The 72089-nt window shown below is 32.5% G+C and overlaps 2 protein-coding genes across 2 annotated transcripts in view; one reads left to right on the top strand and one right to left on the bottom strand.

Annotated features, from left to right (window-relative positions):
* Window positions 1–21776: 21776 nt before the first annotated feature.
* Window positions 21777–53444, bottom strand: LOC123653443 (laccase-2-like). Its single transcript, XM_045589442.1, has 5 exons — window positions 53132–53444; window positions 52359–52458; window positions 51210–52282; window positions 35891–36070; window positions 21777–22332 (listed from the first exon to the last, which is right to left on the bottom strand). Exons 1-5 carry the CDS (start codon window positions 53271–53273, stop codon window positions 21962–21964), a joined length of 1866 nt encoding a protein of 621 aa, XP_045445398.1. The 5' UTR covers window positions 53274–53444; the 3' UTR covers window positions 21777–21961.
* Window positions 53445–62117: 8673 nt separating this feature from the next.
* Window positions 62118–72089, top strand: part of LOC123653442 (pre-piRNA 3'-exonuclease trimmer-like) — a 16132-nt gene continuing 6160 nt past the window's right edge. Inside the window, exons 1-7 of the mRNA XM_045589441.1 lie at window positions 62118–62394; window positions 63309–63543; window positions 64288–64439; window positions 65680–65815; window positions 66308–66636; window positions 66722–66849; window positions 67378–67520. Of these exons, the coding sequence (XP_045445397.1) occupies window positions 62267–62394; window positions 63309–63543; window positions 64288–64439; window positions 65680–65815; window positions 66308–66636; window positions 66722–66849; window positions 67378–67520 (1251 nt within the window). The 5' untranslated portion in view covers window positions 62118–62266. The remainder of the gene's footprint in view (window positions 62395–63308; window positions 63544–64287; window positions 64440–65679; window positions 65816–66307; window positions 66637–66721; window positions 66850–67377; window positions 67521–72089) is intronic.

Below are 72089 nucleotides of genomic sequence, written 5' to 3'. Positions count from 1 at the left end.
TTATTGTTAAATGTGTTTTTTTGAACTAAGTTATAAAATTATATAAGCCCGTTGGCGTAATTAGTAGCGATCCTGCTTTCTGCTTTAGGTGGCCGATTCTCGCCTCGAGTCTGAATGCTATTATAATGTATGCTTATTTATGAACATATTATTTATTTTATATTATTAAAACATATATGTAGCTATATAATTGTTGTTACATATTTGCTATATTAGCTAGATATTACCTAAACACAGACATTAAATATTAAGAAAAAAGGCTTTAAACAGTTGTCAGAACTAACTGTTGTTGTTATTTCCAACATTTTGACTGATTATAAGGGCGGGAAACTAAAACTAATCTTCTTAAAATACTAAAATGCAAAATTTATTTCTTACCATAATTATAATATTATTTAAATACATATATGTAGATATGTAAAGATAGTTACACTACACAACATAGCAGTTTATGCATCGATAATACATACTATTCGTTTATTTATGTATTTATAGTCAACTGTTGCTTGTAATCGATTCTCAAGCACGAGTTAATTTTATTTTAATACTTAACGGTCTATTTAGTTTAAGTGAAGCAACGTCGAAAGTACGCGAGTAGGTCAATAACCGACCCTAAACGCAATCGACTACTGTTAGTAAAAATCGAGACTATTATATTATTGACGTTACATTGATGTATCTGAATTGAATAATTAACGTAGAAAGTAAAGGTCGCACGCAGAAGGCGTGTTGCATTATATCTTGTCATGTCCGTTGAATATTAATGTTTTCTTGCTATAACAATGAAGCAATCTTGTCGTTCCGTCATGTCGACTTTCATAGATATGTGGATAGCTGTACGTTTATACCTAAGACGCATTTAAGCAATGCTTTAGTGATCTTTCTAATGTAAACAACTAAAATATATTACAAGATGGTCACCAGCGTATGTTACACGATTTAGACTGTTCCGTTTTCTCTCCTTTAAATATAGTCTATATGAATAACAACGAAATATTCTACTTTTGACAAAATTTTCAAAATCGCCCAGCAGTTTTCAAACAAACAATCAAATCTTTCCTCCTTCTAATATTACAGAGAAAAAGATAATATTTAAGCTATTCTTGGTTAAATTAAACTGATTAAAATAAACGCCTCACAATCAACGGACTCCAGTAGACTGTGAATTCTGTGTCAAAGCTACGCAACCACACAAGTACAACCAAAAATATTATTCATATGTAAAAATTAAATTTTAAACAGCATATGAATGTTACACAAGTTTTGTTTCTTTGAATATGTATGAAGAGTGTCGAGGAGAGAGATAAAATGATTAAAGAACTGACAAAATAATATAATAATAATAATTAGATAAATAACATTAAACTAAAAAAAAAAAAACCTTAAGTATATATATATATATATATATATATATATATATATATATATATATATATATATATATATACATAATATAATAATTAAAAAATATTATTAAAAGGAGTCCCTTTAGGCAAGGTTCCGAAGATACTGGCAGCGTTCCCCCTTTGAATAGCTAGACTAATTCTTTGTCCGAAGTAGCTGCCAGCTCTTCGGTCTCCTGTGACGTCGAATAACCTTTTCGATATTTCCTTAAAAAGTGTTATAGCACTAGGACCCCACGGACCAAGGGTCTCGACACCGAATGGGACAAAATCATATTCGGAGCCTAGACCCCTGTATTTGTCTGCTTTTGTTTTTTCCGCCGCTTCACAAGCCGCACCAGCTCTGTTGTTGGTTCCATGTAGATGGGAAGGGGCCAACGTGTCTGAACAGGTTGCATCCCATACCAGCACCCGGCCCATCTTCCATGGAATCAAACTCATACCGTCCGGTCTCTTGCCATCGTCTCTTGCAATACCAGTCGGCTCAAGTAGACTTGGCACGTTGACGGTGGCAAGGGACCGGCGTATGATATCGTTAAGTGCGGCATGTCACGAGAAGCGACCTGCACTTTTTAGGCATGACAGACCGTGATGTCCTAGCTTATCGACATCACTGCCACAGGGACATTTATGAGGAGAAAATTGACAAAACTGACAAAATTGTTAACGGTCGAGACAAATATATATGGAAATATTTGTTTATCGAATGTTTCATTCACGACATACATATTTGTCAACAAGTTTAAAGGTCTCCGGCGGTTCTGACAAGCAATACCACATTCAAATTACGACAACTTCACATGAGAATAACAAAGCAAAACGATAGAAAAGAAATGTTTAGTAATAAAGATCAAGTATGCACGTTGATGAAGCTGTTGTTTTATTAAAAAACTGAGTAACCCTGCAAACTTCGTATTATCGCTTATACCTTTTTTTAGTAAATTAATCAATTTTTCTTTCAATTTTATTTTATGAAACTGTCCTGACACTAACGGATACAAACGATAGAATTATTACATTTTCTTTTAGCATGTAACATCCCACCGCTGGGCATGGGCCTCTTTCTCCATATAGAAGAAGAACAGAGTTTATCCCACAACGCTGCTCCGCTGCGTGTTGGCGGATGTATTGTCTACAATGAGTAACAAACGCTATCAGGTGTCTGTGACTAGGTACAAATATTCATTCCGAGCGAGAATTTAACCTGCGACCGTCGGTGTGCACCACTAGACCAGAGTGGACGTCGATTTGGTGCACATTAAATAATTACTTTTTCTATATATAGATGCGTAGATATACATAGATATAAATGAAATATTTCTAATACGCTCGGCAAGTAAAATAATTGTTTGTCGATCCTCGGAAATGATATTGTCTAGATAATCTAGCTTATGTATTTTCGTCTCCTTGAACACGATATTATATTTATTCATTCTTCCGGTTACAGAACTAATCGTCTGTAATATTGATGACGGATATGTACAAGGCTTTATTATCACTTCAATCGTTTCCAAGAAATACTGCTATTATGTTTAATATTTCTTTTATTCATTTTTCGATTAATTAATCTCTCTCTCTCTCTCTCTCGTAAATATAAAACAAAATTATAATTAAATTAAAAAAATATATAAAACACTAACTAAAATTTTAAAATCACATATCTAATATACTAATAATCATCAAAAAAACTACCGTCAGTAAAAGAAGTCCATGCTTAGTGTTTAATTTTTAGCGTTTAGTGCTTTTTATTAAATTTAGTCTTTAGACTATAATCATATAATATATTTAATTCCTATTAACATGTTATTAAAAATTGCAAATAAGCCGGGTAAGTAAATTTAAAACATTTTTTATAGAAAAAAAAATAAAACAGAAATATAATGTAACAGCTTAATTAATGATTATGTAACATTTTATACAATAACAATGATTAGTGGTGATTTAGAGATAATGAAAACGAAAACTACGATATTATAAATGCAATTTGATTACCTGAAATTTCGTCTGGCTTTTCGTCTAACAAATCGAACCGATACAGATAGAAAATGAGACAATTGTAGTGTTTATTTGGTTTTACTTTTTTGCGTTCGTACAAAAAAACATGGTTCGAATATACATTTACAAAAATATGCTATTTTAGTCAAAACAAACAAAAACAATTAAAAAAGGTACACTGTTTGAATTATTTGCTGTGAAATATTTTTATTTTGGTACAAGCGTTTCTTATTCTTTTCACTCAAATTGCACGAGTGCGAAACCGGAGACAGATGCTATAAAAACTAGAAATCAAAATCTCTCGAAATCAAACACAAAACTATGTGTAAATTCACAGTCCTCATACATATATCATAATAATATTTTTATGCATAAATCACTTTCACTGTATTTTCATTAACCTTCTACATTATTTTTTCAAACAAACGACCAAATCGCGTGTACTAACGAACCCGTTCCTCTGCATATAACTTTTATAGTATTCCTGTATGTCTGTATATATTTTGTTTAAATAGTATAGTAGCATCGTATAGTTATATAGTATCATCGTATATTAGTTACAATAGCGTCTACCACCGACGTGTAACCGTATCATGAAATGTTAGCTACAAACAATTGTTTCGCGTGATTATCTTGGGTCTCAGTGTCGATGGCAACAACGAATAATACTCTGATAGATATGTACCCGTACCTATTGTTATTAAATATTTATTAAAAACTAACAATTACAAACTATTTAATGTCCCCAGATTTTTTTTTTATTATTTATAATATATTATAGTATAATAATGAAACATATAGTATAATTTAGTTATTACACCTTTATAAAAATATTTTTCGTATACATCGTAATTGTAAGTTAATACAGCGTTATTATCTTTGTAGTCACGATACATGAATCTATAAAAATAAATAAAATTAGAGTGTCTGTTTGTGATATTAAAATAACCGCTTTTTACTAAATGCATATGGATGTATACACGGTACATATACCAAAATAACAATTTTTACAGTTTTTGTTTGTCTGTCTGTCTGTCTGTTTGTTCCACCTAATCTTTGAAACAGCTGGACCGATCTTAGCGGGACATTCACTGACAGATAGCTGATATAGTAAGGAGTAACTTAGGCTACTTTTATTTTAGAAATTTATTTATATTATAACTCTGCAAACTAAACAATGAGTTTTTTGTTAAATTCCACGCTGACGAAGTCGCGGGCACAGCTAGCAAGATAATAAAATAAAACGAAGCACAAATGAAATAAATAAAAAAGAAGCTTTCTTAATTACATTCGTCTAGCCTTCTTTAATGCCGTTTCAGATACAAAATAAACGTGCTTATGAATACGAATAATGTCTTTCGAATATGGTCGTAACCACGTCGTGTTGATTGCCGCCAGTGATGAAGAAACAAAACAATACTGTCTTACAAAAGAAGTCTACGAGTGTGAACGAGTATTCCAGTTTATAAAAAGGGTGACAGTGTAGAATGACTAGAAAAGTTAGTTTTAATATCAAAGGCTACGCTAATATTACACACCCAAACTCACATCATTGAATGTTCTTAACACGTTAAACGCCATGGGGGACACCAGTTGGGCCTCACTTGTTTATTCCGCGAGGTCAGTTTAAAAGCCCTTATTTAAAAAAAATATAATAAGTTTTTATTGCCCATTCTTAAAGATCTACTACGATTACTTTTCCTTACACTCTATGACATATTTTTCTAAGTCATATGTTTTAAGTTGACTCTGGCTCGCGTTTATATAGTGTCCTCCGCGGCACCAACGGAAAAATTGTGATTTGATGTCCCCCATGGCCCAAACAGAAAGACTAAACAATCAAACCGGCGTTTAACGTGTTAACTGCAAAGACAAATCTAAGCATTCATGAATTAAATGAAAAAAACTCCGATACATAACTGTAAGCATCTTCGTGGTTGTTCAGAAACTATCTAAATCTTTGATTTTTCGTAAAAACATAGTTCTGAGATTTCTTAGTTTAATCTAGTACAACAAGATCGTGTCCATATTATTTAATTTTTAAATTAAGAAAACAATATTGAATCGTTTGAACATTATTAGGAAGACGAAGGTCAATTATTTTAATCAAATTATTTTTTGGAAATAAATCATACACTGAAATACACCTACATATTCAACAGCCACGCATATTAATTTACGATTACTATACAACTAAAGTAACTCGTTAAAAAACAATAAATGTATAGTTTAAGATATATACATTGTGCGTGGTTTTTTGAGGAAAATATTTGGACAAATTTCCGTACAGCACAACAGTTTCGTGGGCAGCAACCGTACGGTCTACATGATGGCAAACGGTTACTACTCGGCCCTTTCCAGCAGCTTTGGTCACCTTACTCACCAACAGAAACTGCTTGTAAGTACCATTTACCTGTGATCTTCTGTAAGGTCGAGGTACTTCCCCAGTTGGGCTGCTCCAGATTTCGAACAGTATAAATCTTGCTGTTCCGTTACTCAATAAAAATAGTTGTAGTGTTTATACTTTAAATTTCTTTTATGCATGGAAATGGTATGGATAAGATAAATATAAATTTGACCTACATGACTCCTAACCAAAAACTGTTACGGTTTTACGGTGAACTACTAAATTTCTAGTACGTGACCTTCCTTTGTACGCGTAATCGTACCTCATCCGACATTCGTTCGTATCAAACGTTTAGGCCTAGTTCAAGGGTAAAAGTTCCCGTATAAAGATATTTATATGTAAATTTATTGTATTAGAAATTGACATAAGTTCACAGTAACAACTATTTACTCTGTCTATCGGAACGAATAGGTAAACTTCCTGGTTGCCTATTTTTACTTAAATAAAACCTACTCCTTTTCTTTCCTTAGCCTGAAACACATTTGTTTCTTTAGCACCACAAGTATTTATAGGCGCCAATAATCATTTGGCAACGAGTGAATTATAGTATGTAGATAATAATATATCTATACTAATATTATAAGGATTCCTCCTTATAATATTAGTATATATTTGATTGTTTAATTATATTTGATTTGTATTTGATTTATATTTGATTGTGCTGTGTGGCTACGGCACTATAGAATTTAGCCACCCCCTCTCATCCCATTCCACTACCACCTTGGAACTTGAAAAGCCTACCGATGGCGGGATAACCATCTAACTGCTGGCTCTTTAAATACACAGACCGAGTACGGACAGCAGCGTCTTCGTTGCGACAAAGTCAGCCCTGCGGTCACCAACCCGCTTGCCCAGCGTGGTGACTATGGGCAAAAACCCCCATGAGTGCGCATTTAAATTAAGACCCTCAGTTCCCGGCAGCCCCACTATTCCCGGCTACGGCAGCGGCCGTGGTAACGGTGGGGTAGAGGGTGCCAAGAATCACCGGGGTACGGGAAGCTGCCATAAAAAACTATACCTGGCTACGTATAATGGACGCACGCTACGGTTGGACCATCACCTTACCGAACTTGAAGTAGAACTTAGTCACATTGAGTGGAGCATACTGGGGTAGTCTGAAGTCCGAAGAGAGGACAAAAATCTTCTTGAAGACTAAAGTCTTCGAGCAATACGTCCTGCCTGTGTTAACATACGGAGCTGAGACGTGGACACTGACGAAGGGACTGATCGACAAGCTTAAAGTCGCTCAACGTGCAATGGAACGGGCTATGCTTGGGGTCTCTCTCAAAGATAGGATTAGAAATGAGACTATCCGCGAGAGAACGAAAGTAACCGACATAGCCCAAAGAATTAGCAAATTAAAGTGGCAGTGGGCTGGCCATCTGTGCCGCAGGACCGATAGTCGTGGAGACCGCGTCTTGGTAAACGCAGTGTGGGACTTCCTCCGAACCGTTGGACCGACGATCTACGTAAGATTGCCGGTGTAGGCTGGATGAGGATTGCGGAAAACCGGCATGTTTGGCGCGAACTTGGGGAGGCCTATGTCCAGTAGTGGACTGCAATAGGCTGAGCTGGCTGACTGATTGTTTAAATTGTTAGTAGTATAGATTTGATTTTTTGTTTGTTTGCGTTGAATAGGCTCCGAAACTATTGAACGGATTTGAATTTTATTTTCATTCTTGGGATGCTATACTATCTGCGGGTGACATAGGCTATATTATATTTTCAAAAATAAATGAGGAAAAAAATATTTTTAAATTTTTGTTAAATACCCATGCGAAGCCGGGGCGGGATGCTAGTGTTTAGTAAATTAAGTTTTCTATTTATAAGAATCACGGTGAAAATCGTTATTCTATATTAACGCCATCCTATATTAACGTTACCAATTCGAATATATGGCAGCTGTAATATCAAAATATCTCTGGCGATCTATACATTTCCTACCCACGTATTTCATATATTGGGCTGACAAGCCCGTTGGCGCAGTTTGTAGTGCCCTGCTTTCTGCTCCGGGGGTTGTGGGCTCGATTTCCATTCCGATTCTGAGTATAATATATATATTTATTTTTATTTGTATTATTTGTATGTTTGTTTATCGAAAAAAATATATGTAGTGTTGTATAATATATATATATTATATATATATCTATAATATATATAAAAGCGAAAGGTCACTCACTCATCACGAAATCTCCGAAACTATAACACCTACAAACTTGAAATTTGGCAGGTAGGCTCCTTATAGGAAGTAGACATCCGCTAAGAACGGATTTTTCAAAACTCGACCCCTAAGGGGTTAAAACGGGTGTTGCAAGTTTGTATGAAAGTCCTATTTTTTTGAAGTAAGAGACTTGAAATTTAAAATGTATGCTCTATAGATGATGAGAAGGCGTCCAAATAATATATCTTTAGAAATCAACTCCTTTTTGGGGTTAAAACGGGGGATGGTAGGTTGACTCCCTCATCACGAAATCTCCGAAACTATAACACCTACAAACTTGAAATTTGGCAGGTAGGCTCCTTATAGGACGTAGACATTCGCTAAGAACGAATTTTACGAAATTCGACCCCTAAGGGGGTAAAACGGGGGTTGGAAGTTTGTATGAAAGTCCTATGTTTTTGAAGTAAGATACTTGAAATTTAAAATTTATGTTCTATAGATCGTGAGAAGGTGTCCAAATAATGTATATTTAGAAAGCAACTCCCTTTTGGGTTTAAAACGGGGGATGGTAGATTGACTCACTCATCACGAAATCTCCGGAACTATAACAGCTACAAACTTGAAATTTATCAAGTGGGCTTCTTATAGGGCGTAAACATCCGCTAAGAACTGATTTTACGAAACTCGACCCCTAAGGGGATAAAACGGGGGTTGGAAGTTTGTATGAAAGTACTATGTTTTTGAAGTAAGAGACTTGAAATTTAAAATATATGCTCTATAGACTTAAAATTTAAAATATATGTCGTAATGTATGGATCAGAATGTTGGGCAACAAAAGAAGAGTGCACGCAGCCGAGATGAGAATGCTAAGATGAATGTGTGGAGTAAGTTTGAAAGTAGCACCCGTGACAGAGAAAATAAGGAGCAATAGGTTAACGTGGTATGGGCATGTAATGATGAGGGATGAACGCTATGTCGGTAAAAGAATGTTAGGGATGAATGTCGAAGGACGAAGAGCGATCGGCAGACCGAAAAAGCGATGGATGGATTGTGAGTGAGTGAGGATATGAGAGAGAAAGGAGTAAGCGCTGAAGTGACGAATAATAGAGAGGAATGGAAGAGGAAAACATGTTATGCCGACGCTACATAAGTGGGATAAGGGCAGGAAGATGATGATGCTCTATAGATGGTGAGGAGGTGTCCAAATAATGCATCGTAATCTATATATATAAAAGAGAAAGGTCACTAACTCACTCATTACGAGAACTCAAAAACTACTGGATGGTCTATCCATCCAGGTTGCACAAAGATAAAATTTGGCAGGGTGGTAGATTATAGTTAGCAGACGTCCGCTAAGAAAGGATTTTACGATATTCCACCGCTAAGGGGATTTAATTGGGGTTGATAGTTTGTATGAAACATATACAGCCTGAAAATAAAACTAAAAATGTGGTGTATAGAGAGGTTTTATAAAAATAACTATTAAATTATACTAAATTGTGCTTTTTAAAAAGTTACTCAGTTTGATAAGCATTTCAACTGATTGATTTCAACTTGAACGATTGACTGAAATAAAAAAAAACAATTTGCGTTAAACATCTTAACAAAATAAAAACCGACTCAAACAGGAAACTAAAAAGTGAAAAATAAATTTACTTAGTACAAAGTAATTCGTATTTTGATTAAGTTAATCAGAAATGATTAAATAAATATTTTATAATGCATACATATCTTCATAACCACGCGAACGTAGCCGCGGGCAACAGTTAGTGTATTATAAAACCAAGTCCCCAAAAGTGTATGTGATCGATTCGCTCAAAATCTACTGAACGGATTTTCATGCGGTTTCACCATTGGAGAAAGGGCTCCATCATTGGCAAGAGGAAGGTTTACGGAACGGCTGAGCCGATTTTAATGAGAGTTTCACTGGAAGTTTGCCGGGAAAACTTTGTGACATACTATTTTCAACGCGGGCGAAGCCGCGGGCACAGCTAGTATATATATATATATATATATATATATATATATATATATACCAGTCGGCTGTTACCTACAACATAAGTATTAAGTTGCTTACTGTAGGAACAGACAACCGTGTGTGTATGTTGTAGATATTTATTTATTATTTATTTTATTGATATCGGAAATGATTTTCCTGTATTGCTTTTAATTCAACAGGCATATATTTAGAATACAATCACAAATGAACACCTTTTTTTGTTACTACATTTGTTTATTCATTTGTTTCATTGTTTTTGATCATTATTTTTTCATATTTCAAATTTAAAGTATTTTCATTACATTTTACTGCTGCGTAAATAATAATTACCTTTGGGGATAATATGTAATATAGAGCTATGAGTGTTATTAATCGTGCAGTTTTTTTGATAAACATTATTTTATAACTCTATTTTAAATTTAATTTGAATAAATTAATAATCTATTAATTAATAATAAATTAATAATTTGAATAAAAGACCTTTATTAAAAACTTACATACCTTACATTTTTGTGTTAGTAAATACTTATATATAATTAGAAATGCATAAGAATAGGAAAATAATTATTTTCGGAAGCTATTATGGCTTGTATAAATTTCGAAAATTCTGAAATATTACCCGACGTGAAAACAGACGGACGTACGTGCATATTTGATAGAATCGTTTGTTCTTACTAAATAATTTATGTACCCACTTTCAACCCTAACGCTACGTTACGTCTACGTTTATACGTACCTGCCTATTTTTAAATTAGCTTGTTATTATAAGACGTACAAATATGGTCGTAAATCTAAAATAATAGAATAAAGAGATTTTATATTTGAGGTAACTTAAACTGAATCAGTCTGTAAACGTCCCAGTACTAAACATGACTTTAATACATCATATAAAAGAAAGTTAGGTCTCTTTTACGGTTCGGCACTATAAAATTACGAATTAACGAAAACATTTTCTAAACATTAAAACACATATTACCACATAAAGCTGTATAGAAATTCGTCGGGGCAATGAATCCGTGATATCTGGTATGGATTCATGTGTTTTCTAAATTAGATCAACTCGCCTCCAGGAAGTAATTTAAATACAGCAAAATCATACACAGAAACAACATATTATTTTTCTTAATAAAGGGTTTGAAAACTCTAATGGATTTTTATCCGTTGGCTAAAAGGGTTTTTTAATAACACAAACAACCGATAAAGGAAGTTTTTTATGATATTCAGCCTTAGGAAGTGAAAATTAAATTGAAAGATTTAAATGGACGTCCTTATTTTTTTTTTCATTTTAAAACGGCACATTTGTTTGGTCATACGTTACACCAAAACTTATAATTTGATCGTGGTCAATGTTTTGAATCAATGTTCCTTATTGCGCGGTACACACACTGAGCGGAACGGCAGCGAGATCGCAAAAAGCGTAACAAAACTTTTTCTCAACACTTCTTGCTTATAGTACGCAAATATATGTCATATTTTAGTTACCACAAACCAATTATTACTGTAATTGAAAATTATGATTAAATATATTTTAACTTTCGTTTGTTTTTATGATAAATAATACTTAATGTTTATTTCTCAAAATAAAAAATTATAATTAATAAAATAATATTTTACATAGTTATATTTTTTTGTTATTAACTTAACTATATGGCATCATTCAGTGTTTAATTTGCCCTTTTTTAATTATATTTATTTATTAATGTACGCCGCGTTGGCGCAACAGTCATAGCCATGAATTGTGCCTGTTGCACTGGCGGTTGCGGGTTCGATCCCCGCACATGACAAACATTTGTACTGGCCATACAGGTGTTTGCCGTGGTCTGGGTGTTTGTGCTGTCTTTGTGGGTCTCCCCACCGTGCCTCGGAGAGGACGGGAGAGTTTTAATAAAATGGGTGTTTGAAATAAAAAGTTTAATCGTAAACAAAATCACGGGTACACCTTTTACAGCATATGAGACAAAACAATGTGGAAATGACTTATATCAGATATGAATACTTATTATTCTTAATAAAACATTGAACTTTTTGTATAAAACATTGCTCTCTTGAAGCTCTACTTGTAAAACCAATACATACATATATATGTATACGACAGAGAACTATACGACATAAATATATACGTTAAAATAAAAGTAAAATGGAATACTGCAAATATAATTAAACGGTTTAATGATTACTAGAATTTTAAACAAAATTGTAAGCAATAAACATGGGATAAAAGTAACTTAAATTCAGTTCAAGTAACTTAAAGTAACTTAAGGTCTGAACCTGAACTAACACTGTAAGTAAATGATTTAATCTTCTTTGTAAAAATACAAATATTGTATCTTCATTTTACTGTTTACTTTTAATTTATTTCAGCTTGTTCAGCTTAATACAACTTGAATTCTAAATACGCTTAAAACAGTATAAAATAGTACGTTTTTAAAAACATTAATAGATTTTCGTTATTATAAAGAAAAGACAAACTAGCAATTACTGATTTTCTTATCTGATTATCGTCAACTATTGACTGACCTATCTTTATAATTAGGTATATACCTTATTTATCGCTAGCTTGGCCTTGACGAAGGTACAGCTTCCCATATCATCTTTTACAACCCCAAACTTCTCCATCCTATCTATGACATTCTTTCTCGTGACATTTCTTTATATATGATTGTTTGTGTCAACCTGTAAATTCCACTGTTGAGCATAGACCTTTTTCTCGGTTTAGGGGAAGGGTATGCTCTATCCATCACGCTGCTCCACTGCGGATTGACGGATATGTTGCTTTATAAATACTATTTATTAATGTTTCTATAGTTAAGATTTAATGTAGAAATTCTGTCGATTTCACCTGTTTTCAAAATTAAGTTTAGGCTATTGTCTTTTCCATCCTACTTGAGATTGGAATCAACCATATTTTACTAACACAAGTGAAAGCAATCTAATCAATGAATAATAGTAATAAAATTAATGGGTGTGGGGTGCTCTACTTGGCAGGCCTTAGGGACCGCATGGGGTCAAATGCTTGAAGCTACTGCTTCTAGGTTAGTTCTTTCAAGCTAAGTGGCAGAGGTCAAGCCTATATTATTCAGCGTTGATTTGTGGCGTTTTTGTAAATACCTGGTTTTTATAACTCGACGGTCATATATAATGTTTGTATTTATTTATGTGTGTATGTATTTATTTATGTATGTATGTATTTTAGTCGTTACACCCTACTTTTTGTTTTTACAGCTTTCACATCTAAACGATTAAACAGATTTAGATAACAACATAGCTTAAAGGTTATACGCAGCAAAGGTCACTAATCTTTTCAAAATTAAGTAGGAAGGTTAGGAAAGTTCAAGCGGCCAAAACATCTATCTTTCCCGGTTAACTTGCTAAATAATTTGGACAAAATTGAGTGCAGAGATAGTTTGAAACATTAAAAATCAGAAAAGAAACTACAATTTTCTTTAACGTTCGTTGTCGGATTAATTTTTGTGATATTACTAATAAAGATTTTAAGTGGCCAAAAGCTATCTCTACAGGCATGACACGCTTATTCGCTAATGTAATATTCATACATAACACAGAAATTAATAATACTAATCACAAAATAAATAAATTTAGTGTATTTATAATATTTGATATCCTATGTACAAGTTTCTAAAGATAAAATATTATAATCAACAAATATAAAAAGAAAATATTGATATACATGAACCATAACCGTTCATGTAACCTATAAAGCCCAGTTGCCCTTTTTATCGCGTGACTTCATGTTATAAATACGAGTAGTAACTTATTACTTCAATTTATCATCAAAATAATTAATTGAAACATAATTACTTAATAATGTTTAATATTTAACATCTAATAATTGTATTTACTTGTCAAAAGTTTATGCGAGGATATAAATGTGTATATTCTTATATAATTAGTGTAGTCTGCTATATATATATAGTATGATGTTATAAATATCATTTAATTAGCTATTTTCAAGAATCTGTATATTGTTTACATTACTGCACTCTCTTAGTCTGCTATATAACAGTAGTTATCACTATCACAGGTTGGATGGAAGAAATCTCTTCTAGAGATAAGTCCGCCGTTGCTAACTAAATTTGTATATAAATAACTGTATGAAAATTGTGTGTTCAATAAATAATATATACATTGAAATGGCTAATACAAAACTTTGACATATCGTAATAGACTTTTATGCTTCCAATGTTATAATTCACAAATTGTTCAATGATAAATTTATCATTAAACAATTTGCAATCTAGTGAGGTAGAAATATCGTGATCGAAATTCGGAGCAGATCGTATGGGGAAGTATATCGACCTTACAGAAGTTCTCAGCTAAATAACACTCCTTTCAAGTAGTGTTGTGTTCCTGTAGTGAGTAAGGCGGCCGGGGCTCCTGGGTAGGGTGAGAGTTAGGGTTAGAAACGCGCCTGCGACGCTTTTTGTGTTGCAGTAGTCAATATTCTGCGGTGACCGCTTACCATTAGGTACATCATATTTACTATTTGGACTGTACAAAAACATTTATTTGTAAACACTTGGAGCAATATATACTAATTAATTCTTTTAAAATAGGGTAATGTTTCTAATAAATATTGATGAGTTTTTATCTTAATTATAACAGAATAACAAAATTATATATGTATAATACCGTCTTCTAATTTCACTCTAATTAAATCGTACATGTAATGATTAGATAATCTAAAATAACGTTTAATTTTTTGTTTTTCTTAAAAAGTCAGACAACATACAAACTATCAAACGACATAGATTATCTTACGCGCGTTATGCGACTTAACGAGGATTATAATTAAAGTAACTTTTTTAATCGCAACAACATAGAATTGCTCAAAATATAAATAAAATAAACTATTTCATATTTTTGCACTACGCGTTTCAGTGTTTATTAATCACGTGAACGTTGCATGCTCGCAATATTTCGCAACAAAATTCTTCAATGCTATACAATATCTGCTTACACAATATATGTCACACGAGCACATATTTTTTTAAATAATGTCATTTCTGTTTCACCCCATTATCAAAGAAATAAAAGCTGATAGACTATAAAAATGTCTTGTAAGTCTCACTCTATCTGACGGGTTGACTAAAGAAAATGAAAAGTACACAAAGATAAAATGAGCAGCATAAAAACGCAGTGATCGATCAAGTTCCGTATAAAAGTGAAAGTAGCCCGGAAGGTATTTTGAAACAAGTTACGTTTTGATAATGTATTGAGGTCTACTTACTGAGTACGCTGCGAATTGAAGAAAGTGAACACAAATATTATTTTATGCGTTAACTTACAAATGCATTCTTTATTAATGTCGATAAGATAAAATGAGATTTTAAGTTTATGAATGACTACGTACATAAAGAATGTGTATGCTGTTTTATAACACACAGCTCTCTTTTATAAAAAGCTTGCTCTACTTGTGACTTTTTGAATGTCATCTTTTTTGTTAAACCTACAAATTATTGAAAGCTAGTTTAAGGTGAGCCGTTAATTCAAAGGTTTTTGTTCAATCCAGGTTTCTAATTAATTCGTCGCCATACTAATGTTGTGATTTCTAAATTAACAAAACAAAGACCTAAAAATATTTACAAACAATTGGAAAAATCTTGAAAATATCTCCTTTCCAGCGAAAAGAATGACGGAAAGTCATAGACTGACTACAGAATCACTGACTACTGCATAAGCAGGTATATTTTGACCTTCATTCTCTTCACTAATTGAACCGTTCTTAATTTTGAGATAAAAGTAAGTATCCTAACATGTAATAACCAAAAAAAAATTAAAGTAATTCAGTAAGGAAAACTTCCTCAACTACACATTAATACTAACCAAAAATGTTTGATGATTAAAATTTTTTATTTTTATGCGTTTGAAGACTGAATTAATAATTGAAATTAATAATTAAGTATTATTCTTTATTAATTAAATAAGCGTATAACTTCGATTACACAATGATGATAAGTAAATATGCCTAAGGTCGGGCATGCATACATAAAAGATGCCTGATAACCTTTATTGGTAGTAAGTTAACGTTATACCTTTTGAATTTATCTACTATCAAGACTGGGCTATATTAGCTATATCATGATAACGACGAAATATGATTTATATACTAATCTGTTTTACATATATACTAATATATTTCTGTTAAAATTTAATATTATGTTTAATATGTTAAAATTGTTATTTTTTATGTAATGTGTATAAATAAATATTTTTGTATCAATATATATTTCGCAAGTAAGTTTAATATACGCGTGATTTTTAGTGAATGAGTATGACCAAACTTTAGGAAAGAATAGCAAGTACGAAGGAAAAGAAACTTTACGAAATATCGACAAATAAGTAAAATTCTTAAGACAATTAACATACACACAACAACACTTTATTAATTTTAGAATTTGTCAGATTTCTCGCCGTCTATGACCACACACATGAGTCATAACGCGATATTATGACTATACTCAATAAATACACCTTTTAACATGAAAATAATGTTTCTGTAACGTGCCTGCCCAGCGTGGTGACTATGGGTAAAACACATGAGTTCACGGCATTTTTGGTACGAACTTGTGGAGGCCTATGTCCGGCAGTGGACTGTATCAGGCTGAAGTGATAATGATGATGAACGTGTTGACCCGAAATTTACACCTACATATAAAAATAATTTTCCTTCTACAATCTCACACAGTTAAATATAAATACCTACCTGTGTAATTTTTTTCTCCTGTGAAGGAAATGAGCTGGAGCCTTACAAATTTTTTTCTTTTAATATTCGCATGGAATATACATATTATATTACACTTCTAATATCCTACTGAAGATTCTGAAGTACGGTCCCGTAATAACATTTTTAATTGTTATGACAATCTAAAGCATTGTCTGTTTATTCACCGACCATAAACATCAGTATTTAGGTGTGATGAACGAATTAATTAACAAATTATCACCGGCTTTATTACTTTATCCGAGCTAAGTAGGAATAAAACCAATTTACCGTTATGATAACGGTCGAAAATTGGAGTGAATTATGGCGACTTGTATTTGAGAGAGTATAAATCTGAATATAAAGGCCTTCAGGGTGCGATAATTCCTTACCCTGAGGACCAATAGATTAACAAATGTATTCTTAGGGTACGTAAGTCTATTATGTATATGCTTTACTATAAAATGTCATTTCACTTATTTTTACAACACTGAAGTATCTGCAAAAATAGTGTTGTGTCATTTCAACTCTGGCTATATACATTTTTTCAATACTTTAATTTTTAGTAAAAATTGTTCAATAAATACAAATTATTGATTACTATATAGTTTTAATTATAATTTAAACTTAGCATATGTACGTAAACCACTTTGATATTCTCATTAACAAGGAAAACAAGATGTTAACTTTATATCTGAGACACGTATATGTACGAGTTAGTCGAACTTGTATCTACAGAACTAAATACAACTAAAACCCTTCTGAACATTTCGCTAACTTATACTTACGACTGAAGTTTAATGTGTAAGTCTGTGAACGTTATGTTAATATTGAACGGCAACCTATTGTAAGACAGTTAGTAGGTACTAACGCTTTCACTATTCGTGAAGCAATAGATCTCCGCCTAATATTTCTTTAAATCTTTTATATTATTTTCTCAGCAAGAATATCTAATGAGGCCGTCAAATAATTTACAATACTGTTATTACATCAAAGCCAACACTAAAACCTCTCAATGAAAGTGACAATTTATATTGAATTTGGTCTTGAGTTGAAGAAGAGATAAAACTTGATTTAAAAAAATATTTTCTTTGTTTTTTTTTGCAAATGAGAATTGAAAAAAGACTGTGACTTTGATTACAGTTTGAATTAAATAAACTTATCTCCCAATTAATCATTCTTTGTTGTTATTATACAAAATTGATACATGTAAATAATCTATAATCTATCTCTACATATATAAAAGCGAAAGGTCACTCATCACGAAATCTCCGAAACTATAACACCTACAAACTTGAAATTTGGCAGGTAGGCTCCTTATAAGACGTAGGCATCCGCTAAGAACGAATTTTACGAAACTCGACCCCTAAGGGGGTAAAACGGGGGTTGGAAGTTTGTATGAAAGTTCCATGTTTTTGAAGTAAGAGACTTGAAATTTAAAATGTATACTCTATAGATAGTGAGAAGGTGTCCAAATAATATGTCTTTAGAAATCAACTGCCTTTTCGGGTTAAAACGGGGGAGGGTAGGTTGTCTCACTCATCACAAAATCTCCGAAACTATAACACCTACAAACTTGCAATTTGTCAAGTAGGTTCCTTATAGGACTTAGATATCTGCTAAGATCTGATTTTAAGAAAATCGACCCCTAATACTACGGGATAAAACGGGGGATGGAAATTTGTATGAAAGTCCTATGTTTTTGAAGTAAGAGACTTGAAATTTAAAATATATGCTCTATAGATAGTGAGGAGGTGTCCAAATAATTCATCGTAATCTATATATATATATATATATAAAAGAGAAAGGTCACTAATTCAATCATCACGAGAACTCAAAAAACGGGTGGTTGGCCACCCATTCAAGATGGACAAAGACGAAATTTGGCAGGGAGATAGATTATAGTTAATAGACATCCGCTAAGAGCGGATTTTGTGATATTCCACCGCTAAGGTTTTTTTTTTTTTTTTTTTAATTATATAGACTAGCGCTTGACTGCGATCTCACCTGAAGTCAAGTGAAGATGCAGCCTAAGGTGGTTTTATTGGGGTTGATAGTTTGTATGAAACATATACAGCAGCTAAAAGTTCGGCTGATAGGTTATTTATACTGCAGCCGGAAAATAAGACTAAAAATGTGGTGTATAGAGAGGTTTTATAAAAATAATTATTAAATTATACTAAATTGTGCCTTTGAAAAAGTTACTCAGAGTGATAAGCATTTGAAGTGACTGAAATAGAAAAATAAATTGCGTTAAACATCTTAATATAATCGCATATCTTCATAACCACGCGGACGTAGTCGCGGGTAACAGTTAGTGTATTATAAAACAAAGTCTCCAAAAGTGTCTGTGATCGATTCCCTCAAAATCTACTGAATGGATTTTCATGCGGTTTCACCAATAGAGAGAGAGAGCTTCAAGAGGAAGGTTTACGGAACGGCTAAGCTGATTTTGATGAGTTTCACTGGAACTTTGCCGGGATAACTTTGTGACACATATTTCATCGCGGGCGAAGCCGCGGGCACAGCTAGTCTTATATATAAAATTCTCGTGTCACAATGTTAGTTAACATACTCCTCCGAAACGGCTGGACCGATTTTTATAACATTTTGTGTGCATATCGGGTAGGTCTGAGAATCGGCCAACATCTATTTTTCATACCCCTAAGTTATAATGGGGGAGGGGATTAAGGGGGTTAATAACATATATGGCAAAACAAAGTTTGCGGGGTCGGCTAGTATTTATATAAAAAAATATATATTTGTTTGCTGATTTGCTCTTGCAAAGTCAGGTAATAGGCAACATTTGTTATTGTAGGTAAGAAATGTACCTTATTCTATTTAGACCTACTTTTACAACTATTTTATCCGCTATTCTGTAGCATTATGGTTACAATCTAGTTGCCTGTTGGATAGACTAAAGAATTATTAAACAAAAAGCAGGTTTTAAATTACAAAGAATCGAGTTACTCTGGTACAGGGATGGGATTTGTAGGTTGTTAAACTTGAATTCACCTTACTTCCTAGAGATCTATAACGCAATTGATAATTCTTTTTTTACATTGAAAAAAAAAGGGTCGTAATTAGAGCATGGTGACAACGATGATAAATGCTCTAGCGGTTACGGGCTCAATTCCCGTACATGGCAAATATTTGTATTGGCCACACAGATGTTTTCCTTGATCTGGGCGATATTTTTACTTGCTATATTCAAAATGCTTTCCATTGAATTTAAGTAAAATTATCACTTTTTTTAATATCATATATATCGTAATCATTACAGCCTAAACAGTCCACTGCTGGACATAGGCCTCCACAAGTTTACGCCAAAAATAACGTGAACTCATGTGTTTTACCCATAGTCACCACGCTGGGCAGGCGGGTTGGTGACCGCAGTACTGGCTTTGTCGCACCGAAGACGCTGCTGCCCGTCTTCGGCCATATATATCGTAAACGATAAGCTAAATAAGCCAAGGCTTAAGAAATCTGTCTGTCTAAGAAAGAGACGACGCGCAACGGTCACAGCACTGGTTTGTGGCTGTTGCGCTGGCGGTTGCGGGTTCGATCCCCGCACATGACAAACATTTGTATTGGCCGTACAGATGTTTTCCATGATCTGGGCGTTTATGTGCGATATTTTTGCTTGCTATATTCAAATTGCTTTCCATTGATTTAAAGTAAAATTATTACTTTTTTTGTAAATCAAGATCATGAAAGATCAGAAGTGTAATCAGAAGATCACAGCAAAATAATACTGTTTTCAAGCAGTATTGTGTTCCTGTTGGTGAGTAAGGTGACCAGAGCTCCAGGGGGGATTGCGGATTGGGTCGGCAACGGGCTTGCGATGCTTCTGGTATTGCAGGTGTCTATAAGCTACGGTAATCGCTTACCATCAGGTGAGCCGTACGCTTGTTTGCCGACCTAGTGACATAAAAAAAAATCAAGAATTTTTTTATTAAAAAATTCTAGTTTACTAGCGGTTTAATCATAAGAAAGTTACTATAAATAATAAAATATCAGTATTAGTTTCGTGTTTAAAGCCTACGCAGTTATAAACTTAATAGAGATTAGTTTTACCTTGAATAGGTACAGCAATGTATCAGTGAGTCTATATTACGTAAAAATCAAATAAATTGTTAAGTGTGTGAAAATTATTGAAATTTTTACTACCAACTTAAATACCAACCAACTTAAATAATTAGTACCAATGTGTGAAATACTTATTTTTAGAATTGCTCTCGGTCTCCGGTTGGGAGCTATGCTTTGAACACAAATGTCCGTGCGGAAAGAAAATCTTTTTACTTCTAATTCTTTCGGACTACACGGCCTTTCCTGCAACAAGAGTTCGGGTAGGTTTTTCCGTTTTCAAAGAGCAGAAGCCGCGGCAGAAAAACTGAAACGATTAAACGGCACAAATATTCGCCACTAATTCCAAATTACATCTTTGTGCCGTTTGCAGTCGAAACACTTGGACCTTGACTTGGACTTATTAAAAGATTTGACTCCTCGTCTTATTGCTTCCACTGGTGACAAGAGGGCTGGTACATTTTTTGCCCAGAGAATCTGCATAGCGATTCAATGGCGAAATGCTGCCAGGATTCTTGGCACCATTCCACGCGGACATGGTTTATACCGCAACTCTCTATAAACATTTAGTTTTTAAGTTGTGAATTGTAAATACGTATAATATTGTAAAATTTAGAAATAAATAATATTGTAATGTAAAGACTTCTTGGTCTCATATTTTTTGAAATACCGATTGTGTATTTGTTCTAAAGATGTAGTATGTCGTTACTTTTTTAATCTTTTAATTATATGAATAAAAAGAAAATTTTAATTTAATATCATTTTAAGCGTTACATTATTTTTACTTCACACGTTCCTTTGTGTAATAATATTGTAGAATTTTCGGCAAATTTTAATTACGATTAAAATTGTTTAAATATTCGTTTTACAGTATAGTGTACATTACCGTATATTAATTTTGTTTGAATCGTAGTATTTGTAGATGAAGGATTTTGATAAAAAAGGTTTTAAACTATTATATTTAATAATATTTCTACTCCCACATAAAGAATATTTTATTTTAAAAAAAACTTACGTTTTTATTACAGAAAATATGCATCAGATATAAAGACTTACAATATTACAAGCGAGTTTTGTAGGATAAAGTTACGAAATAATGGTTAGCACAAATCACAATTATATCACATAGCAATAAATAGTTGAGCGACTTAATTTATAGTAGTATTGGTAACACAAAGTTCAGTCTTTCTTAGATAAGAAAATATTCAGGCCCGACATAAGAACCACACTTAGGAAAGTCTGGAGGTGCTTTAACGAAGTCCCTACTTTCACCGACTTTTAAAACAAAATCCAATCCCCTCGTCCAATGAGCTGATCTTTCGTCTCTCATCATCCAGTAACCTGGGTTATCGGCCTTAAAGCGTAACGCAACGACACCGAATTTCGGAATGACTATAGTGTCTTTGATGACTGGATTTTTCAAGTTTTTGGAAGGGAAAAGTATCCCATCCTCGTTCATCTTGATAATTTTGTCTTTCTCCATGCTTGTGTTAAAAGTCCGGATTCCAGTAACATGAAAACTGTATCCGTGCAGGTGAAAGATATGGTCCGACTCACCACCTGGAACATAAAAAAATTTTAAAAATACGAAAAATATTTTCTTCAATTTTGCCCAAATATAATTTATGTAATATTTTACATATAACATAATGAGATTATATATATTAAGTAGTGATTGTGTCCAAGTTATTTCAAAAAAAAAATTTGTTGAATAAATTAAATAACATTATTGATATAACGAGTAGAATAATTTGTCGTTAACCTTAACTCGATATAGAGTATTTCAACAACAGTTTTTATTTCAAACAAAAACTAACTAAACCACCTGATACGAATGGAATATTAATTTTAGATAATACAGTTTTTGTCACTTTTTACATATGAATATATTTTATGTCGTTGTTATATGTACCTATTTTTGTACCTCAAATATTAATAAAAACGATAGACTATATTATATGAAATCAAAATCTTTTTATGTCATTCAGATTTTAGTATTTTTTTTTAATGAAAAATTAATAAAATGCAAAAACAACGTATTTAAATTTGTAAATACACCAAACTGGTATCATATATAGAGCATAACGCTACATAACATCGATTAGAATGAGATAAGTAAAAGCATCACAAATAAAAAATAAAAAAAACAAATTTGCAGAGAAAAATATTGTGGCAACGGTGAAGTAATAGCTAAGAAAATGACGTGACTACTGCATTTTGTAAAACTTGCTTATCATACTATTTAATATTAACAAGAGAAACTTAAATGGCTTGTAACAACTTAAAACCTACTTTCTTAGAATTACAATACTCTGTGGTTGGAAACAATATGAAGTGTCTTGTGTGTGATTAAAATATTAAAATTTGCTTAATTATTTCTTTATCTCTAACTTATCATCATTGATGAACGCAACCTAAGTAAAAATGTGTGTGAAGAGCATTAAAGTGAATTGAATACATACGTGCTAAATTATTTCAATCTATCGCGACTGAATCGGATAGTATCCACTTGGTACAAGTCTGGACAAACTACCTATTGTACTGAATGATACAGTTAATGCTCACACAGTAATTACACATACATTACATACATTTATTTTACATATTTGTTGCCAACGTTTTGAAACGCTGTACCTAATCATTACTCGAAACTAATAATCATTTAATATTTGAAAGAATAATTCTAATATTACATAATTGCGTACACGGACACAGCGATTTTTCTATGAACTACGCAACTAATATTTCTTAGATTATTTGTATAATCTGTGAAAACTCTACTTGACGTTCCAGGCCGCAGTTTGATTAGATTTTTTTTTTTTTTTTAATTTTAGGCACGTTTTAGAAATCATACATAGAAGAGTATTATTAAAATGTATTATAAAACCCCAAACACAGGAGTAAATCCTACTGGGGGCCGTTGAGTTTGAAGCGCTTATTTATTTCTTATTATTATTTATTAAAATGTATATAATCAATCATCTCGTATTTCTTTATTTATTTATTTATTCTTGTACTTAAGGTTAAACTACTATTATATGAAATAAAAGGTCAAAATGAATGTTATCAGTAATATTTCCAACTAAAATACACGATAAATGCAGATGGTCCAATGTAATACGTCACAATACGATGCCGCTAAAACAATACGCCGGTAGTTCTTGTTTTCCTGTTGCTCTGTACATATGACAGGGAATTGCGTATATCTCGTTAATAAATCAAAGGTAGGTACGTATTCCACGTTCGTAAATGATTTATTTCCTTACGAGTATATTGTATAAAGTCGCAGATATAATTAAACTTGTTAAAGTAAGTACGTTGTGGGAATTTATCCTACGTACGCGTGTTTTACTTTTGCTTAACTTAAAAATCTATAATAATATTATTACAATTCTTTTTTTATTAATTATACAAATATTATTATATACAATATTTATCACTATTATCTTATATATAAAAATGAATCGCAAAATGTGTTGCTAAGCGCAAAACTCGAGAACGGTTAGACCGATTTCGCTAATTCTTTTTTTAAAATGTTCCTTGAAGTACGAGGATGGTTCTTACGGAGAGAAAAATTCTAAAAAAAAAAATTTAAATTTCCTGAAAAAGTCTAAAAACAACACTTTTCTATACTCCCATACAAAAGATTTGTGATAATACTTAAAAGTCAATTTGAACGTTAATACCATACGATAAAGTTTGTGTTAGGCGATACGAAGTTCGCCGGGTCAGCTAGTAACCAATAAAAAAAGATTATATTTATATATCGTTGATATATAAATAGAACTTTTTTTCATGTACCTACACCACATTCTACAATTAACATAATACGCACACATATTTACCTTCATCATATCTCGTATAAACATTTAGATGTTACTACGTTATCAAAGCACAATTAGTAGATGGTTTTCCTCAAACGAGTTATATAATATACTCTTTGGCTATATTATAAATAGATTACGGAAGGTAGCGACTAATAAATACATCTTAGAGAATGAAAATGGTTGTGATGTAATTATTCTTATTTAATACAAATGATTTAACGAAATATTTGACAATCATTTATAACTTTTCACGCCTGACCATAAACAAAATTCCTACTGTGACGGTGTGACAATCAACTTGACATAGCAAAAAATATCCGGGTTTTGAGTTTGGCCATAACTCCACGCATTTTAATAAAAATTTCTAAAAAAGACATTTCTCATTTCACTTCCTTAAAAGTCAACATTTCCTTCCTGTTAAAATAAATATTAGTCGTGTTCAAATACTTTTATTTCATCTATTTTACAAAAGGGCTAAAAAACAAATCAGTAAAATTGGTTCGCTACAAACCTTTTCTCGTTATAATTAAATGAACAATTTCATTTTCTTACTCTGTAAGTTCGATTACATCTCTAACTTCAGAGCTGAACGCAAAGTGGCTTCCTATTGGGCTTCGAAAGAATACGCACATTCCTTTTCTCCTTCGTAATATCCTATTCAACTCATTATTAATGACTTCTGTGATCATTTAAAATGTTTAACATTGTTCTTGTTCTTTATGTCTTACCATTCTGGAAATTCCATTATACTCTTCCCATTTTAATTACTCTTTTACTATCCATATAGCAAAGTCCTAAAACTCTATACCATACACCAACCAACCAATATATACCACACATTCTTACTTTCTACCAAATATTCTTAATTATCTATGTTTTACCTAAATTTTTAAAAATTTAGTTGAAAGAGCATTTTCTTTCCTTAGACATAGTTTATAGTATAATTGTACATATAAACAATTCTTGCATAGAATTGTTTATATGCTTCAGCCTGTAATATCCCACAACGGCCTCTTTCCCCATATAGGAGAAGGATCAGAGCTTAATCCACCACGCTGCTCCAATGCGGGTTAGCGGATATAATATATATATTAATGTCTATGACATTTTATGTGTTTCATATAGCCTAGAAATGGCATAAAATGCAGGATATGTATGTTGTTTACTTTCGTTATCTTCGTTTGTATTAATTCCGTGTCATTTATATATTTATGTTTTTGTAGATTGTATTAATTTAAGGCACTCTCAAGAACAAAAAAATCACTGGGAAGAAGTACAATTACTAATAAAGACAACGCTAGTACTACGTAGTAGTATAATAACACGTCAAAATTGATCTAGATTTGTATGTTATAAACCTATATAAAGATATGTAAAAATTTGCGCTATAATTTTGTTTAAAACTAAATTATATTTCATTCACGGCGGGCTGCAGAAACGAGTTATATTAATTTGGCGTCTCCTAAAGTATGCTTTTGTACTAATATTATACCTGAATAAAATAAAATAAAATTCAAACAAGTTTTGATAGTACTATTTAAATTTAAACTTCAGTCAAATCAGCTTGCTAAGAATTTTTTTAATATAATATAAAAAAGATTATCAACATGATTATATAATATAAAATTGTAACCGAACTAAGTCTGTAGATGGGGAAAAAATGAATTTTAGGAGTCTTTATGAGAGCCATTGAAGTCAAAACAATATTTTGAATTTCACTCCTTAAGGAACGTATACATTTCATACCACACGCAAAGGCCCGAAAAAATATGGGGATTAAAATCATGCGAGACAGTAACGCTGAGCAGTGACGCTGAGATCTGAAGCGAGGATGACATTTAACCGCGCAACGTTTCTTGAAAAAATAGAGATCAGCACATTTTTAAATATCACGGTGTTCATTATAAGGAGTAAAATCCATTCGCGTATTAATTGTATCATTTGCACAAAGTTGGTTGCTATTACCACAAAACTCAAACTAAAAAACTGAACTATACAGTTCATTTTGATACATTTAAAAGTGGAGTTATTATAAACATTTTTTGAATATCATATCAAAAATTGAGTTATTATTCTAAAGTGTAAGCCCCGCAAAAAAATCTGGACAACAGCTTATATAGAATATATATTCGATTAAAATATATATAGGACGGAAAATTACCTTTGTATAGAGCAAAACTGATGACTAAAATTATAGACAAAAAAAATTAGACAATCACGCTTTTTTGACTGAAATTATAAAATCGATCCATTGATTATATTATAAAAAAAATGTTTATATGTACAATTATTATTATAGTTCATTATTTGAAAATGGAAGTGTGAAATAATAGCTAAGATAAATTCCAGCTCTTAATAGATTAAAACAGATTTTCTATACCTAATGAGTTAAATTAATTAATATATTATAATGAACATACAACTTAAATTAAATTGATAAACAGTCACCCAACCTTATAAACGTTAGAATGCCGGGGGCTTACGGCAAACATTTCTGTAATGCGTTTTCAACCGTGAAATCTTAGATGTTCTTTGTACTCATTGTTTCTGTAATTACCACAGCTCACTGGACTTTATAGTGGAACAAAACAAGAGTCATATTACTTTTTACGTGAAATAAACTTCAAAAGCTAAATTATGAAATTAACGCTTAATAATAGATTAATCAATCAATCATCGGCCTTAATCCGTCTATTGGAGACGATTTAGACAGTATCAAAAAGACACTGTGTTGCCTAGGACTCTCTTCAGGAAAACGCAGAGTTAATAATAATAGATAATAACATGTAAAAAAATAAATAAAATATATACAATAAATAATTTGATAATAAAAGATAAAAATATTTTTTTTATTTTTAAAGACTTAATTTAAAAATAAAAAATAAAACTTTTTCGAGAGAAATAAAATAAGACCTTATGGTACGAAAAAAATATATATGGAGAGTGTTTTAAGCTGTTAATCTATACTAATATTGTAAAGAGGTAAATTTTCTAACTTTGCTTGTTTGTAGGGGTAATCTTCGCAAATACTGACCCGATCACGAAAATCCTTTCACTAACAGAAAGCTACACTATTCTGGAGTGACATAGGCTATATTTTATTGTGATTGAACAGAAAATTCAGTGAAAAATCGTATATCTAAAATTCTTGCGTCACAGTGTTAGTTACGATACTCCTCCGAAACGGCTGGACTGTTTTTATGAAATTTTGTGTACATATCGGGTAGGTCTGAGAATCGGCCAACATCTATTTTTCATACAACTTAGTTATAAGGGGAGGGGGATTTAGGGTGGTTTATAACATATATTCTATGGCATATGGCCAGACAACGTTTACGGGGTCAGCTAGAATAAAATAAAGGTATTATACAAGCATTAACAGTACCAATACGAAGAGCAAGCTTCAATTTATGTTTTAATTTAACAGTTTTAATTTCTAAACACGACACACATACTTTTTTTAGTATAATTTTCAATCTATACGTGTATAAAAAAACCTATGTAATACCAACAAGTATTTATTTTATTATTTATATTTCTTATTTTATGGAAATTATTTTTCTGTTGACTTAATTTACAGCGCAGTATCGTTTAAGTATACTTTCTAAAAAGTATATTACAAAAGATATTACCGAATCATTTCCGACCAAGCCTGTTATGACGTAAGTTCTGTGACGCACTTGAAAATAACCTTAAAAAACGACTGTGATGGAATTTGGTAAAATTAATACATATAATAAAAAATTTAAGTAACATAGACCTTCCAGATTCATAAATGTTATGTGTATAATAAAACAAAATTATTATGAAAGAGTGAAGAATAACTCTATTCTAGTGAAGAATAACTCTATTCTTAGAAATAGCACTCCTGTACGCTTAACATTACCTAAGCTGTGTGGTTACGGCAGAAAAGAATATAGCCAACCCCTCTCTTCCTGTGGGTGTCTTAAAAGGCGACTATGGAATAATACAGTTCCACAACCACCTTGGAACACAAAAAGCCGACCGATGGCGGAATAACGATCCAACTGCTGGCTTTGAAATACAGAGGTCAAAGATGGGCAGCAGCGTCTTCGGTGCGACAAAGCCAGCCCTGCGGTCACCAACCCGCCTGCCCAGCGTAGTGACTATGGGCAAAACACATGAGTTCGCGTCATTTTTAGCGCGAACTTTTGGTCTATGTCCAGCTCTGATAGGCTGAAGTGATTATCATTTTTAAAGTCAGAGTTCTCTTATGTTATATTTGTCAGTATTAATTAGTTGTAAAGAAATATGTAGTACAAAATATTAGTAATAGGTTTGAATAAAGCCCAAAATGAAGAGCGTTATTACGCAGTAATAAATAAATTAATTTAAACCAATATTTTTTTCTAAAACATAAATATCAAAGGAAACTAAGTAAAAGTAATTTCGAGTGACTCACATACCACACTGAAGAGAATTGGTTTAAAACTTATTAGGTATTTCTATCTCTAATTGCATATCTAATTACAACGCTGCAAAATTGTCATATTACTGCAAGGTTATAAATGACTTAAAATGGAAAAGTTTCTTCACTTATCTTTCAAATAGCCTCTTAATTAAATAATCTAATAAATAAACAATACATAATTAACATAGCAAATATCTATATCTAAATCTAAATTTTAATGAAATAAAACAACCAGAACCAGCCGTTTGTTATCCAAACTTATGTTGTAGTTTAAATTTTACTACATATATTGAATTTGAATATATTAACAAATACACACACACACGTAAACACGCACACACACGCACACAGACACAAATGTCAAAATAAATGTAGTAACTTCTTATTAAGTCACAAGCTTCTACGAATTAGAGTTACTAAAGTTACCGTAAAAGGATATATATGGACTTACGATAATAAAGCCAGTGCGAGCCAACACTTAACGTGTAACTAAAATAGAACGGAATTAAGTTCGCTTTGAGGATAGTTTTATTCTTCTCCAAGGATCCTAAAATTTTAGGGTTTATAACTTTTTTACAGCTTAGAAAAGGTTTTTATAGCTGTTTCACTTAAGCTCTGACAAAAGAACCAAATGAAGCAAAGAGTAAACGTGTATTTGTTTTTTCTTTCGTAAAATTTTACAAAAAAAGCATATTATACATCTTTTTTAATAAGTTAAAGTTAAAGATATACAAAAAAAATTAGTTAAACATAAACACACACTCATCTATTAAGAAGTAAAAAGTAGAACACATAATGCCACAACAATGTGCCACTTTTTTAATAAATGTTCTTACTACATTTATGCTGTTACTGCACAATGCGCCAACTAAAACAATGACAAAGATTTGTTACGTGTAGCATAACGATTTAGTGTTTATATAAAAAGTAGTTAACCCCGCAAACATTGATTGCCATATGTGTCATTAACCCCCTTAGACCCCCCCCCCCCCCCTGCTTATAACTTAGGAGTATGAAAAATTGATCTTGGCCGATTCTCATACCTACCCGATATGCACACAAAATTTCATACAAATTGATTCACCCGTTTCGGAGGAGCATGGTTACTAACATTGTGACACGAGAATTTTATGTATAAGAAAATATAACACAGATGCTACATATTTCTCCGAGTATATAGCTTCGCTATTTTGTTGTCAACTGAATTCAAGAAGATACTAATTTCTGTCTTGTCACGGTGACAGTATAAAGCGTTCGAATTGTTCAAGAGAATGTCTATCTCTTCATTTATTATTCATTGTGTAATATGTAAACCTATTTAGTGATTTGTTATATAGGCTTTGCTATTTAAAATATGCCAACGAAACCTTATACCATGCCTTTATATTATATTATGGTTTATATTTTTATAGAATATGGTATACAGTAGCAGTGACAGTTTACTAAAAAAAAGTGAATATTAAACAATCCTCTCACAAAAAATGTATTTTATATGTTTCCATTCAAGCTTAATAAATGCATCCAAAGGTTTTCGAATGTAAGTTTTTAATTTGTCTTCTTTATGCTGTGTCGTTACGGCATTAAGGAATATAGCCACCCTCTCTCTTCCCGTGGGTGTCGTAAGAGGCGACTAAGGGATAACACAGTTCCACTACCACCTTGGAACTTATAAAGCCGACCGATGACGAGATAACCATCCAACTGCTGGCTTTAAAATATTGTGATTTTTGAAAAATTAGAACACTAATCCACTGAATAAGGTAATTAATAACAACTGATTATTTGTTCCTAATTGAGAGGTTGCTAAGCCTTATATTCTCTTAATCCCACGCCAAGACCAGTAATAGTTTTTTAATTTTAAGTATTTTTTGTAACAACCTTTAAATCACCAAAAACATAACTAAATTGCTACCTCATTTTATATTTATCTGCAAACGAGTAGAACATTAACCATAGACTGCTTTTTGAGTTCTTTGAAATTGTTCATATATTTTCCTTAAATGGCAGGTTTTTAGTCCTCTATGGCTCTTAGCTCTTGCTTAAAGAAATAATATAATTTTAGATGTAGCCAGGTGCTGTATTCGGCGTCATCAAAATTAAAATATGCAAAACGGACGCTGCAATTACAGATACGTTTAAAGCAGCAGTGAATCATTAAAGTATAATTTATTCACCTACACAAATGTATTATAATTCTTACATTAGGAACAAAGAATTTCGTAGTAGGCACCTTATTTTAAACTGCATAGAAATATGTTTTTATTTAAATTGATATATGGTATAATTGGCAGAAATACAAGCGACTGATATATGTACATATAATATAATACTGATAGACTGACGTTATGTACATAAACATGTAACATTAATGTTTCGTTACACAGCCTAAAGCACGCCTAGGAAGCACGGAACCTTGTGTACAACGTATGAATGTCACCTAATTTTCTTTGTGTCTACATCTACATTTTAAAGAAATTAATACTCATATATTATATATTAACCGTAATAATAAAAACAAAACACTAAATAAAGTATTAAATACTTTAAATTACGATAGTAAAAAAAATGTTCTAACAAATGCGGAGTACTTTCGGAGATGAGTGAAAAAATTATTTAACTTGTCAAAGTCAAACTAAAGAAAGTCTTAGAATTAAGATATGTAGAAGCGTTCCTAAGGGAGTCCCGTTATCACTCAGAGCCTTCATTAAAGTTTTCCTTAATCTTACTATACTCGTATATTGTCTCACGGACCGACGAATCAATAATTTGTTTTTTTTTTTTTTTTAATTACAATCGCTGAATGTTTGCCCTTCCTATTCCCTTCTTGTAGCTTCTAAATTGGTTGTTAGACATTGATTACTGTGGCGCAAGCGCTGGAATCGAGTGTACGTAAATGTTTGTTGTATATACTGTGAACTGACTTAGGAATGATTGGGGCTATAGAAATAATATATTAAATTTCGTTGTATTCAGTTAATCGCATTTGGAGAAAGTTGAATGCTCATGATTGGCAGACGACTTGTCAAAACTAAAATGATAATAATTGTGTTTGCTGACAAACGAAAAAAAATCGACTTCAATTACATCGACAAATAATACAACGTACTCGTAGGTAGACGAAAAAATAATCAAGTAAATACGCATTATCAAAGATTACTTCAAAATTTGTAATCAGATCTCGATGAAATTTAAATGTCGGCTTTTTTTAAAATTAAAACATCGGCTTTCGATTAAATTAAAAATGATCAAAATCGGTACACCCAGTAAAAAGTTATGCGGATTTTCGAGGGTTTCTCTCGATTTCTCTGGGATCTCATCATCAGATCCTGGTTTCCTTATCATGGTACCACACTTAGGATATTTCCTTTCCAACAAAAAAGAATAATCAAAATCGGTTCATAAACGACGAAGTTATTCCCGAACATACATAAATATATATATACTGTCGAATTGAGTAACCTCCTCCTCGGTTTAAAAAAATGAGTTGAATAAATATATAATACTATTTGCTTCAAGCAATTTTCGTTGAAAATAATCAAAAAGATTACACAGTTTCACTATATTCTTAAGTCATTGTAACACTCCACGGAGACTGAAGTTTAATTTAAAAAAAAAAATTCTAACTCAAAAAAAAAAAAAAAACAGAAAAGTACATCTGTTCGAACTGTAAAATAAGAAATTGAGCTCTATTAGCCTTTATTGATAGTAATTTATGCAAAAAGGCAATCCCGCCTCTCAAAGGTAATCGAAAGTCAACTGAGAGCTCGAAAACTTTTTGTTAAGTGTTCTTTGTTGTCTTCAAGTGCTCTACAAATTAAATCAATATTCAATCTCTCGTGGTCTATTATATAGTTTGGTGTTTAGAATATGTTCTATAAGATTCTTGTACCTTTTTTAATATAGGAAAGATATTTATGTTATATAATTGAGTGGACTTTCGACTACACCGGTATTCTATATATTACGTGAAGCAAAAACTTTGTACCCCTTTTTACGGAAATCGCGCGGACGAAGAAGTATGAAATTTTGCATACCACCATAACCATCACTTCAGCCTATCGCAGTGCACTGCTGGACCTGGCCTATACAAGTTCGCGCCAAAAATGGCGTGAACTCATCATGTGTGTTGCCATAGTCACCTCGCTGCGTTGGGCAGGCGAGTTGGTGACCGCAGAGCTGGTTTTGTTGCACCGAAGACGCTGCTGCCCATCTTCGGCCTGTGTATTTCAACCCAGCAATTGGATGGTTATCCCACCATCGGTCGGCTTTTAAAGTTCCAAGGTGGTAGTGGAACTGTGTTATCCCTTAGTCGCTCTCATACGACACCCACGGGAAAAGAGGGGGTGGCTATATTCTTTGCTGCCGTAACCACACAGCACACACAAATTTCGCACACTATATATAGTTTATATAGAGAAAAAGTGCAGAATGCTTATATTTTTTTTTAATTATTAATTAAAAAAAACATAATATAATTCGTTTAAGTTTATATAAATTTAGTGCTGAATAAATAAAGGTGTTTGTTATCAAACAAAAAAAAAACAATACACTTCTTACCACACATAAAAAACAGTCGAGTAAAGAACGTTGTCCTTTTATTCAAGTCCGCAAAACAAAAGTCAGTTTCACTACGAGTATACTTAAAATATAAAACAACAACAAGTTCATAAGTATATAATAAGTCGTATCAACTAACAGCTATTTACCTGAAAAGATAATAGCTAACTTTTATGGGTGCGCGCTGAGATTAGATATTGAAACCCTTCTAGAAAGCGTCTGTATTATTAAGCATCAAGTAATTTTCTTACATATAAACTGACACCTTACTGAGATTTACTTTCTTGATATTATTATGATAATCTGAAGATTTCTGTTTTACATTAGTTTTATTAAAAAGATTTTTTAGTGTGTATCTTGCAACCATATTTTTTTTTTCTACCTGATAAAATAGATAACTTAGTACATATAGCCCTTTTATTCATAAATATATATAAATATTTAATATAATTAACATTACACAATGCTAAAACAGGTTTACTATAAACTTTTAACAATATGTAGGCTTATAGACTTGTCTAAAATATAACGAAACAACGCTAGTGAAACTGCAAAACGTAGGTAGTTAATCAATATATGTAAAACCTCTCACTATTTTAGGTAAGACGAACAGAATGTGTTAATATTTCAGGAAAGTGATAATATGAGAAAACGGTAGGGCCAGCCGGAACGTAGGTATTTTTAAGTATTACACGAAACTATTTCGTGGACGGAATAGAGAAATTTGATTACTTTTAATTTAAAAATTATACGCTTGTTATTATCAAATTAATAAAGGAAAAAATATTGCTTTTCCGTCTTGGAAGGTAAAATTATTATCTTCTACTATAATAATAATTTAATGTCAGTAAATACGTAGATAATATTATAAACACCTACACTTTAAAAACTTTGTTTGTCAATTCCAACACATAACCGAACTTTATTTCTTTATAAGATTTATTACCGTAAAAGATAAGAATTAATATTTTCTATGAAATTGATGAAATTATAATTAATAAAAAAAACACTTTAACATCACAACCAAAATTACGCTTTCGATTTTAGTACAAAAGCGCTGTAAAGCGTCACTCTCACCGTCACTAAGCGTCAGAGTCACTGAGCGTCAGCGTCACTTGTTTCAATCGATATCTCTTGCGATTTTTTTTTATACCACAGTAATAAATTAGACTCTTATAGTAAAACTACAATTCCAATAACAAAACTCTAGAATCACTGAAATGTGATAGGTCTTCTCGTTAGTCTGTTTTCTTAGTAAGTTATAAAGCTAGGAATAAGAAAGTAGCAGATCGTGAAACACCTCCCTACGCAAATATACACAGAGAACCTTAACCCAGATTGGTTCAAGCGCCGAAACTATGTCTCAATCAAATACTAATAAACTTAAAAACACGTGTGATTTAAACAATAACTCCATTGAATGAAACCTAATAAAAGACTATGATATAACATCCAGGTATATTATTTCATAACTATTTTTTTTTTTTTTTACAAACGGAAAGAAGTTTAAATAACAAAAGTTTGTTTATCTCAGCAAAAAACGGAAATGAATATTGATATTACGGACCATTTAAATACAGTTTGAACTAAAATATGGCGGAAACGTCACAATACATAAGTAATAAATAGCCAGCGTTTCTCAACGCATATTGCCATTGTATAAAGTAAGTGAATATTGACTCAAAACACCTTCCGGCATCTCAAGTGATGAAGACACGTATAGTTTCTAGCTTTCCAGCTAAGAGATTAAAACCTTTTATTTCTTCAAGGAATACTAAGATACATTAAGCGAGAGCATAGTCGTTAGTTACGTCAATTATACGTATTGCAAGTTCGGTATGTAGTTAATGATTTTAACAAAAGGTACACACAGTAAAGTATTATTTAATGCCTTTCATTATTAACGCTACTTTTGAACGGAGTTTTTAAAATACAATGCTCAGTAATCAGTCTTATTGCATTTGTCCACTTTCTATTTTTTCATGTTTTAAATATTTAATAACATCAACGGGATACATATAAGTCTTACTAACTTAGCGCATTTTGCTATAAATTACAAACAAAGAAACATTGATTATTGAGACAGTTTTTTTAAAGATTTCAATACAATCATAAGCGCATAATCTATATCATTTTATTTAAGCTCTCTGAAGGTGAAATATGGTAGAATATAAATTTCAAAAAATATCCAAATACTCTAGGATTTTCGTACGAAGTACACAAACGAGTATGCATGTTGAAGGTTATTTTCTTGCAATATTTACACTAACATTTTGCTAGCTGTCTAACTTTGAATATTTACCTTGATCAAACATGACAAGCTCGACGGTAGAATGGAGAGGAACGTGTTTGACGTGCACACACTCTTCCCCGTGGCTATCTTTGTCAGAACATATGGTTTCCGGGGCCACATCACCTCCTTGAGTCAGCAGCGGTGATGCTGGATAAGTGAAACGGTGACCATCTGTCTGACCCCAACTCTCTGTATGGACAAAATATATAATTTTATATTAAATTGGCTTTATAACATGTTTAGTTTATATACTTATATAATACTAATAATATAAAAAGCTAAAATTTGTCAATTTGTTTGTAAACTTTTTAGGGGATATTTGCTGGGACTACTAAATTGACTTATTCTTTAGTACAAAAAGCGGCCAAGTGCGAGTGGGACTCGCCCATGAAAGGTTCCGTAGCAGCAAGTAACATAATATAAAAGTTATTATAGATTTTTGTAACTTTGATCGATGTTTAGTCGGGAATCTGCCCCCCGCGCGCTCCGCACCCGCTACCGATCAAGCCACGCCCCGCGCGAATTATAATTATTATGTTATTATCGTTGGCGCAGTGGTCACAGTACTGACTATTGCGCTGGCGGTCGCGGGTTCGATCCCCGCTCACGACAGATATTTGTATTGGCCATATAGATGTTTGTCGTGGTCTGGGCGTTTGTGCTTGTATATTGTGTATGTTTCCGGACCCCCAACACAGGAGAATATTCTACTGGGGACCGTTGAGTGTGAAGCGTTTATTTATTTCTTTATTTATTTACTTAGGCACCTATTACAGATTTATTATTAGGAAATAATTTCTTGTAAGTTCATGGTTTATGCGTAAGGTTTTATGTTTATGAAATTGATTTTTTTTTTTATATTTGAGTTGATTGAATGAAAGGTAAATTGCGCTTTACGATTTATGATATATTTAAAAAAAACTACTTACTAGATCTCGTTCAAACCAATTTTTGTTGTTAGTTTGCATGGTTATGTACATCATATATTTTTTTAGCTTTATCATTCTCTTATTTTAGAAGTTACAGGGGGACACATTTTACCACTTTGGAAATGTATCTTGCGAAAACTATTCAGTTTAAAAAAAATTATAATAGAAACCTCAATATCATTTTTAAAGAACTATCCATAAATACCCCACAATTATGGGTTTGATGAAAACAATTTTTTAACCGACTTCAAAAAAAGGAGGAGGTTACTCAATTCGACCGTATATATATATATTTTTTTTTTTTATGTATGTTCGGGGATAACTTCTTCGTTTATGAACCGATTTTGATAATTCTTTTTTTGTTGGAAAGGAGATATCCATAGTTTGGTACCATGATAAGGAAACCAGGATCTGATGATGGGATCCCAGAGAAATCGAGGGAAACTTTCAAAAATCGTAAGGGTGACTAGTAAATTTAATCATGTTTTCATTAAGTACTATAAAGCACTACTTTTTAATAAAGGTCTGGAGTTGATCTGATGATGGAGAAGATAGATAGTAGAGGGAACTCCTCAACAATTTATAGCAATTACCTGGTTTTTGAACTTAATTCGTTTCTATTGATGAGAACTTTGCACCTGTATGAGTTATAAGTGCCATTACAGTCTGATGATGGAGACAAAAGATAGTCGAGGGAACTCTTTAACGATTTATAGCAATTACCTGCTGTTTGAACTTAATTCGTTTCTATTGATGAGAACTTTGCATATGTATGAGTTATAAGTGCCATTTCAGTCTGATGATGGAGACGAAAGATAATCGAGTGAACTCTTCAACGACTTATAGCAATTACCTGCTGTTTGAACTTAATTCGTTTCTATTGATGAGAACTTTGCACCTATATGAGTTACAAGTGCCATTACAGTCTGATGATGGAGACGAAAGATAGTCGAGGGAACTTTTCAACGATTTATAGCAATTACCTGCTGTGTGATCATCTGTGTCGCAGGACCAGGTTTGATGATGGAGCCCATAAACACTCGAGGGAATTTCTCAACAATTTACAGCAGTTACCTTTTGCTGTTTGACGACTGCTTTGATATAATGGTGCATGTGCCGTGTCGGCGGCGCCTAAACACCGACGGTCGCGGGTTCTATTCCCGCTCGGAGTGGATATTTATGTTTATACAAATATTTATTTTCGGTCTAGTTGTTAATCCTTGTGGTTCTCCCAACCTAGCCTCAGAGAACACGTTAGGCTGTCAGTCCCGGTTGTTATTACGTAAACCTGATAGCGAACTTTACTCATAGTATGTCGACGCGTTAGCGCAGCGGTCACAGCACCGGCTGTTGCGCTGGCGTTAGTGGGTTCAATCTCCGCGCACGACAGATATTTGAATTGGCCATATAGATGTTTGTCATTGTCTGGGTGTTTGTGCTTGTGTATTGTGTATGTTTCCGGTCCCCCGACACAAGAGAAAAAGCATCCTTGTTAGGTCTACGCATCACTAAAAATTGTAAAATAAAATAATTTTTAACAAAAAAAAAACCGACTTCAAACAGGAAACTAAAAAGTGAAAAATAAATTTACTTAGTACAAAGTAATTCGTATTTTGATTTAGTTAATCAGAAATGATTAAATAAATATTTTATAATTTTGAAGTTGGTGCCAAGTAAATACAATACAAATACAACCTGGCTACAATAACAAATACAAACAACATACACACAACAAATAAGTACAAAAAATATTATTAGATATGTCAAAACAATAACAGAATAATAACAGTATTCAACCTAATAGTCAATGAAACAAATTATGAAAGAAAACTGAGTACAACTTACGAGTAGATACTAGAGTAGTTATTGTTTCACTTGGCACCGACTTCAAAATTATAAAATATTTATTTAATCATTTCTGATTAACTAAATCAAAATACGAATTACTTTGTACTAAGTAAATTTATTTTTCACTTTTTAGTTTCCTGTTTGAAGTCGGTTTTTTTTTTGTTAAAAATTATTTTATTGAGTTTCAGTTCTAAGTATAGGGAACCCCCAAAATTTGTTGTTTTTAATCTATTTTTGTGTGAAAATCTTAATACGGTTCACAAAATACATCCACTTACCATGTACGACAGTATAGTTCTTATAGTTTCGGAAAAGAGTGGCTGTGACGTGGTCGGACAGATAGACAGACAGACATAACGAATCCATAAGGGTTCCGTTTTTTGCCATTTGACTACGAGACCTTAAAAACTACATTATTTCTGAGTTTTACGGTCGATTTTATTTCGGTAGTACATAGGTATATATATATATGCTCCTATAGTGAAGCCCTGTTTCACCGGTTGTGGATAATGCTATTTGACGGATGACGATATCCAACAGATAAATGTTTTGGATGTATTATTCTTTTTTCGCCATAGAATCTCACTGTGTTTAACAGATATTTCTATTTTCAAATGTGAATCAATAAATTGGAGTTTCTTAATTGAGGAGAAACAGTTAATAATTGCTTATTCTTCTCTTGCTGTTAAAGTCTATTCGTAGTTTAAGTGCAAGATAAACTTAAGCCACAACTAGTAAAACCAGCCCTTAGTCTTTAGTAACTATATCTCTGCTGCAATATGGTTTAGGAGGCTAGACAAGATTAATATGTAAAAAGGCACCGTTAGGCGGTGAAAAATTGGACGCCCGGCGAAGTGAGCTCGGATCAGCTAGTCAATAATATATGTGAAATTAAAGTGAATGACGATAGTTTGAATAGTCAATAAAATGATGGACATTCTATATTTAATTTTCTCGTGGTTTTTTGCTTCAAAACGTCGATGGTATCGGTACTAAGGCAAATGAAAGTGCGCAATATAGCTAGTAACTATATTAAACGGTCAAGAATAGAGTAGAATACCTAGTCATTTCAGAGAACATATAGTAAAATACTAGAAAGAACAAGTGCAGTAGATCAGGGCAAATATTTCTTTATACAACTAGGTTGGCAAACAAGCGTACGGCTCACCTGATGGTAAGCGATTACAGTAGCTTATAGACGCCTGAAACACCTGAAGCATCGCAAGCGCGTTACCGACGCTACCCCCAATCCCCCTAGGAGCTCTTACCACCTTACATCATCATCACAGGAACACAACACTGTTCGAGATCAGTGTTATTAGCTGTGATCTTCTGTAAGGTCGAGGTACTTCCCCAGTCGGGCTGCTCCAGATTTTGAGTAGGATATTTCCTACTGTGCCCTACCTCAGTTAATTATCATTTAATTTATAACAATCAGAAAAACAAATATTTGTACATACAATTTTGTGTTACTTAACAAAATAAAAAGTGAACAACGCTACAAAAGAAAAATACTTTCATTTACGTAAATATATAGAAACAAAATAATAAAAAACAAGGCCACTATATCTGTTCTTATAGGACGTTAAAAATTAAACACAAATATATGAAGTGCAATATTTCCCGTGTTACAAGATTTTAATTCCAACTTAGACATCTTGCTGCAATGGTCTAACGAAGGATACCTATTTAGTGTTTACGAGCGTTTACACAACTTGGTAAATACTCTACAAACACTACCTTGCTAAAAACATAAAGCAGCGTATAACCATCTTCTCACTTGAAAAACCAAATAAATCACTAAAGAGTTACGACTAACATTTCTTAAAACATCTTTATAAGTACTTCTATTTGTAGATAGGTGAAATACATAATAGTGTTTTTTTTAGACAATGAATATTGTATATATTGCATAAAAAAATTGTTTTTATAAATTTTAAATTATATGTAACCTATTTGTCGTGGTTTTATCAGCAGTTTTTTTTTAATATGACAATAAGCAGTTTTTTATAACAAAAAAAAAATGGTCATCGCCATAGAATAGTCCCTGAAAAGTTATTTTTTACTCAGTTTGGATGTTTTTAAACGGTAAAAAGCTCGCTTTGCATAACTTTTTACAAGTAGTCGAAAATTACAGAACATTTTCTGTCGAAAGGTTTTCGTAATAGCTCATTTAAGTTTAATACAAAAATAGATTAGGTATACCATTTTTTGTAGTTATAGTGAATATTAGACGGAAATTTTTAATTGTGTTTTAGTCACCATTATATATATTACTTTTTATTATTTTTATTTTATTATAAATACTAACTTTCACTAGCGAGATACTTGTATGAAGTGCATATTTTTATTACTCGATAAATATTGACCTAATGCTCGTTTGTTGGAAAGTTTTATTCACAAAAAAAAAAACATTATTCGCGATCATTGACACCGTGGAAAATTTTGTGTTAGTCAAATCGAATCGAACGGACTTACTTGTATTTCGAAACAACTAAAAGATACGCCTGTGTACATATTATTATATATCATAAATGAAAGTAATAAACTTATTTCTTTGTTTAGTGCGCTAGTTTTAAATGTCACCTCCTCACCTCATCGAATAAAAGCATACCATAGATTAAATCATGCCAAGAATCATATGAACAGAGGATAAGTAGTCTATAAATGTCAAGCAGTACACCAAAGGTCCTTACACTAAAAAGTAAGTAAGTATGACGATATTGCCGCGTAATATCGTATATTTGGCGATTAAAGTGTGAACAACCTCCAATTAACCTTTCCACATCGTGTTGTAATTTCTTATATCATTAAGAATCAGGGCCAAGTATCAAAACTCATCGCACATAAAGACGATGTATTGAAATGTAACTTTTTTTTATTTGTCACTTATTAAGCTGTAATTGACGGACAATGAATCTCCAAACTTGAAAAGCAATATCTGTTAAAATTAAGTATTAAGTTAGTACTAATTAATTGTGTTGTACTGAACTTTAATAACCTGAAACTTTCTAATGCTATAAAACTTTTTCCTCGAAGAAGAAGGGATTTAGTTACTATTGGATTAGATGGAATGTGTAGGAATTATTTTTCTAATTATGTAGGTTTTTCACGAAGTTATAATTAACTTTAAACTATGAAAGCACTAGTAATCTATATTTCCAATTGAAAAATTCTTTTCGTGTTTTATAATCCATTAACCGAGGTATATAATATATTCGTAGGTTTTTTTTTCGAACTAACTTTCTAGTATTCTTCCGTTGAATACATTCGCAGATCACGGTATCTGATCTGAAAGTCACAGTAAAAAAATCATCATCAATCAAAAATCGTTACACGAGTAAATACTTTATAGTATAATTACGTAGCATTATTATTATATAGAATGCTATGTCATGTATGGTACGGATTTATAGCTACCTAAATGTTACCGACTTTTAATATTTTATTATTAAAAATAATTAAAATTACCCAATATTTTACTCAAGCTTAATTTAGGTTTCTAATTTTAAATATACTATATTGCATTTGTTTTATAATATATAGAGAAAAAATACAAAACTAACATTGTTAAAAGAACAATTCAAGCCCGCGATCTTCAAGATACCGCTAAAAGTAACCTCGTGGGAATTAGTGACGTATTTTTGAATGAATTGATGATAATGTAGGTAACTTCAACGTGTTGAATTATAAATCATTTAGTGTTTAGGTGAAAACCCGTGAATTCTATTTGTCGTATTAAAACCAGATATCTCAAGTTTAACATTATACATATCTCTGGTTGATTTTGGAGAATTTGCGAATTAACAGTTTCATTAATGTAAAGAATTATTTCGTTTATTGTTTATGTGAATACGAGACAGTTGGAGTAAACGATCTGTTAGTCTTATACGTGCTTCAAAAAGGAAACCTAATGTGTGAGGAAAATGTTGTTAAACTAACCATTAGCCGCTTTCAATTTCCATTTATGAAATTGTAAATTACATGACATCGCTACATAGTTTTGGTCGATATGGGAAATGGTTTTCATTAAGTGTTACCAATGACGACGAGAATATCATCAATTACATAGCTGACATTATTTAGTGGGCAGCCTTCTTCACGTATTGCTTTATATAACATAAATGAATAAAAATGTATTGTTCGCCTTATAAGTAGGTACTTAGTTAACGGAATTGACATCTTAATTATACTTAATTAAGTCGTTTTATATATTTTAATCACTATAAAAGTGGGAATTCTCTAAAATATATTTTGATAGTTGAGACTTAAATCTATTACCTGAGTTTACATTTTTTATATAGGATGGTAATTTGTTATAAAGTTGTGCTCCATCGAAAGTAATATTTTTTTGCAAATTTGGTTCTTATTTTTGGGAGAACTAGTGAGCTTGGTCTACGGGTGGTATGTTTTATAAATATCAGATTAGAATGCATGGATTTACTAATTATTTTGCTTACAAAAATACAAGAATTATATACATAAAGTTCGTAGGTTTATAATATTTGTTTCTTTATAAAGTGTAGTTGCTGGTGTCAAAGGTGGATATCGAAAAAGTTTTTTAATTATTTTTTTTTCTCTGAAGTTCTTGTAGTTTTGTTTTACCAGCGTTACCCCACATTTCTATTAAATACAATAAATGCGATTTTACTAAAGAATTGTAGATGTTATATTTTATTTTCTCGGGTATACATTTTGAAATATTTATAAGTGACCCAATTAAAGAAGAAAGTTTTTTATTTATGTAATCTACATGATATTTAAAAGTTAAATAATTGTCTATTTGTAAACCTAAATATTTTCACGTGTTTTCTGCTCAATTGGAAAATGTCAACAGTTAGTGGATCATGCGATGCAATAATTTTATTTTTAGTTTTAAACACAATGTAACAAGTTTTGGAAGCGCTAATAGTTAGAAGATTGTGGTTGAACCATTTATGTAGAACATCTAGATCTTTTGGAGCTTGAGCAATTATGTCATTTATGTTACTACCAAAATAAAATAAACAGGTGTCATCTGCATACAAAGTCAGATGAACATTTAGTTTTAAAGTTGCAATATCATTGACATAAATTAAAAATAGAAGCGGTCCCAAAATAGAACCCTGTGGGGCTCCACAGGTGACAGGCAAAGCATTGCTTTGGACGTCACTAATCTTGACGACCTGCAATCTGTTTGTTAGGTATGATTTTAACATTTCAAGTACAGCGCTCTTGACACCAATGCTTTGAAGTTTTTGTAGTAAAAGTTTATGACTGACAGTATCAAAGGCTTTTTTTAAGTCAATAAATACGCCCAAAGCTATGTTTTTTTCTATCTAGATTCTGCCTTATTTTTGTCACTAGATCCACAACTGCAGCGGTAGTGTTGCTTCTAGCTCTGAAACCGTATTGCCGTTCAGATATGAAATCATAAGAGTCATAGTAGTCATATTTTTTATAATCGAATTAAATAAGCACAAAAACGCCTTTTACTGGAGCTTGATTTTTAATTGAATTTCCATTGGTCCTATTTACATTGGCATAGCGATATTATATAATTATTCTAGGTTAGCCCGTTGGCGCAGTTTATAGTGGCTCAGAAAAGTGGAGCAAAAAGTCTGCTTCACGGGTTGTAAGTTCGGTTCCCTTCTTAGTCTGGATATTATTCAAATATATATTTATCAAAAAAAAACATTTAGCTATATCAGCCGGTTGTTACCTTTAACAACAAGTTGCTTACCTTCCTAAGGTGTGTAAGACGACCGTGTGTGATTGGAAAAAAAAATATTCAAATAATCTTTTTAGTCTCTAACCATTTAGATTCTAAATTTAAAGCTCTCGCAATATAAGGTGAATAGAAAAACTGCAGCATCTTACTAAATAATAAGTCAAATCTTTTTCGGATATCGCGGGCTATTAAGTTGTTTCAATGCCCGACGTTTCGGATACTTTACAGCAACAATGGTTACGGGAGAAACGTCGGGCATTTAAAAAACTTAATAAAATCCGAAAAAGTTGTTTCAATTTTTGATTGTTTAAGGTTTACTTTTTTTAATATTCATTTAATTACAATCACATATCTAAAAAATAAAATAAAAATGTCAATAAATTTACTGATTAATTTTCTTATTCTGAAAGTCGATAACAAATTTTCCTCGATAATAAATCGATATCTTACTAATTAAAGAATAAAATCAAATTTAAAACATACTAATGGATATATACATAATCAGATATCGACAAGCACGACCGTTACCGTACTGGTCAAGTAAGAAATACCTCCCTGTAATTACGTTCCTCTTCGTTCTTATCCTAATAACAACTAAATAAAATATTCATGGAGCTTCTCGCTAATACCATTCTTGTAAATCGCTTAGCTTCCTAATAAGAATAACAAATGAGTAAATCGTAATGAACGTAACGAATAAATACAGAGAGGTAAAACCACGAAACACGGTTTATTTTTCTTTTAAAAATAAAAATACATAATAATTACGTCTGATATTACCTATTTTGTTCCTTCAACCATACGTATATATTTTAGAGCTAAAACCTGTAAAATACGAATATATTCGTTTTGTACATGCTGATATGCATGGTTTTAAAACTTTTTTTATTTTTGGGGACTAGTATCTTATTAGTCATATAGAAATGACGTAATATTTTATAGCCTACATATATATAGCGTTATTATCTGTCTCAATGAATGGGCATGTTTTTAAAAATTACTGTCACAAACGGTAATTTTTAAAAACATGATTAATCATTGAAAGTCTTCACCTCAATATATTAATAAACATTAGTATACAAGACCAATAATATATAGTTATTTGTACTAGCAAATACAGATGGTATGAAAAATAAACTTAGCTATCCCAAATGTCCAAACGTATTAAGTTCCAGGAAGAAGTTATAAATAAATGTACACCGTGTGCCCTAGATTTTACTTGGATGCACTAAAAGATTAAATTTCATAATACATCGTAAAACTTTTATGTAAATAGGTAAAAGGACACTAAACTAAAAATTGGTTTAGTACGGATTGTTAAAAAACCGTTAGAATGTAATTTTACAGCGACACCAAGTAGTAATCATCATTAATATTATTTTTAACTATCTCTATAAATATTTGATCAATACGAGGCGAGTGAAAGTTAATTGTGTGGAGAATAAAATTAAAGAATGTAAGTTACATAAAGAACCTAAACAAGGCTAAATCAAAAGCACACTTGAATAAACTTCTCTAAAAGTTATATTTCATACTTGTGAAATAATCACTTATAATTTTCTAGTAACCCTTGAGTTTGTGACAATAATCTAGCTGAGACGTCAGACTTGCGAACTGTTAAACGCGTGAAATCAAAAGAAAAAAAAAAGATCTAAATAGGGAAATACTACCTAGCGGTAAGAAATATACTTTAAGACCTTTTTAACCTATCGAAACTTATCATATATACACAAAAAAATTCATAAAAATCGGTCAGTTCGGTCAGTCGGTTCATCGGTCGGTAAAGTTAATTCAATGAAATGACTAAATTCAAGAAATTCACAGACAAAGTGGTCACGATATTTTACAAATCGTTAAAAATTACGTGAAATCTCACAGAAACTAATTGCATATCTATATATAACATAATTATACAATGATGAATTAGTCAGTCAATCACGACATAGTTTATGAGCATTAAATACAAAATTTATGCATTTTGGTATAGACTTTTAAGGACAAGTATATTTAACGTTTTTCTTTTTTTTCTTTTTTTTTTTATTAATATTGCACTCATGTTAAATGGCACACATTATGTATGCCACGCTTGTAAACGAATCTTCGTCCTAACACTCAAACATTTTTATAAGTATAGATTTGTACAAGTCTATACTTCTCATATCTATATATCTCAGTGTGATTTGATTAAAGTACTTAATTAAATAATATTAGAATACCACAGACTCTCAACCATAGAACAAAATTTTAGGCTTATATAAGAAAGACGATCTAAACTATGGTGAAAACACAGAACTTAATATTTCTAACATACTTTTTAATATATATAACTGAGGTAGAGCATAGCAGAAAATATCCTGCTTAAAATCTGGAGCAGCCCGACCGGGGAAGCACTTCGACCTTACAGGAGAGCACAGCTACATAACACTACTCTCAAACAGGGTTGTGTTCCTGTGATGAGTTAGTGGGAATTGAGGGTAGGGCTGGCAACGCACTAACAATGCTTCTGTTGTTGCAGGTGTCTATAAGCTACGGTAATCGCTTACCATCAGCTAAGCCGTACGCTTGTTTGCCGACCTAGTTTTATAAAAAAAATACATTGGAAGCTAACAAATGTTGACTCATAACTGACAGTTTAAGCCGTAGGGTATCGGAAATTCCCCACAAGACTTTTTTACACAGCACGCGCGTTTAGAATGTTATAATAATTTATTAGCTTTGTTTCTCGCTAAGTATTATAATGTTTTAAAAACTCTGTTTCGTTTCGTAATCTTATAAGTACAAAAAGCGGTTGAGCGGGTGAGAACAACTGCTCTGGTGTAGTGATGTGTGTGCAATTTATGTTTGCGGGTTCGATTCCCGCTCAGGACGGATATTTTTTTGTATAAATATTACTTTCCGGTTTGGATGTCTGTCCTGAAAGGTCTCCGCAGTATGCCTCGGAGAGCACCTTAAACTCTCAATCCCGGTTGTTATCATATACACTTGATAGCGATCGTTACTCATAATAGGGAATAATTATATCCGCCAACTCGTAGTGGAACAGGGCGGTGGATTCAGCATCGATCCTTCTCCAACATGGATAAAGAGGCCCAGCAACGGGATGTTACAGGCTGAATCATGATAAATTGAAAAACATAACGATTGAATAACTTTTTCTTTTAAACTATTTCACTCTGTAAAAGTTACGCAAAAAATGTAGACACTTGTTAGAAAGTGCGATTTTTATATTTTGTGTCGTTGGTTATTTCGTTCAATTGTTTAGACACATACTACCAAACATTTTATTTAATGGTCCACACACACACACGCACACCTATATAAACCCTCGTGGAAATTACATTTTCTATGGCGAAAAGGGTCAGGGGATGGGATCCGCTATTCGCGATTAGCCCGAAATACCCAGATGCTCTCAGGGTAATAATGTTTTGTACAAGCATGTCGTTCAGTTGAGTTTCTCGCAAGAGTCTGGGTGTTACAAAACAAGAAGGTTGAGTAAAACGATTACAGAGTCGCTGCAATCAACCGTCATTATTTGCGGCTATGCCGAACGTGATTGTGACTCTGATTACTTTTCTTTTCTCATGCTCGCTTTAAAATGCCATGATACTGCTGTGTATTGAATACTTTGTTCGAAATTTAAATTTAAAAGATTATATATTGTGCTATATATAATTTTATGATTTTTGTTTAAAATCGTTTATTTAATTTAATTGCATAATTTTGACTTACATAAACAAACAAATTTATTAATCTCCTATTATTATTAATTAATTTTGCATTAAGCATAAATTATAACTAAATGTGATATTAGTTTACTTTTTCACTTATGGTAAGTATGGTGATAATTTATTACTAACTCTTGTCCGCGGCAGAGTTATAATAGAAATTGCAATCATCATTCTGATTAAAATATACTAAAATACGCCCTTATTATTTTTAATAAAAAGTTAAAATTTTACCATAAATTGTTCATTATCTTGCTAATTTAAAAAGTACGTTTACAAACTTTTTACCGGTTTATTTTTACAGAATTATGAATAGCTTAATCAATTAAAAAATATTTTATTGCATTTTATATACATAGTTAACTTTTTTAATTACCAGCCTGACTGTATTGTAGTGAGATTTTTCAATCTTCGTGAATAACTTTTGAAATCATTTACAAAAAAAAAATCTCTTCCACGATTTTAATAAATAAATAAAAAAGGAAATAGGTACCAACTTAAACACGTTAACGTCAAGACTCGAATTAAAATGTTTGTTTCTTTCTATGGAAACCACTTTCAATCATTTGAATACCTTGTTTTTTTGTGTCTGATGTTTCTTCAGAACCTTAAATAACCCAAACTTTAATGCCTTTCTATAACCTAAACCTTTAGCATTAACAAATATCATACAATAAATCTTAATAGTGTTTTATAGATTTTGAAATATTGGCATTCCATAAAAATAAGACAAAACTAGTTGTATCAATTTGAATATAATTGACACTAATATTTAATAGCATGTATACAAATTAAATTAATTTCATATATTTATCAAAGTAAAAATGAATTAATAAAAATGGAAATTTTAATTTAATAAGTAATTAATTATATTACTTTAACCAACAAACATGACACATTTTATATTTGATACGACTTAATATTAGGTACATGTAGAAAATTATCATATAACGTAACGTAAAAATATCGATTTTTGCTTATTATTTATAATCGATTGCATAGATTATGGTAAGCTACGTTCAAGATAAATAATACGAAATAAGTTAAGCTTTTTGATATCAGCAAGTCACTCCATTGATATATAAAATTACTATTCTTACCTCCGCGGTTTTACTAATGCTTAAATATTTAGTCTAGATTATACCTACAACGAAACAAAACAATTTTAACAAACATCCTTGGCCACAAAAATCCATATTTATAATTTTAGAAGGAATTTAGTTTGCCAAAGCTCGTGATAATATAAATATATGAACTTAAATGACATATTTTAGTGTTCCAATTTTAGCATTTTCAATTTAATTACTGTATACAAGTAGAAGACCTTCATATAACTTTTTATGAAACATCTAGAATTTTTTGTAGTTCTCAAGTGTTACTCATACTCATACTTACCAATGGTCTTCAATTTATTATATTTCATTGACTGTATTGACGTCAGAATAACCGTTAACCTACGTCATAAAATCTTAATAAAGATTTGAAAGCAAAAAGCTCTTTTTCTTTAAACTATCTAAATCAAAATCTAGATCAAGATCTAAATCAGTTGTAAAGAACTATTTTTAAAAATACTTTGTACTGTTATAGCTTGAAGATATCACATAAATTAGGAAAGCCAAAAATCTGTCTGAATGAACTGATTAATACAATAGTACAAAGTAAACATAACACGACGACGCGTTGGCGCAACGGTTACAGCCATGGATTGTACCTGTTGCGCTGGTGGTTGCGGGTTCGATCCCCGCACATGACAAACATTTGTATTGGCCATACAGGTGTTTGCCGTGGTCTGGGTGTTTGTGCAGTCCTTGTGGGTCTCCCAACCGTGCCTCGTAGAGCACGTTAAGCCGTCGGTCCCGGTTGTACATCATGTACACCTGATAGCGATCGTTACTCATAGTAGGGAATATATCCGCCAACCCGCATTGGAGCAGCGTGGTAAGCTCTGATCCTTCTCCCACATGGGGAAAGAGGCCTATGCCCAGCAGTGGGATTTTACAGGCTGAAGCGTAAGAATAAACCTAAAGTTTAATATTTTTAAATAAAAATATTTTCGATTGTGATATTCAAGTACATGTTATAGGCCCTTATACATTTTTCTTCTTCTTTAGGGATAATGGCTTTCAATAATGTCAAATGAGCACAGATGATGAGATTTTCGCACAGATGTCACGTAGTATACATTTTTGTTAAAATCTAGCTTTTTCTGCAGTTTTCGAATATCATACTTATTAATAGACGTCAATCAAACAAACTGGTTTGACGTCAGAATGACGGTTAATCTACGTCACAAATACTTGATTAAAAAGAAATATGTGCAAAAAAACCAGTCATAATTACTTTTAAAAATTACTTGTATAGCTTAATCTCGATAATGAACAAAGCCACTTGTTTTGAAGGATGGTATATAAGGTCTGCTGACTCAGAATTATTCCACATCATATGCGAGTATCTTCGTAAAGTTTTGATTTACTGGCAAGTATAACATTCAGCGCTACCAAAAACAACTTTTGCCACAATTACTCTTGCCGACTCTAGTATTTAATCCAATAGACTACTGGTATCTCGGCTATTATTAATGTAAATAATAAAAAAAAAAAGTCTAATGTGTATTTGTTTCTACTCTATAGGAACCACGTGTTTTTACCGGTGTAAACGTTAAAGATGATTGCTCAGCTCTTATGAGTCGTGTAGTATATGATTTTTTTAACAGAAGAGTTTTTAAATACTTCAAAACATCTAATTTAAAACAAACTTAAATATTTTTAAGCTGCTCGGATACCGTGTAAGACATATATAATTATACTAGCTAACCCCGCAAACGTTGTTTTGCCATATATGTTATTAACCTCCTTAATCCCTCCCCCTTATAACTTAGGGGTATGAAAAACATATGTTGGCCGATTCTCAGACCTACCCGATATGCACACAATTTACATACAAACATAGTGGACACGAGAATTTTATATACAAAATATATACATGCCGAATATACCAAATTATTGCATACATAGATTGTTGGATGTGTATTTGTAGTGAAGAAATTTATTTTAATTAATTTTTTTAGTCTACATCGCAATGTCTTATACTATTATATCTAGTACTTGTATACTCACCAACACGTTTCGCTGTTATTTGTCGTGTAGAGTAATTAAATGGCACATAAATAACTTCGTCCGTGGTCTTTGCTAGTTCGACGGGGAGATTTTCAGCCGATTGAACTTCGTCCAAACATAACACACTATCACTGGCACAATTTTCACCAACCACTGTTGTGAACTCACGATTAACTAGTGCATCACTATCCTTTTTCTGCAATAGAGACTTTTGTCCTGTATTCGTATATATTAATTCAGCTTCACCTTCTAAATTTTCTTGACATGATTTATTAGCAACAACTTTTATTTTATACAGACCAACTGGTTTTTTCGCCTCTACAACAAAATCTGCTCGTTCACCCCTACCTAACGTAATTGAATCGACAATCTCTGTCTGGATTCTATGTCCGTCTAAAGCAATTAATTTCAGAGAGTGTTGGTCGATAGAAAATGTCACAGGACAACTCTTAAAACCTCCACCATACACTAATCTAAATCTATATCTTTTGCCATACTCTACATTAAATTTGGATAGAGCTGTGTTTAATGATTCGGGTGTATTTCCTTTACCATTTATGAGTAAAGATTCTGCGTTAGGAATTTTTGATATCACTCCAGCAAGAGGTCCCATGGAATGACCCCATTCAGCGACAAATATTGTATGCTCGGTGGCGTCTTCATCATAGAGGCTTCGTAGTGGGTCCAACCGAGGTGATTGGCGAACGATGAAAGCACCAGCGAGTCCGTCAGCTGCATCAGCAGCTGAATGTGCATGATACATATGAGTACCAACAGCTGATGCACGGAATTTGTATTGAAAAGTAGTGTAAGCAGGCTGGGGACATTGTGTGAGCATTGGCGCACCATCCATGAACGGTGTTTCCTTCTGAGGTTGACCGCGCCAGTGTATTGAGAGCGCATGCGCTGGCGCTCGGTGAACCACATCTACGACGAGAATGTCATTTTGACACACGTGGAAGGCTGGAGCCGGCAACTCTCGATTCGCAGATAAAACGCCCCTCTCGCGACCATCCGCCGTGATGCATGTCGGTGAGCATTCACTGCCAGCTTCGGCACAATTATTACAAGACCTGAGACAAAAAGTGATAATGTAATATTCAAATTAGTATTTTTTTTTTCATCTTGCTATCAATTTTGTCTACTTACTTGCTGTAAGTTTTGTAAACTTCAATAACGAGTTTCACTCGACAAATCATCGGCCAATCAAGCTCGTGACATTCTCGATCACAGTTCTCAAAGTATTCCTCTGTAAATAATAAAATTAAAATTCATTTTATGTGTATTTAATTCCTATTTATTCTAAGAACACATTTGGTCTTAAATACTTTTATATATATATATATATATATATATATATATATATATATTTAAAAGTAAAACTAATGCATCAGATTCGAAACAAGAGGTAATTTATTGAAAATTAGGTACAGAAATTAGTGACGATAATAACCAGAAAGTAATTATGCTGCTGACACAATTATTTTTCGCTAACCGAGCTCTACGATTTCACCCACGCTTACTATTCCGTTTCTATAAGTGATAGACTTATCGTTTACAACCTAAGTTACGTTTATTTTTAGTCTTTGTATTGCGTCGTATACTAAATAATAAAAAAACACGATATTACAAGAAATAAGTTATTAAAAAAAACAACTAAAAAATAAATAAATTTACAATTTATATATTAAGCGGGTAGATTACCTTCATAAGTTATTTTAAATTTTAAAACATGTTGGAACAATATTGCTTTATTTATTCATATTCAATATAATTTTTTTTTTTTCGCTTAAATAATTAAGATTCGTTATGTTGTGTACAACATATTAATTAATGAAAATTATGTAGGTACGTAAAATAAAAATCAAACTTGGATACTTTAGGTATACGAAACGAGTTTCATCAACATAAAAGATTCATACCTGGCATCGGCGTGAAGTAAACAACAACAATAACACTAGCCATTATTACAGACAGCACTAGTATCCTCTGCAAGGACATGAGCATGTAATTGGGCTTATTAACATCACTGTGTGGATCAACCAACTTATTTTTCGCTTCCATTTTGGAATAACTTGTTTTTAATTCTATTAACTCTGATTTAGACCGAAGATATAAACGTCGCTTACGACATTTTAAAGTTTTGAAGTCGATTTTTATTACGTTAATTGCGTTTCGATTCACGAAGTCATACGCGGCCACGCGAGTCTACCATCAAGTGGCGACTGGAAGAATGGAAACAATTTACCGCGTGTTGTAAGTTGTAACCAAATACAGCATTGGTTGACTGGTCTCGGACGCCAAGACAGGGCTCCAATTCGGAAGTAAATTGTACACATTGAGATTGAACACTCTCTCTCCAGTGTTACGTAATATTATATTATGCAAGTGTTATTAAATGTTAATATCGAACGATGCAAGACGCTTTCGAAAGGATTGACCTAATAACATTAAAAAAAACATCTTTATTAACTAGTTTCAAGAACTTGGTAATTATATGAGAGTGCAAATTGGAAAAATCTTGAACCCCTTTTCATTTATCGGCTAAAATAGTAGGTGCATTCGAATTAAATGGGGGCAATGGGTGTGAATACTTTGTAGTTTTAATAAAAACAATTATTTTTAAGTACATACGTTACAGGCACAATAGACTATTCTTACTTACCTGTATTTAATAAAAAGAAAAAGGTACCGGACGGCATTATAGATGTTATTTTATGATTTCATAATAAAATGCCAGTTAACTCTACCATGCCTTAAGTTTCGCCAGCCGTCCTTGGCCCGGTTCTACATGCGTACTTATGTAATCTAACGTCATGTGTGGAAAAACAATAAGTAAAGCGCTATGCTTGCTTCTTCTTTAACATACGCGATTTCATATTTATTTAGGTTAAAATTGTTAAATTATTATTTGCAATTTTTATACAATATACTTCAAAAGGCATGTTGGATAAAAGGCAGATATCGCCGTTTTAATTCGTTCAAAATCGTTAATAAAATAGATTTTGGAAATTGAGACTAAAAAAATATATAATTACTAGCTTTGACCCACGGCTTCGCTCGCATTAAATTAATATTAAAAAGCATCGGATTATTATAAAAAGTATCCTATACTACTCCTAATACCTCCAAGAATATATTTAAAATATTACATGATGATCTGTTAAGTAGTTTTCGCGTGAAAGCGTACCAAACACTCTTACATTCCCATTTATAATATTAGTAGGGATGTATGAATGTGACTTCGTCTGACTATAGTCATAAAATTATACACGTGAAATTAATAATGCAATTATTCATGTAATGTTTTCCATTTCAGTCAGTCAGTCAGTTACTCAGTCAGTTCAGCCTATTGCAGTTCACTGCTGGACATAGGGCTCCCCAAGTTCGCGCCGGACATCCCGATTTTCCGCAATCCTCATCCAGCCTGCACCGGCAATCGTACGTAGATCGTCGGTCCAACGGGCCGGAGAACGTCCCACACTGCGTTTGCAAAGACGCGGTCTCCACTCCAGGGCCCGTCTGCTCTAACGGCCATCGGTCCTGCGACACAGATGTTTTCCATTTCATTACATCATAATCAAAATTAGGAACAAATATAACATTGGTACGCCAACGGATTCTATTTGACTTATTCCTGCAGTCCACTGCATTTTCCTTTCAAACCCAAGGAAGGTTGCTCTCTATTGAAATAGGTCAAGTTCCTTTGGAAATTAATAATTTATCCTTGTAAAAATCACGATTCAGCCTGTAACATGCCAATACTGAGCATAGGCTTAATTATCTATGTACGAGAAGGATTGTGTTAGTTCTCCATGTAGGAAAAGGATTACTCCATGAGCTTAACGTGATCTCAGAAGCACGGTAGAGAGACCCACAAGAACAGGCATCCAAACCGGAAAGTGAAAATATAAATAGCCATCCCGAGCGGGAATCGAACTCGCAAACCGTCGCAACAACTTTATGTAGTATGTAAAATTTGAAAAAAGAAGGTAAGTGATCACCTATAATTAAAAATCTAGGAATAACTTTCGATCGTCATCTCTCTTGGTCACCTCAATTAACTGAGCTTAGCCGGAGATTGTTTGCTGCCGTCGGTTCACTCCGTCGACTACAGTACTTTCTTCCCTTGCCTAACAAAATTCCGTTAGCACTTTACCAATCCTTGACTATGCAGATTCTGGATCTCAAAGAGGAGCAACTAAATAAGCGTGAGCGCCTTCAAAATCTCTGTATAAGGTTCATATTTGGTCTTCGCAAATATGACCACGTCTCCGATTTTCACAGTATACTCAAGTGGCTCCCAATTTCCCTTACAGGAATACCAGAATATACAGGAATACTGTATTCTTTTTAATCCTAATGCCATTATCCATTCATTACCTTAAAGAACGGTTTAATTTTCTTTGCAATTCCCATGAACGTTCCCTTAGAGCTGAATCCAATTTGCTTCTGAAAATTTCTCCCCATTCTACTTCCTTCTACTCCAATTCCTTTACTGTTAATGCTATCCGTCTGTGGGATTCTCTTCCGCTTTCAATAAGATAAGCTCCAACGCAAGCTTGTTTTAAGCAACGCCTTAAAAAGCATTAGACGTCGCTCATTAAATCATAACTGTCGTGATTTGTAGTTTTCTTTATATATATATATATATATATATATATATATATATATATATATATATATATATATATATGTATGTATGTATATATATGTATGTATGTATATATGTATATGTGTGTATGTATATGTATTTTATATATTAAATACTAAAATATTTACTTATTTATATATAAGTTTTTTATATTTTGTAAGTCTATCATATCGTAGTTTATATCTACGTTTGTCTGACAATGCCTTGTATTTTCAGTTAGTTACGTTATTTATTATTGATTTTTCCTCCTTAATATGTGCACACTTCTAACCGCCGCTACTGTATCGTGTCCAGTACCCAAAGGTTATCTGGAAGAAATCGCTATTGAGCGATAAGATCACCTTTGTACATCTTGTATTGTATCTTTCTTTATATGTGTCTGTATTTTGGTGTACATTAAGAATAAATAAATTAATTAATTAAAATAAATATATATTCAATTTTTTTTCTAGCAATTGAATTATTGAATATTCTTTGATTTTTAATCTCATTTTATTTTTATTATATGTCTTCATTTAAGTAACCAAAGTTCTATAAAGTAAAAAGGTACTGTTTCAAAGTTATACTCGTAATCCTATTAAAGACGAGGACAGCGAGGTAGTTTATCGGAGAGTGAAATCTTAAAGAGAGTTTCATATGCATTCGTTGGACACAGACCCTGAAAATAACGAAGCATTGTCTATATAAATAAAAAAGCCAGTCAATAATATATAACATAACGAAGGTAGGAAGAATATACACTTACTAAATTGACCTAAAATGGATTCTTGCAAAGCACCCATGTTGTTTTGTCTTTCTTTCGTTTATACTAACAACTTTTAATTTCGAGTTGGTGTTTTCTTTTAACTACGATTAATATATTGTATGAGGAACTTATAATAATGATATTTAATTTTTTAACTCTAACGTCATACCCTTGTTTGTGTAGGCGCAAATGAAAAAATTTATGTTTATGCTATATAAAAGTTTATAGCGATATACTATTGCAATGCATTTTTATAAAAATATAGAGGTTCGAGAGTAAGTACGGGCGTACTTACTCTTCTCGTATTTTTCATTTTGTACAAGTAAAGTACACCACGTGGACGGCCAGAACTTTTTCTGTCACAAACAGAGGAAGTTTCATTGTATCTATTAATAGCCCGGTACACAAACATTTGACTAATACCGAGCATTGGAAAGTTTTTAATATAGTATTTGGCTCCATACCTACTTTGTGTAATGCAATCACAGCCACCCCACTCCATTTTAATATCACAAAATATTTTACAATGTATTGGCGTGAAAATGAGAAAACACAATGAACAATCGTATAAAAATGACAGATTCCAAATTCAAATGTAATATTTTGGTTATTTATTTATTTAGTTATGGAGACTCACGTATGATGGGTGTGCTTATCCCTGTAAGAGATCTCTTCCAGCACACCCAAAAAGGAACGGTTACAGACAGAAATTAAAGTAGGTAGACGTACAAAAGAAAACATTAAATAATTGAAATATATATACATATATACGCTTATTTTAAATTATAACAGTATTTATGGCTAGATTATATATGTATTTCTATAATTATGTATAATGTGTAGTTGTATAATTATGCCTCTTTTACGAACATTATTTATGTATGCGTATTACTAAGTGCTAATTGTGTCTAAACATCAAAATTATATTATACTAGCTGTGCCCGCGGCTTCGCCCGCGTTGAAATTAGTGTGTCACAAAGTTTTCCCGGCAAACTTCCAGTGAAAGTCTCATCAAAATCGGCTTAGCCGTTCCGTAAACCTTCCTCTTGCCAATGGTGGAGCCCTCTTTCCAATGGTGACACTGCTTGAAAATCCGTTCAGTAGATTTTGAGCGAATCGATCACATACACTTTTGGAGACTTTGTTTTATAATACACTAACTGTTGCCCGCGATTACGTCCGCGTGGTTATGCAGATATGCATTACTATTAAGATGTTTAACGCAAATTATTTTTTATTTCAGTCACTTGAAATGCTTATCAAACTGAGTAACTTTTTAAAAGGCACAATTTAGTATAATTTAATAGTTATTTTTATAAAACCTCTCTATACACCACATTTTTAGTTTTATTTTCAGGCTGTATATGTTTCATACAAACTATCAACCCCAATTAAACCCCCTTATAGGTGGAATATCGTAAAATCCGTTCTTAGCGGATGTCTGCTAACTATAATCAACCTCCCTGCCAAATTTTATCTTTGTCCAACTTGGATAGATAGACCATCCAGCGGTTTTTGAGTTCTCGTGATGAGTGAGTTAGTGACCTTTCTCTTTTATATATATAGATTACGATGCATTATTTGGACACCTCCTCACCATCTATAAAGGATATATTTTAAATTTCAAGTATCTTACTTCAAAAACATAAGACTTTCATACACAACCTTCCGACCCCGCTTTATCCCCTTACGGGTCGATTTTCGTAAAATCAGTTCTTAGCGGATGTCTAAGCCCTATAAGGAATCTACCTGCCAAATTTCAAGTTTGTAGCTGTTATAGTTTCGGAGGTTTCGTGATGAGTGAGTCAACCTACCATCCCCAGTTTTAACTCCAAAAGAGAGTTGATTTCTAAAGATACATTATTTGATCACCTTTCTACAATCTATAGAGTACACATTTTAAATTTCAAGTCTCTTACTTCAAAAACATAGGACTTTCATACAAACTCCCAACCCCCGTTTTACTCCCTTAGGGGTCGAGTTTCGTCAAATCCATTCTTAGCAGTAGTTTACGCCTTATAAGGAGCCTACCTACTAAATTTCAAGTTTGTAAGTATTATAGTTTCGGAGATTTCGTGATTAGTGAGTCAAGGTAACATCCCCCGTTTTAACCCCAAAAGGGAGTTGATTTCTAAAGATACATTATTTGGACACCTTGTTACCATCTATAGAGCATACATTTTAAATTTCAAGTCTCTTACTTCAAAATCATGGGACTTTCATACAAACTTCCAACCCCCGTTTTATCCCCTTAGGGGTTGAATTTCGTAAAATCCGTTCTAAGCGGATGTTTACACTCTATAAGGAGCCTTCCTGCAAAATTTCAAGTTTGTAGGTGTTATAGTTTCGGAGATTTCGTGATGAGTGAGTCAACCTACCATCCCCCGATTCAACCCCAAAAGGGAGTTGATTTCTAAAGATATATTATTTGAACACCTTCTCATCATCTATAGAGCACACATTTTAAATTTCAAGTCTCTTACTTCAAAATCATAGGACGTTTATACAAACTTGCAACCCCCATTTCACCCCCTTAGGGGTCGAGTTTCGTAAAATCCGTTCTTAGCGGATGCCTACGTCTTATAAGGAGCCTACCTGCCAAATTTCAAGTTTGTAGGTGTTATAGTTTCGGAGATTTCGTGATGAATGACCTTTCGCGTTTATATATATTATAGATGTATTTTTTGTGTATCGGAATGTACTGATTGTGACTGTTGTTTTCTTTTTTTTTCTCAGCGATATTTTTATAATACCAAGGCCGTGTTATATTAAGGAAAAGGACTCAAACGCTTAAAAAACCGACTTCAATTACATCGACGAGTAATACAACGTAGATCGACGAAAAAATACTCAAGTAACTGCGCGTTATCAAAGATTACTCAAAAAGTAGTTATCAGATCTCAATAAAATTAATATGTGACCACACGACAAACATCAGCTTTCGATTAAATTAAAAATTATTAAAAACGGTACACCCAGTAAAAATTTATTGCGGATTTTCAGGAGTTTCCCTCGATTTCTCTGGGATCCCATCATAAGATCCTGGTTTCCTTATCATGGTACTAAACTAGGGATATCTTCTTTCCAACAAAAAAAGAATTATCAAAATCGGTACATCCAGTAGAAAGTTATGCGGTATAATACAACGTAGGTCGACGAAAAAAGCGTGATGTAAAAACGCATTATTAGATATAACTCAAAAAGTAGTTGTTAGATCTCAAATAAATTTAAATGGGACCAATTGACACACACCACCTTTCGATTAAAAAAAATTGTCGAAATCGGTCCACACGGTCAAAAGTTCTGATGTAACATACATTTAAAAAAAAATACAGTCGAATTGAGAACCTCCTCCTTTTTTGGAAGTCGGTTAAAAAACACGTCTTTATTTATTTTTGTCGACGGTATGAAATTAGATAAATAATTTTTAAAAAAACTTTACTAGTAATATTTTAGTTCTTCAAACGTCATATTATACAGTCGTGTGACTGATATAACGTCACTTCCGTTATATATTTTTCTTACGGTTTTAGTGCTTTGAGTATAATACATAATATTAATTATACTTACTATTTTATCATTTTATTTTGAGTTTTCAAGTCCGGCTCAAATAACATGAATTATATGATTAAAAGTTTATTCTAAATTATCAGCGGTTAAGTGGCTTTTTTCAATTGATACAGCGGTACCATATATTTCAAATTTATATGAAGTTATAGACGAGATAATATATTTATCACACATCCTGAATAAAACCAAAAACCAAATTTAAAATTTTGTTTTTTATATAAATAAATAAATAATTTTAATAATAATTCATTTCGATAGGCAAAGAAAAAACTTATGACATTTTACAATTACATTAATCGTATTGTATGAGCTATCAAAAGTCGAACGGTAGTTTAAAACTTAAAAGATAGGCGACTTCTTCAGGCGGCAACTACCACCTCTCAATAAACAATGGTAATTTACTTGAAAATACATCATTGATAATTGTGTTTGCTCGCAAACGAAAAAAAACCGACTTCAATTACATCGACGAGTAGTACAATGTAGATCGACGAAAAAATAGTCAAGTGACTGCGCGTTATCAAAGATTACTCAAAAATTAGTAATCAGATCTCAATAAAATTTATATGTGACCACATGACAAACACCAGCTTTCGATTAAATTAAAAATTATTAAAATCGGTACACCCAGTAAAAAGTTATTGCGGATTTTCAAGGAGTTCCCTCGATTTCTCTGGGATCCCATCATCAGATCCTGGTTTCCTTATCATGGTACCAAACCAGGGATATCCCCTTTCCAACAAAAAAAGAATTATCAAAATCGGTACACCCAGTAAAAAGTTATTGCGGATTTTCAAGAATTTCCATTTATTTCTCTGTGATCCCATCATCATATCCTGGTTTCCTTATCATGGTACTAATCTTGGGATATCTCCTTTCCAACAAAAAAAGAATTATCAAAATCGGTACATCCAGTAGAAAGTTATGCGGTATAATACAACGTAGGTCGACGAAAAAAGCGTCAAGTAAAAACGCATTATTAGATATAGCTCGAAAAGTAGTTGTTAGATCTCAAATAAATTTAAATGGGACCAATTGGCACACACCACCTTTCGATTAAAAGTAAATTTGTCGAAATCGCTCCACCCAGTCAAAAGTTCTGATGTAACATACATTAAAAAAAAAAAAAAAAAAAAAAAAAAAAAAAAATACAGTCGAATTGAGAACCTCCTCCTTTTTTGGAAGTCGGTTAAAAAGGGAGGATCCTCCGACCAGACGGGTGTTGTGTCTGGTGGGCTAACGCCCCAACGGTTGTTGTCGGGATCTTTGTATATTATACTTAATCACTTTGATAGCGCGATGTAGGATACGTCAGTTTTTCTCTAGTTTGTATGCTGCTAGATAGATGTCGCTATACTATAATATATGTAATGCAGTATTCGACAAATAACCTTCCATCAACGACACTGTCGAACATTGTTGTTTACTGTTCCACACACGAAAAAGTTGCGTTTGACAGTGAAGAAAAAAATTTTCTTTGCGCCTATGATTTTTAATTATTCATATTGGTATTAAGAAATCCAAAATAAACTATTGAAACACACAATTAACATAAAATAACCTCTGAATTAGTGACCGTCATTTTGTTAGTATTGTTATTATATAAGTATTTTATAAGTTTCGTTACAGTAATTGAATTATTACTTTAATAAAACGTCTGTTGAGAATAAATATATTCGGTTCGGCTATTTTATCGTTATATATGATTAATTAAATAATAATTTAGAATTATTGTTGGTTGAAATAGTTATTATTAATCAAAATTATTATTATTATAAAATAATTATTTATTGCCCTGCGAATTGTGAAAGTATTAAAACTTATTGAAAGATTGCTAGTAAATGAAAACTAGATATAATGATATCGTTCACTTGTTTCTTTGTTTTTTATAGAAATCGTTGTAATATCACATTTATTATCTGTCTCTAAATTCAGTTTTCTGTCAAAGTCGAGTTCTGTCAAACCCATGTCAAACCCATGACCCCCACAGAATTTGTAGTTTGTTTGAAGTTAAAAATAAATATATAATACAATTATTTGCTTAAAAACTGCTGATATTTTGTGTAGAAGTCATATATATTTTTCATCATGGAAATAACAAGAAAGAATTTTTCTGAACAAATAGACAACATAACCAAAAATTTGCAACGATCCTGTTTCGTTGGGTTCGATGCGGAATTCACGGCTATTTTGTCCGGAGATGGTTTTAAATATAGGTAAAATTACATTATATTTCACCACTTAATAAAATAATAAACTACTACTATTTATAGTAGTACAAAATGAGTCCTTCCATCCTTTTCCCTTAATTGTTTCAACGCTCCTCTCTGCGAATGTTATGATCAAATATTAAAAAATGCTTTATAAAACCTTTTTGTATCCAGATAAATTAATAAGTATAAATAAATCATCTTATTGCTTCCTAACAAAGGTAGAATTAACAATTAATGATAATATGTACCCTCATGAATATTTCCATAAATTCTGAAACTTTATGACCGAAAAAATTAAAACTGGGCTAAGATCTAGATTAGGTAAAACCGAATTAGAAAAACTGAATTATGGGGTTTTTGGGTGTGGAGGGTGGAGGGTGTAGGGGAATCTATACAAGGTAACACTGTCACACCTCAAAACCCCCATGGTTATGGAGATATCCATGGTTAAAGTTTTGAGTCTGTCCTACCCCTAGAGTGTTTTTTTGTGCCGCGGAGGCGCGGAGGGAGGGCAGCCCTCGCCCGCCGTGCGAAAGCGCGCGAACGAATGCGTAGAGTAGCGGCTGAGGCTGGTCGCCGAAGGCGACCAGCCTCCGCTGCGGAACGGAGCTTGAGTGAGCGAGCTTTCACACGCAAGGGCGGAAGGGCTGCACTTCCCGCAGCGCCGGAGCCAAGCGTTCCTCTAACTTTCGAAATTCTTCTTCTAACCTCAAAACTTTAAGCATGGATATCTCCATAACCATGGGGTTCCGAGGTGTGACAGTGGTACCAGGGGAAGCGTTCCCCACCCTCTCCCCCCCATGCCCCCACAGTCCCGAAATTCGGTTTTACCTAATCTAAAGCTTTACCTAAAACTGTTGCAGTAATTTAATTGGACTTTATTTCAATACATTAATTAATGTTTTTATTACTTGCAGATTATTTGACACCAATAAAGACAGGTATGATCTTACAAAGAATGAAGTCAACAAAATGATAATGACACAAGTCGGTCTAACGATGTTTCAGTATGAGCGAAAATTAGATAACTACATCGCTGTTGGATACACATTCCACTTATGTCCACAAAACCTTGGCGACATTGATCAATCCTTCATATTCCAAGCGTCAACTCTTAAATTTCTATGCAAACATAATTTTGATTTCAATAAGGTATAAGAATCTTAAATTAATAAAAATATTTTAATTTTCAAAGAAGTATAGATAAATTAATTTATTTAAGTATTATTAAAAACAACAGTTTTATCAAATGCCAGTTTTACTAGTTGGTGATAAACGTGTCTAACCTTTTTCATCCAACGAGACCGGCAATCAAACATCCGGCTCACCTGATGGTAAGCAATTATCATAGCTTATAGGCGTCTGCAACAACAGAAGTACCGCAAGCTCATTCCTGACTCTCTCCCTATCCCCTTCAACAGCTCTGGTCACCTCACTCACCACAGGAAAACAACACTGCTTAAGATCAATATTATGTAGCTGTGATCTTCTATAAGTTCGAGGTACTTTCCTAGTCGGGCTGCTTCGTATTTTGAGCAGGTTTTTTTTTATATTGCCGTATCATACCTCAAATAAAACCTTATTCAACATGTATTTTTTACCCTCAAACTCCATCTTATATGTCAAATATTTCTATTTGCAACCTGAGAGTCCACAATTTATACTTTATTTGTTACTACTGTTGATTTATGTCTGGTTGCTACTTTTAAAAAATTGAGTATGAACTTAAAACATAACTTGTTTGAATATTTAATGGTTTTTAAACAAAACTAAAGTTTTTTAAACATAGCAGCCAGCCTTAGGCCTTAATCTATTAGTAACTTGTATATCATGTAGTCTTATTTTAAAATATTACTATAAATAAAAAAATCAATAGTATGTTCTCTTATTTTATAGTTCATATATGAGGGTATCCCATACTTGAGTAGACATGAAGAAAATACTATAAGACAGCAGATACAAAATAAAACATTGAACAGTAATCTAATTCAGAAAATGGAGCTTCAAGATGAGAAACAGCTTCAAAAATACTGCTCCGAGGTTTCAAGGTATGTTAATTACTAAAAACATAGCATTTATAATGAGACAAACTTCCCACTCCCAATCCGACTCTATTAAACTGTGCGCCCGCTGTAAATTGTTTATGGACTTGAAGTCTTGAATCAAGCTCTGTAACACATTTGTGTTTTGGGAAAGATGAGACTATTTTATCCTGGGATTGTCCCAAGACATGCGTTCTAGTAACTCTGAGGTGTTTATAGAGTTCCGATGGCTTCTTTAACTTCATCCCAAAACTGTTTTTATCCCTAAATAGAGTTGAGGGGTCAGCTGAATGTGCAATTCCGCGCCATAACTTCAGTAACTTTATGACTTTTGCATCTAGTTTTGCCAAGAAGGTTCTAACAATGTCATATACAAGGAAAGGCCAAGTCAGACGTTACGTAAGATAATTGTCGTAACAAAACAACATTTTATACGATTCTTCTATTTAATTATTATTTTCATTTAAAGATCTCTTCACATCAGCTAGCAGCAGCAGTATGGTAGCTTACATTGTGACACGAATTTTTTTTTTATAAGATTATACCAGTTTATTGCATAACAAAAAAAATGCATGTTCAGGAAATAATAAAAGTAAAATTTTATTGGCATTATATTGCTGTTTGTTTTCTTTGTAAAGCATAGTTCATATATGCAACAATTTTGTATTTTATATGAAATCACTGGAAGAATTTTAAAAATAATCTGTAACTACTCAAAAAATCTTCCAAAAATTGTAAGCATCAAAGTGAAGATGAAGGCATCTTGAACCAGGTGTATCTGTCACGCATTTTAAGAGACCGACCTACCGTATCTCGATGGATCGACGATCTATGTAAGATTGCCGATGTAGGCTGGATGAGAATTGCGGAAAACCAGAATGTCTGGCGCGAACTTGGGGAGGCCTATGTCCAGTTGTGAACTGCGATAGGCTGAACTGTACTGATCCTGAGAGCATGGGGGCTTATCTTAGAAACTCTCATTGTATTGTAATTTATGCTTCAGCCTGTAATATCCCACTGCTGGACATAGGACTCTTTTCCTATGTAGAAGAAGGATCAAAGCTTAAACCACCATGCTGCTCCAATGTTACCCACATTGGCTTACATCAGTTTATAGTTTAAAATTTTTAATAATTTTGCTTTACCAAATAATAACAACTTCACACTTATTTTTTACAAAATATATTTGTTTAGTAAGTAACAACTGCCTCCTTTTTTTTTATTAAATATAGTATCTTAATTTCAGATGGCTGAACAATGGTGATGGGGATACTCTCTACTTAGATGTTGAAAGTCCAGTATTGCGTTACGTTGTCCACAATGAAATAAGACTGAGATTTCCAGATGTACTTACTACTGATAGCTTAGGTAATAGCAATAAGGTAATTGCTAAATTACTAGCTGCAGCTAGTAGCGTGTAATTCTAACTATTATTTGGAATCAATGACAAGCTTAATATTTATAATTGTGTTTGTTTGCAAACGAAAAAAAAATCCAACTTCAATTACATCGACAAGTAATACAACTCAAATAAACAATGTAAGTTAGAGAAAAAAATAGTCAAGTAAATTCATGCTATCAAAGATTACTTAAAAAGTAGTCATCAGATCTCAATCAAATTTTAATGTAAATACACGACAAGCATTAGCTTTCGATTAAAACTATCAGAATCATCAAAATCGGTATATCCAGTGCAAAGTTATGTGGTAAAATACGACATAGGTCGAAGAAGGAGGCCCTTTTTTGGAAGCCGGCTAAAAATAAATTCAAAACAATAACTTTTAACACACAAAATAACTTGGTTTTTATATTTAGTCTTAAAAGACTATTATATTTCTAATGTTACAAATAATATCCTTGTAATTTTTTTTCAGGTTCTAATATACAGAGATAAAAATGTAGAGGGCGCAAACAGTGCACCAATGGCTACGCTAGAAGAAAATCTAATGAACAATATACTAGGCTTTTCACAAATAATAAACCTACTTGTAGAATATAAAAAACCTATTGTAGGTCATAACCTATTCCTAGATGTTTTACTTTTACATAGTCAATTCATAGGACCCTTGCCAAAGAAATATTCATTGTTTAAGAAAAATGTTAATAGTTTATGGCCTATGATATATGATACAAAACATATTTCTCATGAAATGAACAGAAAACTATCAGTGAGTGAAGTTTGGAAATCAAATTCTCTACAAGAGTAAGGGGTATTATTTATGTTATGATTTTTTTTTCATAATTAAAGTTTATTCAGTTTTGATATATATTTATATTTTTATTTTCAGCCTGTATGAATTTTTTTCAGAGGCCAAATGTAAGAGATTAGAAAAAGGTATTAATTTTATAAAACTTAGCAGTCCGTTTAATGTGAAACAAACTTATCACGAAGCTGGTTGGGACTCTTACTGTGCAGGTGAGCTGTTCTGATTTACATATTTATATAAACATATATATATTTTTCATATTCATTAGATTTTGTTATTCAGCTATGTATACTTCTCATCAATTTCAATGATGGCGCACCCCATTGCGGCAACCCCATAGAGTTAAGTTATGACATATGAGTATTTCTTGGACGACAGATGTTACTATTTATGTATATTAATTATATGCAAAAAAAAGGAGAACTAGTAATGCATTATATAATTAACACAATTTCGTAATGAGAAGCAAAGTTTGTATATAGAACTCAAAGCAGTCTCTCAATTATTATAAATGTACATATTCAATGTAATAATAGGTACATGTTACATAACGTGTGGACTGTGAGAGATTGGTACAGAAAAACGTTGCGGTGCATTATGTAAAGGGGTGGAAAGGTAAAAATATTCAAAATTTGCTTTACGTAATACTTGAATTTCCTTATATACAACTAAGCCGTATGTATAGACACAGGGTTTTACTTATATAATTATTAAAATAATCATTATTTTTTTTGTAGGTTACTGTTTCATACGTTTGGGTCACTGGGCAGCCTGTGAAACTAGTGGCAGTTACAAACCAGTTGGACCTAAGGAAAAACTGGCTGCCTTAGAAGTTTACTGTAATAAAATCAATGTTATTCGGGGAGCAGTACCTTACATGGTAAGTTCAGTTTTTTTTTTTTATACGACTAGGTCGGCAAACATGCGCTCACCTGTTAGTAAATGATTACCGTAGCTTATAGACGCCTGCAACACCAGAAGCATCGCAAACGCGTTGCCGATCCTATCCCCAATTCTCCCAGGAGCTCTGGTCCCCTTACTCACCAACAGGAACAGAACACAACACTGTTTGAAAGCAGTATTTATTCGCTGTGGTCTTCTATAAGGTCGAGGTACTACCACAGTCGGGCTGCTCCATATTTTGAGCAGGAACTTTTCTGATGTGCCAGTGTGCCATATGTGCTAAGTTTAAATAGACAAAGTAAATGTAAGTTTATGTAAATTTAATTAGTGTAATGTATGTTTGTCTTAATATACGAGCTACTCTGGCAAGGTACTTCTTAACTATGTAACGAGAGAGTAAACACGGCTATAATTTACAATTGATAACATTCTACGAGGAAAAGAATTATTTCCAATACACAGGTTCTCTATTTGTATTTGTTATTTAGTAATAATTTTTTAAATTTAAAGTAGCTCGTTTATTAAAACGAAGTAAAAAATTAAAACTAGGCAAAAAAATCCTTTTTTACGCGTAACATGATCGAACATTTTGTATAATACCTACAGTCCTATAATTAATTGTCATTTTATTCAGAAAACAAACAGTACAATAATACAACAAATTAAACAATTATATAGCTAATACAGAAACCAATAAAGTTTCCAATAGTAAACAATTCATAAATGATCCTAAAAGCACACATAATAAGAAATCATCGATAAATTACACACAGAAATGTAAATAATTCAAGCAATATTAAAATCAATAATTAGATAGACAAACACGAATAGGATAAACTTTATTCAATTATCAAAGAAAATATTACTGTCACGTTCTTTCAAACAGTTCCTCACACCCCAAAAATTCAATTATTTAATACATTTAAATTGCGATCTCCTGCTTATAGTTTCGCGACCCACAGATGCAACACGGTTCCTATCAATCCTTGTATAACTCGATACCAAATGACTCAATCTTTTGAGCAATTGTCTTACTTACGTACTTTATGTAAGCGATAACGCGCACGCAAAACGAACGAGCGTGACGCAAAGCGAAGTGACGCGACGTGATACGTCACAGTGAGCTTAATACTCCCGTAACAACACACTTGTAATATAAAGCAATAGTGGGATAGCCTAAAGGTTTAATGATTTATATTTTTGAATCTTTATGCTGTGTGTTACGGCATTAAAGAATATAGCCACCCCATCTCTTCCCGTGTGTGTCGTAAGAGGACTAAGGGATAACACACTTCCGCTACCAACTTGGAACTTTAAAAGCGATGGCGGGATGACCATCAAACTGCTGGCTTTGACATAAACAGGCCGAAGACGGGCAGCAGCGTCTTCGATGCGACAAAGCCAGCCCTGCGGTCACCAACCCGCCTGCCCAGCGTGGTGAGTATGGGTAAAACACATGAGTTCCCGCCATTTTTGGCTCGAACTTGTGAAGGCCTATGTCCAGCAGTGGACTACGAAAGGCTGATGTGATGTGATGATGCATTCCCGCTTTTGCTACTCTTGTAGAAAATCGACTTGTAATTTAATTTTATTTTTTGTTTAAAGAACTTGTAAGAAATAGGTTAAACAATAAAACCGGAATAACATTTTTATAATATTCAAGATCTTAAATACGTTGTCACTAAGATAAATAAAAGTTACCGTAGCCTCCTAAAACAGTTTTATCCATACATATCACATGAATAAAATAAACGAGTTAAATGTAACACTAAATTCATTCTACTATCGGATGTAGCTACTAAAATAGGTGCCTTAATTTGTAATAGTCAGCTGGGGCATGTGTACAAATTTTGTGATGACAATTTTAAAAAAAATGTATACAATTCTTTTGATGTGAAACTTCTTTAAAATCGTTGTGATTTGAAACTCGTTAAAACGAAAAATTCGTCACGATAAAAAAACAAACACATAAATGTAAAGGAGAGAAAGAGATAGAATACATGACTACTCAAAACGCGTACCTTCCAACGGACTACCTTCCTACGACCTTTCAGGAGTTTTAACTTCCGCCGTGTGTGAATTGCACACACACGTTCTTTAACATGAAATAAAAAAAAATTAGTCCGTAATTTTTATATTGAAAAATATCTTACAAACCATGCCGCGACATAGATATAATAATCTTTTTATATTTATCTTGCTTTCTTCGAAGAAAAACATCAAAACGATTATGATTTACAAAAATGAAGCAAAAATGTCAGAACTAAATATATAAATTAATCTTCATGTCATATGCTCCGGTTTTGTGAAAAGTAAAATGACATTTGGGTTTCAGAACGCACCAACTACTTGAAATAACTCAGAATTTTTCCACCTGAAAGCATTATAGAATTAGAATGATTTAAGAGATATCATTTCAGTAAATAAAATAATTTTAACATGTTATCTTTCTTGGGCTTAAAGTATAAATATATCGTATAGTAATAAAGTATTCGTGACGTTTTAATGTATTTCATATCGTATGCAAATACTATATCGTTCACGACATTATTAGCATCGCAATGCAATGTCGATTTTATTTGTAGTTTCGTTAAAAATATTGCAGACTTTCAAATCGTTATATCCCAACACTTGACTCACGGAAAACAAAAAACAAAACATTTTAATTATAAGTTTATTTTACAGTAAAGTTTTAATTGTTTCTTTTACACCAAAAGAAGTGACTATAATCGTATTTGTTCGCAAACGAAAAAAAAACCGACTTCAATTACGTCGAGAAGTAATACAACGTAAGTAGACGAAAAAATAGTCAAGTAAATTTTACTTACTTACTTTACGCATTATCAAAGATTACTCCAAAAGTTATAATCAGATCTCGATGAAATTTAAATGTGACCATATGATAAACATCGGCTTTCGATTAATTTGAAAATCATCAAAATCGGTACACCCAGTAAAATGTTATGCGGATTTTCGAGAGTTTATCTCGATTTCTCTGGGATCCCATCATCAGATCCTGGTTTCCTTATCATGGGACCAACTATGGATATCTCCTTTCAATTAAAAAAAGAACCATAATCAATTCATAAACGACGAAGTTATCCCCAAACATATATATATATATATATATAATATAACTGACTATATCTATCATATATTTCTGACTATATTATATATCAGTTAAAATAGATAATATACGTTTAATGTGTTACTGTAGTATAGGTACATACTTCCGTCTCATAAACGTACGTAGAATATGTGCGTATGTATATAAGTATACTTACTATGTGCGTATACTTTACTATGTGCGTCATAGTCGCTTCAGTCGTCACGCAGCAATAACCAACTATCACTGACTCATTAGTCACACTCCATAAAAATTTACAGATCATTAATGCATGGATCTAAGAGTCGATTCATACTAAAATTACTGTGACGATTTGCTTACGATCCTGCCTCACTGGGGACCAGTTTGACAAGGATAATGAAATTATTATTATAAATATATAAAGTTTAAATATTAAAACAAAGAGGATTCACAAATCATAGTAAACTAGCCATTCTGACGAACTTTGTACCACCTTATTTTTTTTCTTACTCAAATATAATAATTACATATATCAAAATAAAATATAGCCTATCTTTAAAATTGGATAAATAAACACACGATGTGAAAATTAGATTAAAATCGGTTTAGCAGTTTAGGAGTCAATCGCAGACAAACAACGTTCGTACAAACAATATTCGTTTATCTACTCAATATCATCAGCAATATATTTGTTTGACTAACGTATCAGTTTAAACGAACTCCTTATCAAGATTTACATCCAAGTTATGGCGGAATCACTAGAACCTTCTGAAAATGGGGTTGTTAGATATTGTAAGTTTTCAACGATTGTTAAATAACGTCTATAACGAGAGCATAATCCAATATGTGCAGAAGCTTGCTTGACCCGGGGCGAGGTGGCGAATGCTAGCGCGACCCCATCGCGCCCTACCTAGGCGGACGACTGCTCACAAATGGTGGTTTTTTAGTCAGTAGGAGTCTGACATAACCTGGATAACTAACTCTGGATTTTCCCCACGTAAAAAATGGAGCTTGCTTGGCATTCTACTTTATTATTTTGCTGTCGAGTCAAATCTAATAGTTGTTATTGATGTTCACCACGAACTAAACTCTCTCGTAGTTATGACGAAGACGTTCGAATTACGAAGTTTTATAAAGATTTACACATGAGACCCCTGATAAATGAACTAACACTATTAATTATGAAATCTAAATTAAGATAAAATTCTTAACGGCATATGTATCTGATAATCACTTCAGATATTTAATAAAATTTATGAGACCTGCAGATTTTCAAATGGAAGCATGTTCTGGTAAAAAAACCATATGCCATACCATAACCACAGGAAATATAATTAGTATAGTCAAATTATTTCGATGGTAGAGAAGTATTAATTATTTAGCAAAATTATATTTATTATCATTCATATTATATAAGAATAAATTTAATTAGCAAGTGTTATTTTGCTTTACCGTATA

The sequence above is a fragment of the Melitaea cinxia genome, chromosome 5 (genome assembly GCF_905220565.1).
Source record: "Melitaea cinxia chromosome 5, ilMelCinx1.1, whole genome shotgun sequence".
In the NCBI taxonomy this organism is placed as follows: domain Eukaryota; kingdom Metazoa; phylum Arthropoda; class Insecta; order Lepidoptera; family Nymphalidae; genus Melitaea; species Melitaea cinxia.
Note: the sequence above shows the minus strand (reverse complement) of the source record. Positions and strands in the feature narration are given on the sequence as shown.

Coding starts and splice junctions, on each gene's coding strand:
- LOC123653443 (XM_045589442.1), bottom strand. CDS start 53,273: ATGGAAGCGAAAAATAAGTTGGTTGATCCACACAGTGATGTTAATAAG. Junction 52,283..52,358: donor GTTTACAAAACTTACAGCAA/GTAAGTAGACAA, acceptor TTTTTGTCTCAG/GTCTTGTAATAATTGTGCCG. Junction 36,071..51,209: donor AATAACAGCGAAACGTGTTG/GTGAGTATACAA, acceptor TTGTCCATACAG/AGAGTTGGGGTCAGACAGAT.